A 72089-nucleotide genomic window follows, 5' to 3' on the forward strand; every position below is an offset into this window, starting at 1 on the left:
TGGGAATAGATGCATAGAATTGAGGGTATTGTGATTTTCACTTATGGTGGGCACTGGGCAGGCTTTCTCAGAGAGGAAGGATTATAACACTTCTTTAAGACCCTGAATTCTCCTAATTTCCTTTGGAAGTTTCTTCTGTTGTTGGATTCTTTAGCAGAGAATGCTTTGTCCCAAGCTCTCATCCTGGCCTTTTTCATTTATTTCTGGGATTGTAACCTAAGTCCAAGGGCTACAACAAATGTAGGTTTGACTAATGGTGGCAAAGAAATTTACTTCAAAGGACAAAAGTCGTCTTGGAACATTGAGCATATAATGATGCAGTTATTCACACAGGCTTAGATTTTCAAAAGGCACCAGTGATTTTGGTATTCCAGCTGGACACCTTAAAAGATTGATTTTGAGACTGTGGTTCACTTTCCCTCTAAAAATCAAGTTCTTTAAGATGTCTTCCCCTGAGCATTCAAAATAAGGGAGCCAAAATAAGTAGCTGTCTTTGAAAATCTCAGCTATAATCTTTAAGAACAGTCCAGAGAAATAAGGAAATACATCCCATATTTCAAAATGCCAATATTATTTTAATAAGTTCTGGATAACCTTAATAGAAATGACTGCAGCTCTTCACTAGAAGACAAAAGGTATTTCTAAATTTTGCAATAATTTCCTGCTGCACCATAGTTTTAGCTTTGGAAATAATTCCTTCATTCTTCAGAACGAGGTTTAATTTTGCTCTATAATGACGGACCTATCAGTGCTGCTATATTTTACAAGCAATGTTTTAAATGTCTCCAGGATGATATTAATTGAAAATATTGTTAATCTCTTAGTTCGTCCTGGGAATTATGTGTATTATCACTTAATTTTTTTCCTCTGACAGGAAAGGAGCTTTGCCTGTGAAGAAACTGCAGCAGAAAAGCAGGGTTTAACTCCTGGCCACACACAGTGCTGCCTCTAATTTTCTGGGGTAGCTTTTGTACCACATTGCCCTAAAGCAGGTGTGCCTAGCCTCAGGAGGATCAGGAGTAGTTGCCTTAATATCCTGCCTCCCAGCCATAGCGTAACTAGAAGGAGCACCAAAATGTCAGCACCTGATCCCCTGAAGAAGTCTTTGCCACAGCAGAAGCAGCCCCACGTGGCCTAGTGTAGGATCTGGGCAGAAGCAGCCCCATGTCCCTGGCCATAAGACCCAGGTATGGAGACACTGTCAGCAGCTGAGGTCTTTGCACCCCTGGGACGGATAAAACTAAGGACCCATGTTTCCCTCCTGCTCTCTGGTACTTGGCCTACTGTCCTCCAGGTCACAGGTGGAGGTTTTGCCAGGGTGCAAAATTTGTTAGCTGTGTTTCTGCCTCCCAGGCCCTGATGTGGGAAGTGAGGCTAGAAAAATGGGGGTAGAAAAATTGGGGTTGAAAATGACTCAATTATATTTGCACGGCCGCTGGCAGGGAGTGCAATTTAGAGCGCCCCTAAGGTTGCCCTAATTTGCATTGAGTGATTCAGAGGAGCACTTGGAGAACAACAGGATTAGGGAAACAGCCATCCTTCTTCCCCAGGTTGAGTTCTCCTCATTCCTAGCTCAGAAATTGAGCCAACGTCACAGTGAAGAGATCGTCTTCCCTCAGGGCTTCTGGAGTCCAGTCTTGAGTTCTCATCCCAGCTTTGCCAGCGACTTTCTGGACAGTTTTGGGTAACAAAGATATTACTTTGCTACAGTCTTTTTTACATATTATTCCAGGGTCTCCCACTGTTCTGTTGGGTGACCTTGGTCATAGTTTCATAGTAGTTAGGGGTCAGAAGGGACCTAAATAGATCATCTAGTCTAACCCCCCACCACTGGCCGGGGCACATGCTGGGATCACATGACCCCGGACAGGTGTTCATCCAACCTCTTTTTGAATTTACCCAAGGTAGGAGGGAGGACCACTTACCTAGGAAGTTGGTTCCAGGTCCTACATGGTTCCTGGTCAAGCCGTTCCCCCTTTTTGTGCCTCATTTTCCCTGTCTATAACATGGCGATGATGATGATGATGAAGATGATGATTATGTAATGTGCTTTGAGATCTGGCGTGAAGTGTAACATCAAGATTTTAGTTATTACTATGCAATATATCACTACTGCAATTCTCTTTCAATGTTTTAAGTGCTAAGTATTGTTACCATGATTAATAGGCTTGATCATAAGACTGTTCACTCTGGCAAAACTTAAGTTACCTTAAATTCTGTGGTGATGACAAAAGATTAAAAATGAAGTGTTGTTTGCTCTTCTTGTTTATGGTGAGAAATACAGTACATAAGATTTTTTTTTTAAGGGAACTAGTGAATTCTTATCTATTTTTCTGTGTACACTTATTTATTTCAAACTGTTTATACGAGATAACTCAAATGACTGAGAAAGGGAAAAAAAACCCCCCAACCTCACGTGTTTAAATAGAGCAGTGTGAGGCACTGGTTTTCAACAAATGCAAACAATACAATGAATAGGTAGACTTCCTATTACAAGTTCAAGTGGGAAGGCAACGCCAGACCAAATTAATCAGGACTGAAATTCTTTCTGCAATCTCTCGCCTGACAAATGAGGTTCCTTATGGCTGATGTCAACGGTATTCTAAAGTTTTAAAATCAATAAACAGGCTGTAAAATTGCATCCGTAATCAGGATAAGGAACGCAAACATTTACGGAGCAACATGCAAACATAACAAAATACTGCAGCCGGCTGAAATTGAATGAGATGCTCCCGTTCAGATGCTATTATTTTTAAAGGCCTGTTTAATTTAGAATCTCAGCAGAGATAAAATGCAGACAGAGACATGCTAAATTGGGAACACCGAATGCCTGCAGATATCTCAAGATTAACGCACCTATCCGAGACCCATCTATAGTAAAATATAAATTAAAACTAAACGAAGGAATTCAGGGGTTGTTTCTCTCTCTCCCCCTCCCCCCCCCAGTATTGTACAGCGTTGCTGAAACACTCGGAGATAAAGTTTAGCATTATGGTGAACTGAGTAGTATTTCTACAAGCTACAGCATCAGCACCCGCATGTTCCAAGGTGCCTGTGTCTTGAAAGGCCCCGTCTATCTGTTGTAGCAAGTCGGTGGTGGAATGTTTTGCAGACAGCTCTAACAGGTGTTTTGGGAACACGGTGTTATTTAACCTAGAGGTGCTGCTGTGTAATCTGGCCAGTTTGCACACATACCATCTAATGTATGACTGATCTTTCCAGAGCTTGGGGGAATAGCCCACAGCAGCCTGTGTATGAACAGCTACACTTTGCAGGGAAGGACGCTCAGAAAAAAAAAAAAAAAAAGCATAGGAAAGTGAGTGGGAGTAACCAGATGAGTAAGCTGGTTTCTGGGAGAGAACGACAGTAAAATAAAAAGAAGGGCTGTACCTCTGGGAAGATGAACTGCCACCTATAAGGGGCAGGGAAACAAAAAAGAATAATGTCAGCATGAAAAAGGCACAAGGGACTTTTTATGTTGCACTGCACATTAAGGAACAGAAATCTCCCACAGGAGGTGGGGGGGTAATATTTTTTTTTACCTAAAAAAAAAAAGAGTTTGACCAAAAATAAAATGACTAATGTCTCATAAGAGAAACTATGGCTCAGCCTTTCATAGTGTTGTACCCCTTGTAATTTGATGCTGACTCTTATTATATACACTGGGGTTTTTTTTAGCTTAAAGCCTTAACTCCTGGAGGCATGCTATTGAGAGAGAAGTTCAGCTTTCATTTGAAAATAGGGTACATTTCTAAAATGCATCGTTGTGAAGGATGGGCTAGCAATTAAAAGCCACTACTCTGGGTTTGAGCTCCTGCTCTGTGATGCCTCTGCCCCAGTTCATCATCTGTAAAATGGGATGATACAATGATCTCAGCTTGGGGGGGGAGTGCTATATAGATAAATATGTTGAAGACTATGAGGTGCTCAGATACCATAGGAATGGAAAAAAGCTCTAAAGAAAAGCTAGATCTGGTAAGTGAAGCCTGACAGTGTGATCTGAGTGCCCCCTAAAGGCCCACAAATCAAAAGGCAAATTTAAAAAACCCCCAAACAAACACATTTCCATATTTTTAACAATCCCCTTCTCATTAAAGTCTTGTCTCTTGAATGTTTGCAGTGGGACCTGTGGTGTTTGAACAGCCTACGGTTGGCAATACTGCCAGCAGGACGTCTATGGACAAGGCCCCATAGCACAATGTGGCTTTCTCTAGGGGTACCTGAGTTAGCTGCAAACTAGCTACCTCGGGTCTGGTGGCAGTCATGCTATGGCAGCACGGGGTTCAGCATGTGCTAATTTGCCTTGTTTCTCAGCGAGGTAAAATTAGTCCGCCAATTAGTCTTCTGTAGTGATTAGTTCACTGATTAGTCTTCTGTAGAATTAGTCTTCTGTAACGCCATAGCTGGTACTCTCAATGCTGTCCTTTGACTGTGAGGAAGAAAGGAAAGGGAAGAGGGAAGAGAACAGGCAAAAAAATGCTAGGCTTCACTTATGAATTGGAACATGCAGGGAGAGCTAGTGAGGCAGACAAGCAAAGGCCGGGGGTATTTTGGGTGGCAGTAACAACCATGCAGAAGTTTCTTTTCCTTCTACTACTAGCATGAGTTAGCAATAGATGGAGAAAAGGCTGTTTCTACAAGAACAGAAAAAGGACTCGGGAAGACAGCAGAGACCCTGTACATGGGAAAAGAACAAATCTCTGGAGAAGATTAAATACAAGATGGGGTGCAGATATTGGTTGAGCATGAGTGGTTTAACTAGTTAAAACGTCTCATTGTAGAATGCAGATGGCCAGAATTTGCTGAAAATATAACAGTTTGGTGTTTTTGGAAGGTGGAAATCAATAGATCCCAAGTCAGGCTAATTTTTTTTTCGTTCCCTGTCATCACCCGTGTGCTTAGTTAGATCCTGAGGACATGTCCTATCGTTTCTCACTTTCCATCACTATCCTCGGGCTTCATGTCACACCCATCTGGTTGATGGGACTGCTTCAATCAATGACGGCACTCCACAGCTGGCTGAGGAAGACTGCTGATGACAGCAGCGAGGACAGCTCTCTAACCAGGAGCTAAATTTTATACTTCAACAAAGGCTTACAACCTTAATTCCATGAAAGAAAGAGTTCCTATTGTTGGAGATGGATGTCCCTGTTTCAAGAACTACGACATTATAACCAAAGCAGAAGGCCTCTTCATTAATACAGCTGTATGCCTGTACAGAGTCTGTAAGACTGTAGCCTGGTACAGAGAAGAATGGACTTCAATTCCACAGTGCAAAAGGCTGTAGCTACCTCATCTTATTTAAATCATAAGCCCATTGGAGAAGAACTACATCTAAGTGCTTGTACAACATGCAGCACAGCAGGTCCTGATTTTAATTGTGGCCTCAACGATATATTAAAATGATTTGTTGCAACGGTGCAGTGCAACCATTGACTTTTATAGTATAGCATAATGAATAGTAAAACAGAATATATATAATGTAATGTGAAATTACAAGCAAAACATTTCAAAATGGGTTTTCATGTTGAGTTTTCACCACTAAGCTTCAGAACTCCTATTCCACGGGGAATTTATGTTATGATCGAAAAGGAACAAGTTTGAAAAGTTGGAATGCTTCTTTGAATGGGATTTCTGGCTTCCGGTCAGCTCATTTGTTACATTTGTTTAATGTAATCACGGATGGAAAAATTATCCCACTTTATATTTGATCCTTTTTTTGGAATCTACTAATCGCAGACTCAGTGCTGCATGTGGCAGTCAGCTCCACAGGTTAAACATCCTTGTGTCAAAGTTTCTTTCTTTTAACCTTTGGTAATTTGTCGACTTCCAATGTCTGTTTTATTCTTGGGAGATGAAAAAGTGTAAGTGTGTGCACGTGAGTTTGTGACAACTTCCCTTCATGCTTACTCTCCGTATCTCTGAATCTATTTCTATTTCTGTTTTTCTGTATATGCAATCCTCCTGCACCTCTAATAATTTTCACCATCTGTTTCCGAAATCCTGTTTTGGTTTTACCATATCTCCACTGAGAGAAGGTTTTCATAAATGAACCCAGTATTCCACCCTTTCTCTTTGATCTACACTTTGGTTGACTCATCTTAAGAACCTTAATTGGTTGGAAAGGCTCACCAAAGCCATGCTTATCCCTAGCATATCATATTCCCCCAAGAGCCTTAAAACTTTCTCTAGCTATTGTGCCAGTCACATCTCTTTGGTTTTGATCACCGCCCTCAGCTGTTAATGACATGCTCACTTCTAAACCAACCTCTGCCAGCTGTTACCTAACTGAGGAAGTACCACTTTCATCTCTTTGGCTTTACCATGTATACGCTGTGGCTAGATCTACAAAAGGAATTTTTCATTACAGTGCTCGACATCGCAATGCTAACCACCGCCTAGTGAAATTTGCAGCTGTGAGTTAGGGCTCTCCAATACAATTCGCAGGCCTGTAAGACTGGGTTTCAGAAACACCAGTATTGCCTGCTGAGCATAGGCATCAGAGCGGGGGGTGGGCAGCAATGCTGTTCCCATTCCTTGGTCTATAGAAGTGGTTCTCACCTTTCTAAGACTTGAGGCACCCCTCATTTAACTCAAAGTATTTCATAACTTCTGTCCACTGACTAGTGCCCCATTTCAAAACCTAATTTACAGTGCTTACTTCCTTGTAGAGGGGCCAAGAAGGACTAGCTTGAGCCTGCACTAGTCCTATCATACCTGCTTATCTCCTTACACTTTGTGGCACCCTTCGAAAGATTTTGAGGAACACCAGGGTATCCTGGCACCTTGGTTGAAAATCTCTGGTCTATACAGTCATTCTAGTTCTCCCTCTGGCGTAATGAATTATTTAATTGGGCCATTCAAGGTGAGGGCATTCTTCTGGGAGGTAGACACATGATGGTTTTCAAGTCCCATCAGACTGAGAGGTTTGTACATCAGTCTCCCACGCACCAGGTGATTACTCTAACTGATGAACTACTTCTAACCATTAAAGAAGAAGGGGGAACTTTTTCTTCTTTTCCTGGCTGTACCTTGTGTGCCTTTGGTGTGATTTAAGGACGTCTACCAGCTTGGGCCCTACAGTTAAGAAAGGTAGAGCAATACATTGTTTTTGAACCTGTCTATGTTTAGGCATGATACAGGTACTAAGTAACTTGGCCTGCCAAAATTTCCGTAGCGCCTGACAGCAGATTGAATTTTATTAGTAGATGTTTAGGATTGTGAATCCAAAAAGATGACAAAGCCCGTAGGGAAATACAAGTTGCCTGAGCGAGGGACTAACATTAGAGGGATGGGGGTGAGAGGGGAATGCAACTAGGTTACAGAAAATACAATGTTAGCCAACTAAGCCTGGGAGGATATTACAGGCAGAAACACAGGAACTTACAGGGTTATTCAGCTGAAGAGTAGAGGTTTTGAGGCTCTAAAATCTGTATACACGGTGCTTAAATGACAAAAATCTTTTAATGGATATAGCTCTTGGTAAATGATGACTTTTAATGAGGGTACTGGGTAGGATTGAAGCAATATAGAAGGATGGCCATGGCACCTTGGCTATGGTGTATATAGATGAATAACAGAAGCAGATACTGTTCAAATCAAGTTTACATTGTCCAAGAGCATGGCCTTACTGGCAACATGTAGTCAGAAGGTGGTTAGAACCAGATGGTGAATAACCCATTTTGGAGCTCAACTTTATTAGCATTGAATGACAGATTGATGGAGTCCTGAAAGTGTGCCAAGCAGTGTGCTGCCAAAGGTGTCATCTGTGTTGAAAAGTGTATAAAACAAGAAATCACAGTGAAAAAACAAACAAACCTAGCTCTGTCCACTGCATCCCACATTACATCCATGGTCCATGTAATGACAGGCAAACAAACAGTCACCGATAATAATAATAATGAATTACTCACATTAAAAGAGAAAAATGGTGTCTGACTGACACCCCCTGCCTGGAGTCAATTAAGTCCTCACTAAAGAATCAGATTGTGTATATTAGTGTTATGGCAATGTAGCAACATCTTGAGGATGTGTTGTTTTATAACTTGTGCATACATATAGCAAAAGAGTCCCTGGCCACAGTTTGTTCAGTAGACAAGACAAAGTGTAAAGGAGAAACAGAGCTGGAGGGACTTAACTAAGATTACAAAACAGGCAATGGCCGACCTAAGAATAGCCCCCAAGACTCTTGATTTTCAGTCCAACTCCCTACTTAACAATTCATGATGTTGCCACAGTTATCAATGCATTGATGTTTTTGTGAGTTCAACAAAGGGCCCATCTCACAAACCACTCGGACCTAAACAGAGATGCAACCTGTCAATGGTAGGTTGAGAAAAACAGAGCAGGCGGCTGGGTGTTGAAAAATAACCAAAAGCTCTCAGGAAAAAGGGTAGTGACGCAAGAGATTAATTAATGGAGTTGAATTTTATGCAGTGTTGGCCAAGTCTGGAGTCTAGAAGTCGTCTTCATTACAAAATGTTGCTTTTTTAATATGATGTTAAAGGATTGAATTGGATGATATGGTTCTGACCCCAATGGTGCACAAATCAGGACAAATTATGATTGGGGGTTAGCACTTATTTCTGTGCAACACTTAACATACATTTATGTGTCATCATGTGAAACTTAATGACAGGTAGCTAATATGAGGCTAAATTGAGATGGGAATCGAAAACCTGGCAGCTATGTTGAAGCATGGTTTAAGATGGTGTGTCCTGCTTTTATGCAAAGGGCTGGCCAAGATGAGCAGGCAGTACCACCCAATCCTATGATTCAATGTACACATTTTATTGTGAAGGTGAGTCCATGGAGTGCCTGCATGTAAGATTAATGCTAGGCCATAGCACATGGCTTTTCCCCAAAGCATACATTTCCTAATTAAATAATTGTTCTTGCTACTTGTGTTACTATGAATGTATCACTTAGGCCACAGTCTATGGAAGAGCTTAGGCATTCCTGCATCTAACTTTCCTCTAAATGGAATTGCTTGACTATACCATGGAGGCAGCTACATAGAGAATGATGACGATGGCCGTGAAAAGAATTAGGCACCCAAAAAAAGGATCCCCAAAAGTCAGCACGAAGCAGGTGTAGGCCAGCCTTGGGCCTTGGGATGTGGAGGAAGTTCCACCCTTTTCAATGACATAAATCAAGGAAAGGGAACAAATTCAAAAAGGTGTCTTAGTACCTCAGGGCATAGCTATATGGCTTTGCTCATGACCTCCGGTCCGTCTGCTTCATTCTTGTTGTGCACAACAAAGATAGGCAATTGCCAAATTGTTGAATTTGGTGAGAAATTGGGGGTGGGGGGGTGGGGAAGGGAAGCAGTGCCAAGATAGGAGCTTGGTGGGCACTAAGTTAATTTTTGTGGGCTGCATGTGGCCTAAAGGCCACCAATTGTACCGTAATTTTAATTGTACAATTGTTTAATTGTAATTTTAATTAGATAATTAAAATGGTCATTTCTGGCCTTTTAATCTGTTGATCGGTATTAATTGCCACAAAGCGCTGTGCTTACACTGGACCTGTTCAGCTTAATCCCATGATGTACATAGATATATGCATTTCAGTATTTCTAACTGAAACCTTTTCCAAAGGAGAAAAGAAAAGAGCAGAAGACTTGAGTAGTTATAACCACCTGCTGTTGTGGTAGTCTTTGAATGATATTTTTACCTTGTCATAAACTAGGAACATCTGGATTTTTGCTACATGAAATAGGAATGACTCTAAATTGAGTCAAATTTTAGAAAGTCATTGCTTAGTTTATACAATGGAGCATTTATTCATATGGAGCTACTCTCACTAATTTTATATTACCATTTTTTGATAGTTGGAATGATTTAAGCTCTGCGCAGTTAGCAATTCATTTGGCACATAAGAACAGCATTAAGAGACAGAAACCCAACATTAACTCTTACTAATATTGTGTAATTATGAGGAAGAATTATAGATACAATTACACTGCACAGGCTGCAGCTGGAGTACTGCATCCAGTTCTGGGCACCGCACTTCAAGAGGGATGTGGCCAGCATCGAGAGGGTCCAGTGGAGGGCCACTCACATGGTCAGGGGGCAGCAGGCCCTATGAAGATAGACTAAAGAGCCTGAATCTATTCAGCCTCCACAAGAGAAGACTGAGAGGGGATCTGGTGGCTGTTTACAAACTCACCAGGGGGGACCAGTAGAAAAGAGGTGAAGCTCTCTTCCCGCAAGGCACCAACTGGGATAACAAGGAATAACGGCCACAAATTGATTGAGAGTAGGTTCAGGCTTGATATCAGGAGGCATTACTTTACAGTTAGGGCTGCCAGGCTCTGGAATGGGCTCCTAAGGGAGGTGGTGCTCTCTCCTACCTTGGGGTTATTTAAGAGGAGGTTGGATAGATATCTGGCTGGGGTATTATGATCCCAGCGCTTGTTCCTGCCCAGGGCAGGGGGTCAGACTTGAAGATCTGTTCAGGTCCCTTCTGACTCTAGAAACTGTGAAACTATGAAATATCACCCAAGTGCCCCTAGTTTAAGCCCAAAAATTTGGGTATGACTAAAAGCATTCTGTCCTAAGAAGGCTAAATCATTTTGTGTCATAGGCAGCAAACAGGAACGTTCAAGGCATCACAAATGTTTGAAGTCCCATAACAACAGGGACTTCCTAGTTTCATAGTTGGCAGGGTTGGAAGGGACCTGAGCAGATCATCAAGTCTGAACCCCTGCCATGGCAGGAAAGAGTACTGGGGTCAAATGACGCCAGCAAGGTGATTGTCCAGCCTTGTCTTAAAGACCCCCAGGGTAGGAGCCAGCACCACTTCTCCTGGAAGTTGGTTCCAGATCCTAGCCGCCCTGACCGGGAAGTAGTGCCTCCTGATATCTAGTCTGAAATCTCCCCTCTGCCAACTTGTGACTGTTATTTCTAGTCACTCCTGGCAGTGCTCGAGGGAACAGGGACTCCCCCAATGCCTGCTGGTCCCCTCTGACTAGTTTGTAACAGGCCACTAGATCCCCCCTCAGCCTTCTCTTGTGGAGGCTGAACAAGTTCAAGTCCCATAGCCTCTCCTTGTAGGGCCTGCCCTGCTGCCCCCGATCATGTGAGTGGCCCTCCTCTGGACCATCTCCATGTTGGCCACATCCTTCTTGAAGTGTGGCACCCAGAACTGGATGCAGTACTCCAACTGTGGCCTGACTTGTGCCACATAGATCAGGAGGATCACGTCCTTGGACCTGTTCGAGATGCATTTGTGGATGTATGACAAGGTGTGGTTGGCCTTCCTGCCTGCATCCCCACACTGCTGGCCCATGTTCATATTGGTCTCAATGGGGACTCCAAGATCCTTCTCTGCCTCTGCACTGATGAGAAGGGAGTTCCCCAGTGTGTAGGTATGGTGAAGTACCCTGCACTTGTCAGTGTTGAATCCCATCCTGTTCTCATCTGCCCACCCCTGTAACCTGTCTAGGTGCAATTGCAGCCTATTCCTCCCTTCTAGCGTGCCCACTTCTACCCACATCTTAGTGTCATCTGCAAATTTGAACAGGGTGCATTTAACCCTTTTGTCCAAGTCGCTGATGAAGATGTTGAACAGCATGTGCTTGAGGACTGAGCCCTGCAGAACCCCACTGCCCACATCCCCCTGGTCAAATAAGAGCCATCCACCACCTCTCTCTGGGTGCGGCCCTCCAGCCAGTTAGTGACCCATCTGACTGTGTAGGCATCGACACCATAGTCAGATGGGTCACTAACTGGCTGTGAGAGACCGGGTTGAAAGCCTTCCTAAAGTCCAGAAAGACTATATCCACTTTGACATCTGCATCCAGGGTTTTGGTGGCCTGGTCATAGAAGGCCACCAGTTTGGTCTGACAGGACCTGCCTCTAATGAACCCATGTTTGTTGCCCCTAAGCATAGTCTTGATTACATCAGAGATTCCCAGATGATCCTAGCAGGTGATCCATGTCCAATGCTACAGCAGTAAGTAGCCCACTTCTCCCCTCCTTTCCTCCATCCAGTGCCAGGAGTATAATTATGAATGGGCAACTGGGGCACAAGCCCTGGACTCCCACTTAGAGGGGGTGCACTAATGGCAAGCGGTATTGTTGTTAGGCCAGAGAATGCAACTGCTGCAGCCACCCTTGCTCCATGCCACCACCCCAGCCACCGCCACCCAGGATGTAGACCTTCGTTGTTATGCCTTCGGGCCTAACATCTGGTACCATCCTGGAACACTGTGACCTCATTATCTATCCACCTAAACTCAAACTGGCGTTTATCCTTTTGGCATCTAAGACCTATGTTGTTGCAACGAATGGCCATTATCTCATGGTTTATAAATCATAGGTGAATATTATTCTGGCTCCTACTTCAGTAAGTATGATAGTCTTCTGCCACCCATCTCCAGTATTTATGGTCCTTCTTTAAAAAAAATGTTAATAGTGTTAAATTGAGGTGTCACCTTTCTACTCCTTCTCTGTATGAAATGCAGGCTTTACTACCCCATTGTTTGGATGAGAACTTTACCTGTAACTCCTCTATTTTATTCTCAATTTCAGGAACACACACTGAGGAGTGCCCACACCCACAGAGCAATGACTAAGACTTTGAAATAACACAATGGCTCTCTAACATATTCTGCAGACATGTGGCAATGAGAGAAACTGAAGGTGCTGCCTGAAGAAATTGGGTGAGATGATTTCCCAAGTAGTGATTTAATAAATTTTGCAATGTTTGCTAGCGCGGGCCAGGCGCTCAGCTCAGCATGCCAGAACATGATCCCATTTCTCTTTCTGATCCTCCTTTGCTGGATGAGCTGTCACAGTTTTATTCAACCAGAAGAAAAAGAAAAAAAGAAAGAGGAAATGTTTTAAAAAGTTGGGAGAAAAATCAGAAAGCACTAAATGTGATAACATGCCTTTGACACATGACATAGGTGTGATATAATGCAAATGGCAGATGACACTACCATGGGCTTCTGCTTTTAAAAGAGTAAGCCTTCACTTCAGAAAGCCCTAAGGAGAACCACAAACCAAGTGACATTGGTGACTAGCTAACCACCTACCACCACCCGCAGTGATAATAGTATCCGTAGCCGCTAGCTTAGTTTGATATCAGTGGCTTCAAGTAAAGCTGGTTGCTAGAAAATCAGGAAAATTTCCTTTTCTTCTTCATCCTGCAACAGGTTTTGCATGCCCCTCAGCAAGTTACTAATTCCTCATTCTCTCATTTTACCTTTCTCTTTAAACCCAATAGAAGGATAAACCCGATAAAAGGGTACCTCACAGGGGTGTTGTTTTCAGAACATAAATCCATCAGCCAATCAGAGTGCAAATAAAGCATTACAGACAGACAGACTTAGGCTTTTCTAGTATTAGAATACTAGGATGGAAGGAGAAATGACCTTAGTCCTCTTATTTCTCTAGCAGGATGCTTGCTTGAAGCAATTACAGAGTCTGGGGGGTGTCTACATGAGACGCTTACTGTGCATTAGCCTAATAATACTGCACAGTAGCGTGGTGGTTAAAAACCGTGCTAATAGTCTACTGCGCAGTATTAGGCTAATGTGCAGGAAGTGTCACAGAATAACCGAGCACCAGCACTGCTGTGGAGTAACTCTAGTTACTGCGCATTTAGTTAGTACTTTATTAAGCAAGTACTAAATTAAATGCAGAGTATCTAGGGTACATTAATGAACGTGTAGACACACTCTATGTCACCCCATCAAGGGCATTTGAAGACCTATAAAAATGCAGCAATGAGTAAACAAGGACAGAACACAGGTTTGGCAATAGTGAACCTGTTGAGTTTTTAATGTCTCTTGTTCCTAAGGCCCAAACATTAAAATGACATTGGTTCCTAAGTGGGAAATTTTGGAATTTGGTACCTAAATATCTTTCAGATTCTGACATCTAATGTGGTGCCAGGCAAGCACTGGGAACTGTAGAACTGCTGTTAAGTTCACAGGTAGCTTAGCTATTGCTATATGGTGTGCACTGATCCAGTAAAACACTTAAAACATGCACTTAGATCTGTTGACTACAGTGGGGTTATTTATACTGCTTAAAGTTAAGCATGTACTTAGAGATATTACTTGATTGGATTGTGTTTATTATCGGGAAAATAAATCAAAAGAAGCCTCCCATTTTGTTTATCTTCATGTTTGGGTGGCTACTAGGTAACAAGGTTTTAGGAACCAGTAAGATGAAGCACCTAAAATTTAGAGGCAGCATTTGAAAATGGGGCCATTGGCTTCTCGGTATCTCATTTCTCCCATCTCTAAAAAGGGGATATCAGTACTTACTTCTCAACCTCACATGGATGTTGTGAGGATTAGTTAGTTAATGCTTTTATAGCACAGTCAAGATGTAAAGTGTTACTTTATAAAAGTATTATTAAGTGCCTGAGGGCTCTGTGTGTAATGCAGCTGAATGGGAGAGGCTCTCAACCATGGAGATTAGGTAATTTTAAAATAGGTCTTTTTAAAATGGCATTATGTTCTTTAACCCTTTGTTCTTACCAAAATCCTCTCAGATGGTGGGAATATTTTCCCCATTCCTATTTCCTATTATCTTTCATTCTCGCTTACTTTTACATAAACATATAGTATTTCAGGTCCTGCTACAGGCAAAATTGCATGAGTTTGAATTTTACACTCATTTAGTTTAGCCTAATCTTGTTATTTAAGTTTTAAATTAAGCATATATCAGCGAGGTATAAGCGGATTCAGAACAAATTTAAGATAACCTGAGATAAGCCACTCATCTGACACTGAAATTAACTAGGGATTTGCACCAGTTAAACCAAACTAATTTAATTACATCAGTCAAATTTGAGGCCCAGTCCCACAAATATATTTAGGTGCCTAAATCCCACTGAAATCAGGGGCTCTTAGATACCAAAATACCTTTGTGGGTTTGGGCCTGACTCTGCACTGCCCGAAAGAGCTTCTATGACCTTACCAGAGACCACATCTACCCATGCGCCTTACTGTGGAATAGACTAATTAGCTGTGGAGTAAATTGTCACTGTCTACACACATGTTGGTATTAGGCCATAGTAAATGAAGTAATGTTGCACTAAAATAGTCCTGTAAGGGACAGTGCTATCTTACACTGGGATAATTTACTCTGATTAAAGCCACGTGTAGACCACAGGTGTAAATTGCATCCAGTCAGCCCAGCCAGCTGGGGGCAGACTCCAGCCTGCCACCTAGCCACACGACTCCACACTTTCGGCACTCTTGTGCTCCAGCCAGACTCTCTGCTGTCTGACACTGACACCCAGAGCCCAGGGCTGACCCCCAATACCCTCTGCCAGCCCAAGCGTGTCCCACCCCAGCTCAAATTGCTGCTGTCCTGGGCACATGTAGATGCTGCAGCCAGGAGTAGTTTACTTTGGCTCAAACTGCTTTGAAGTTTATTGCTTCACATTGGGTATGTGTACACATGTATATTAATGCACAGGAATAGACTCCAGCACATATCACATCAGAGTTTATTGCTCCCGGGTGCAGTGTTTATACTGCATCTAGGAGCACAGCATGTTGAGCTGGGCCAGTGCAGCCCTGGCTGGAAAGGGGCCCTGGGGGTCAGCCTGTTAGCCTGGGTCTGCTCTGAGGTGACTCAGTGTGCTGTGGAGGGGCTGGCTGGGGCATGAGGGTGCTCCAATGTGGGGTTCATGGGCAGGAAGCCCCTGCACTGTAGCACATTCTCATGCTCCAGTCATCCTGTCACTGTCTATGTGTGTGTTGTTGTGGAGAAAATAACTCCACTATAGGTTTGTACTTGTGTTTGGCAATACTATCCTACACTGAAGTTAATTAGTTTTCTCATTTCTAATACTTTTTACTGCAGAGTTACATAGGTAGCTCCACAGTAAATGTCTTGTGTAGGTGAGCCCAGTGGACTCACTATATGAGATGCTAAATGAGCAGCAGACTAATTCTGCTGCTCATTGGTGTGTCATGGTGAAAGCCATACTAATATGCTAATGCACAGTAGTATTAGTCTACTGTTCATTAGCGTCACTTAAAAGATGTGCACCAGCCTTACTTCACAGTAGCGCCGGTTACTGTGCATTGATTTAGTACTAGGTAATACAGGTACTAAACTTAATGTGCCATAGTTATGTGTAGACACACCCAGTGTGTAGCAGCAGAGTAAAGCCATGGAGAAGGTGGATGGAAGCTGAAATGAACTCAGCTGTGTTGACAGCAACATTTTGTACTTACGTGAAAAACAAAAGCCCTTCCTCCACCTCAGCCTTTTCTATATACCACTATTTTCCACATCAGTGATGTAGGGAGCTCATTGAGTTTTTGAGGTGTGGGCATCAAAGTAAGTAAGAGTAAGGGCAGGAACACCATTCTGCTCACTCCATTCACCCGCTGCCCTCCAAATATAGTGTTTAGTGTGGCACTTCTCTGGGCAGTGGCTGGGCAGGGTCAGTGCAGGATTTCCCCTTCTGCTGCAAAGGCTTGTGGGTAGCGGGACCATCACTGTATTCACTTCACTTACTTTCCCCCCTCCAATTTCTATGGTGGGAGAGGCATCGCCATGGCAAAGACTCTTGGTGGCGGGGAGGGGAATTATGACACCCCGTCATTGGTGGTGCCCCCCTCACCTTGCTCTAGTTACATTACTGATCCATGTCATCACAGCTCTAGGGAGGTTTTCTATAAAGATGGGAGCCTATACCAAACTTTGCGGTTAGGCTTTTACATCCATAGTTTGGAAAAGATTGGTTTAAAAGCTAGGTATGACTTTTTTTTTTCATTGAATTCCTTTTCTGCATAAGGAGCTGGTGCAAAAGCAGTACGCACCCACATACCCACCCACACACACACGCACACACACACATCCCAAAAGAAAAGGAAGATCACCTATAATCCCTCCTCTACCCCTTGATTCCCAAAACATGCTAGGTAAATTTTCTTTAAACTCATATTTATTTAAGTAGGGCTAACTCTTTTTTTTTTTTATAGGAACCCACAATTAGAGTTCTACCTGCTTTTTAGATACCCAGCTAAGAGAGGGATTTAGCAAAGAGCTAAAGCACATGTTTAAGTCTATTCCCATTCAACAAAATACTGGCATATGTTTAAATCCCATTAAGTTTGTGGTTTCAGTGAAAGATCTATTGCAGTGCTTTGCTGACTTGTGGCCTGTTTTTCAAAAGTGCTATTCATCCAGCATGGCCATTAAAGTCAATGAGAGCCACAAGTGCGCACACCCTTGAATATCAGGTCACTTGCTGATATGCCTAAATACAGGTTTAAGAAGCTGAATCTTAGACTCCTACTTTGAAAAACAAATCTTGGCTGGGGCATTTTTGCAGATAAACACTGGAAACATCTGGATGCCTATTCAAGGCTTATCTGAGCTATCTCGTCCTAATGAGTCTGCAAAATTGGGCAGAAAACTTTAATGAGGCCAAGTTTTTTGTGGGTTCTTTTAATGCAATTTCTCTGTTTCCATTTGGAAATACTCCACTTCTTGCAGCCCCAGCCAGCATCAAGATGTGAAAGGGTGTGTGAAAGAAGTATTACTATTAACATTATTTATTAAGTGCTGACAGTATGCTTAGCCTTGTACATGACACAAGTGAAGACAGACCCTGCCTTGAAGATCTTACATTCAGATAGTTTGGATTCATTTCAAGTTCTAGATGACTATTAAGCGTGGAGCTTATTTTATCTGAATGAGTTTTCCTATTCCTAAAAAAATAAACAAAAGAGGGCTTTTAAAATTTTTTTTTGCAAATTCTAAGCTATCTTAAGAGACTTAAAACCACCCCAATTATGGATGTAAACTACAAATAAAAGTCTTATAAGTCCTTTTTAAATCTTTTTTTTTCATTTTGGTTAATGGGGTGAGTGATTTTTAAACTGTTTCATAGAATAAAATATATATACATTTTTCACTTAATTCTTTTGCCATATTCTTTTTTTTTTTTTTTGTCACTATTGCCTACATGGTATTGTCCAGTCAGTGCAACTTTGGAACTGTTTCTAAGTGGCTTCAGCCTAGTGGTTGCTTGCTAGGTCGACAGTCCTTGACTCTTGCCAACAAGGCATGATGTTGATAGGATAGAGGAATAATTGCCTTTGTACACCCTATTCATGCTGATTCGTATACTGGTACCTTCATGGGCCTTTGACCAAACTTATTCACAGCCAGAGCTCCCATTGACTTCATTGGAGTGGGATCAAACTTTAGGAAATTACAGAAGGTTTCTGAAACAGGAATATGTTCAACATCACAAGAGGCAAGACTCAGATGAGCACAGAAGTCTGAAGATAACCATATTGATCACAGAAGAAGCAGTAAAAGTAACACATCACCTTATGGAACTACAGCAATGGAGTAATTTCTGTTTACACATCTCTCGTAATAACTTTCTGTCAGTTTATTATTCCTAACTCCTTGTAGATCACTTGCCTGATTTCAGTTTGTTGCAGAGTAATAATAAAGTTCAAAGAACTTCACAGAGATTAAGTAATCCTCCCAATAACCACATGTAATAGGTAAGTGTCATTATCCCTGTTTCAGAGAGGAAGAAATGGAGACAGTACAAACTTCAGTGACTTGCTCTGTCTAATTTAATCTTGCTCTAGCTAATCTAATCTATGTATTTACAAATAAATCTCCCAATTACTTCAATTACCATGATATCTGGGCCATGGACAATGAATTGAATGAGTGCTAGAAACAGGATTAGAATTCAGGAATCCCTAGCTTCCAGGCTTATGTTCACTCCATGAAACCATTTCCTTAAGAAGTGTGACATAATTGGGGGAGGCTTTTAAGAGTACATCCCCCCGATGCAATGTAAATGTTAATCATGTATTTCTAGATCACTTAATCTGGATCCATCTATTTTAGGGCAGTCTCCTTTCTCAAACCCTCTGGAAGATACTTGGTGGGGTTAGGAATCCAAATTGGAGGATAGACTGCAATGCTTGAGAATGAGGAAGTAGTTGAATGCAGGGGGAGGAGACTATATTGTCTTCCAACAGGCACCTTGAGTATTATTTGGGAGGAACAGTAGAGTCATTGATACATGATCTTTCCCATTTGACACGAGGCCTGTGGGGCATTCATTGGACATCACTGATAAGTGAAAAGTGCTTTTTTCATGGAAATACACTCATTTATTAATTTAATTCAAGTTTATTTCAACAAAACTTTTATTGGACATTGACAGCTTTTTATCATCCATTTGAAAGAGAAATAGAAACCCAGTCAGAATAATTAAAGCACTTGGTGGTCAAGGCAATCATTTGGGATGTGGGAGATTCAGGCTTAGAGGCTTTGTCTAGTTTAGTCCAAGCAGGCAATTGAACCTGGGTCATGGGTAACTTATATGAATGTCCTGGCCACCAGTGTCTCTTATTCTCTATTTGATTCATGAGTATTTCATGTGAAATGGGAAAATATTTGAAAGTGGAAGAGTGTTGTGAGCCAAGAAAAACATCACTTACTTTTTGTAGCTGGTAGCACGGATGCAATGGAGTGACCAATGTTAGCACGGAGGAAAGTGGTGTTTGTTGGGATCATAGAGTTTGACATAGGCATAGGACTTCTGTGCACATGGCAATGACTTCCAGGGGTCCTATTAGATATCAGGGGTGTGTCTACACATGCATTTATGCTGGCTTAAACTTACTGCACAGTACATTACTGAGCAGTAAGCGGGGATAGGCTGGCTTCTACATGTGAAGGCATTAAGGTGCATTAACACTGTGTGTGGACTGACTTGGGGCTAGAGTTAGTCCCAAGTCAGTCCACACACACAGTGTTACTGCACAGTAAGGCATCTATATGTGCGCTATTGCATAGTAACTAATTGGGCATACATTAGATACCTGTATGATGCCGGTATAAAATTTCTGCTCAAGTCAGAATAAGTTGCCATATTTACTGTGCCGTACAGGTGTGCACATGTAGATGTGTATTTTTGGTTACTGCACAGTAAATACACATGTGTAGACATGCCCCGTGTGTTCTTGGAGCATAGGGTGGTCCCTTTAGCTCATTCCTGGTTCACTAAATGAATGATTTTCTCCTGCTTAGCTTTTTACCATGGGCACAGACAATCTGATCTTCTGTAACTAGTTCTAAACCATATGTACGGGGCAATCTCTTCTCCACAGAAACATGTTCTACCTCTTTCAAAGCCTCTGGTTAAATTTTTATCTAAGTCATCAGATTTAGCAATTTGTAACTGATCTAATCTCTGTGCAAAATCCTTGCTCACCCAAACTGAATCCAACAGCTTCTTACTGAAACCTTGTTGTTCGTATAAAAATAGAACCACAAATTGTCGGTGTCTTTTCTTTATTCTTTTCTTTTTTATTTCACATGACCTATCACCCTTTCTTTTAACAAAATCAAACAGATTTGCAGATTTGCCTAACAATAGCACTTATGAATCATATCACCAAATGCCAGTTATCTTACTATGAAACAGTTAATCATGTATAATTAACATTATAGGCGAGTAATGAATCACATCGTCATTGCTGACTGTCTACTACATTATTAAAAGGAAAGACTTAAGTAATCACAACTACTTTTCATTATCTCCCCCCTTGGAAGGTACTGTAAAAAGAAAAGGAAATTCCAGCAATTGTGTTTCATTTTTGTTTCCATGAAACAACATGTTGATATCAAGCTGGTAGGTGCTCAGGAAACACCTAATCTAGAGAGTTAGATAGGTTAAAGTTTTTTGTAAGCTATTATATTTACAGGAGGCAGGTTCATCTACACCAGTGGTCTCCAAACTTTTTGGATTGTGCACCCCTATCATTAAAAAATTTTGAGCATGCACCCCCAATATATGTATATTTATATTTGCGCACCCCATCAGTAAAATATTTTTGAGCATGCACCCCCAATATATGTATATTTATATTTGCGCACCCCATCAGTAAAATATTTTTGAGCACGCACCCCCAATATATGTATATTTATATAAATAGAAATAGAAATAGAAGTTCTAATATTTTCTTTCCACACCCCAATGGATCGTCTTGCACACCCCCTGGTGACCATTTAAAAAAAAAAAGCGCGCACCCCACTTTGGAGACCATTGATCTACACAACCAAACCTTTAAATTGAGACTATTCCTGAGAGGGAGGAAAAAAGCCATTTAATTAAAACAAGATCATTCATCCTCCTTTAAGTTTTGCTTGGTATTAGAACCAAATTCATCCTAGTCTTTAAGGGTTTCAACAGCTGGTGCACAAAAAATGGCAAATGAAGCCAGCTAATAACTGCCAGCCAATGGAGCTTTTCTTGCAGATCCAGAAAGAAGAGCTCAAAGGTGGAGCTAAAGGTGAAGATCTTGGACTCATAAGTTTTTATATGTATATCACATAGACTGTTGTACTTCAGATAGTGCTTGAACTCCTGCGGACAGTAGACACGCATCATAAATTTATTTAAGAGGGACAGCATGTACCCTGGAATGTTTCATAGTTTCTAGGGTCAGAAGGGACCTGAGCAGATCATCTAGTCTGATCCCCTGCCATGGCTTACTTTATTGACCACCTAAATAAAGGAACTTCTTTGCCAGAACTATCATCCACCTACGTTGTTACTAGTTTCATGTTGTAAGAAGCTAACATTGTGCATTTTGTATAGTTGTCTCTGAAAAGTGATTTTTTCAGTTATATAGGAATATGATCCAGTTTTGAATTCCTACCAATCAACACCACAGAAGTTCATATAATGGGAGTGAAGTTTTAAGACCACAGTTGATGTTCTTGAGACAGTGGCCATGATTCAGTTGTTAGAAGTCTAAGGGCCATTAGTTGGGTCTGCAATTGCTCAGCATCAGAGTTATTCATACCAACAAAATTACAAGTGTAAATAAAAGTTTCAGCAAATGTAGATGTAGTTGTTATATTTTGTCACAGACAATTTGTTTAAACTCACAGGGAATGTAATTTGCTGATTCTACAAAGACAAATACAGACTTACGTTAAGGATCCAATAAACACATACAGAAAGATAATAAGATATCTGTGACTTGGCCTCTGCCTTTTCTAAGCTAACATGGGCACAAGGAGGTAATCCCATGTTATCTGTGTGGATGCCTCCCATTCTTTTGGCAGCAGGCCAGCACCACACTAGAGGCACACCCCATTTCACCTTGTAGAATCATAAAGTTCCCATTCTTTTTTATAACCAACATTTAGTTCCTTTGAAAGACAGCTCTTACTTTGCCAGAGGGAAAAGCATAGCTCTCAGCTCTCTCAATGAGGAGTTTTTACCTGAGTTAAGTGACATTCTTCTGGTGGCAATTCTACTTGCTAAAGACAGAGATATTTTAATGGTGCTCAGAACCTAAGCACAGAGAGACTGACCAGCATAAATCTGTCCATCTAATATATGGCAGCATTGACTTCAAAATAAAATAAGTCCTCCTCTGATAGCTAGTAGTTAGAGCATCTGCCAAATATGTAAGCAGTAGGGCTGTGAGAAGCTTCGGTCGCTAATTTGATTTGGAGATTTGGCCTGATTTGGCAGCCAAGTCTCTGACTCTGAATCTAATTGGGAGACTCATTAATCTCTCCAAATTGAATCTGAAGTCTCCAATTTGATTCGGAGAGATTTGGAAAGATTCAACAATTCAAATTGCTGATTCTCCAAATCAGAATTGAATCTTCAGATTCAGATCTGCCTGAATCAAATCAGACCAGTGATCCAAGTCAGTGAATTGAATTACTGTCCCCCAAATTAGGCCGAATCCAAATCTGAATACGTAGCCTTAGTTCCAGGTACTGCCCAGTAAAGTGCCTTAACTACTGGTTGATGGGGAAGATATAGACGAGAGAATCCTTCACCAAAACCTTTGACATTGGCCCAGTGGCACCAGATTGAAAACAAGCAGGAGATAACCAAACTTTGTGAGCAGTACCCTGGCAAGATAAATCCTGAGTTCTGGGTCCATTTATCCGACTATGAAATGCTGAGTGCTTCACTGACACGGATGTAAACCTTGAGTCATGTCATTTTAAGTATCAACATGATTCTGGATTACAATTTAGAAACAGAAAGCAGGAGCTGACCTGTTGCAGTTGCAAGTGAGAGTGGCCTGCAGTGTGCAGGGTGTTTACTAATCATTTGTATATACGGCTGCTCCACCCTGTTGTATGTGAAGGAGGCATGATGAGAAGTTGAACAAAAAAGGTATGATTTCAGAGAGAGATTTGCCAGTAGAGGCATGAGCCAGAGTCTCAAAGGGCAATGTGAGCCACCTGAGAGAATATTGGAGAAGGCTGAGGATTTTACACATTTTTGAAAGCAAATTTGAGGTTTGCACTACACCAGGCTTTCTTTTCCTCTCTCACCCATGCTCCTTCCTGGGCTCATCTACACATGCACTTTAATGTGCATTAGTCTACATTAATGCGCATTAAAGCATCACAAAAAATGCTCTTTGGCTAATGCACATTAAAATGCCTAATGTACCTTTTTCTAGTCCTCACAGTGGAGGTACTAGATTTAATGTGTATTACCTAAAGTGCATTACTGAACGTGTATATGTTATCCCTGTAAGGGATACTGGGGGCATATGTTCCAAAAGACCTCTCCTACCTGAGGAAGAACTGCTACTGAGAAGCTTTGCAAATGGTGCAGTTTGGGCTTCTATTCCAGCCCAATAGAAAGAGATTTTCAAATGAGTGGAGCATTATATGACAAAGCTGGATAACAGCCAGGTTTTTCAATAACTATTTAATGTAAAATGAACAAATTGTGGTGGAAAGAAGAGTTTTCCTCAGGTCTCACACTTCAGCCCAGTCCTTTATGTCACCGGGCCCAGGCAGAAGTCCAGCTCCCCGCTGTAACTCATGGCACTTCTTAGGAAGTGCCATGAGTTACAGCGATTCCAAGACTCAACAGACTTTCTCTGTTGGGTTTTGGAAGTTGGGTAATTGAGCTACAGTTTAGAGTGGCTGTGAGTCTGCAGCTAGTCTCCCCTAGCTCTGCTCTTTTCCCCTTCCAGCCCCACCACCGTCTTCAGGATGGGAAGAGGGGAAGGCAGTGGAGAGAGCTCCTTCTGCGGATTGCCCAGCTAGTGATGGGGCATGGGGAACATGGATTGGAGGTGAGGAGGCTCAAATATACCTACCTCACCCTCCAGTGCTGGCTGGACACCCCCCAAAATGAGATCTCTCTGTTCCCTTTCCCCTCTCCCATTCTGAAAAAAGTGCCAGGAGCAGGGCTGAGTTGACAGAGTCCAGCCTTGCTCCCAGCACATGCTGATACAAGTTCATTAAGATGCCCTTCTTTGGAGTGCCTTCATCTGAGCCCTCATGTAGTGATGTTTCAGATTGTTGTGGAATTGGGTCCATTGAAAATGCTCTGCAGCCATGCTTTTCTTTAAAGTCATGGCTGTAGAGTGCTTTCAGTGGCTGATCATGCAACAAAATGTCACTTGTATCAGCTTCCAGAGCTAAGAGCCTCTTGCTTGACCTCTTTCTGGCCCCCATGAAGCTTTCCTTCTTAATTGCCCAATGGCCTTAATTCAACAGGAGAGTCCTCTCAGTCCTCCCTAGTCTATGGGCTGATGTTTAGGGCACTGTCTTGAGGTGTAAGTCATCAAGGTTGAAGTTCCCTAGGAGAAGGTCAATCTAAAACCTCAGCATCCTATGTCACAGACAAGTGGCTTATATGCTAGGCTACTAAGCAACAGGTGGAGATATGAAAGGTTGAGAGAATGGGGATTATTTAGTTCAAAGAAGAGATGTCTGAGAGGGCTGGTTTTATGGCTTTTATATGGAGGGTAGAGATAGATTATTCTCTGAGGCTGCAGGAGGCAGAACAAGGAGCAATGGTTTTAAAGTGCAGCAGTGAAAATTTAGGATTAGAAAGATTAGGAAGAATAGTCATACTAGGACAGCGTTTAAGCACTGGAACAGGCTACTCAAAGAAGCTGTGGACTCTGTATCTTTGGACATTTTTAAAATCAGATCAGATAAACCCTTGTCTGGAGTTTAGCAGATGATCCTGCATTGAGCAGGAGGTTACAATTGATGTCCTCCTGAAGTCCCTCTTAGCCCTACTTTTCTATGATTTTATAAATCAACTGGACCTCAACTGGATCACTCCTGAGCACACACAGTAGGACAATTTTAGTCATGTAGGGGTGAAAAAGGAAAAGTATAAATAAAAAACTAAATGAAATTAAAATGGTTACAGGCTTCAAAAAATTGAGAGTCAACTGCTGTTATGGTTTTGAGCCTTTGTTTTTTTCTCCCCTGTCTTTCTCTCCCTTTTTCTTCTCCCCATTCTTTCCTCTCTTTCTTTTTTGTATGGGAAAAGGAAAAACAAGAAACAAAATCTAACATTTTGGGTTATAGTTTTCTATTTTCCTTTGGAAAATTTTTTTTAAAAATTCTACAAAAAACGAGTAAAATATATTGCCAAGATTCAGTTCTGAAAAAAAATGTATAATTCTAAAAATACTGAATGCTTGAAAAGCTTTTCAATTAATATCTCAGTTAATTAAAATGAATTTTTTTATTCATGCTTGTGCATGTTCTTGGGTCACATGATGGCTGACTTTCTCCTCAGTGTGTGGGTGTCTTGAATGCCTTAATGGCATCATACTACTTATGGCTCTCCTTAAACCAATTCAATTCTTTACCCACTCTTTCCATCACTGATTTTCAGCATATGCTGCCCTATTTTCCTTTTTTTCCATGAATACTCTATTACCTAGGCTGCAATCCCTTTGGGATGGGGGATATCTTTATGTTGACCAGCTTTATAACCATGCTAAAAACCTGTTTGCCCCAAATTTGAAACAAAATATACACATATTTTCCATCTTTTTTCATTTTTTTACAAAAAAGTATTTTAAAATGTATAAACAAATTTTAAACAAAAAGAGCTCACATTCACAGAGTTGTTGAATGTGAATGTATGAAAGACTAACAATGTACACACATGTGGGACTTTGCAGGATTAGAGTCCAGTTTTTTTCAATGGGTCCTTGTTATCACTCATTTCACAAAAACTGCACAGTGAACCTATAATTTTTCCTGTATTGCTTGGGGCAAAAATAAAACCAGAATTTTTTTTATTTTAATCTATGATTTATTTTCCCCACTGATAGGAAATGTATAGTGCAGTGGTTCTCAATTAGAGTTCTGGGTACTGTGGGGTCCCACAAGATCTTTTGAAAGGTGTCGTGAAGTGTGAGGAGATAAATGCAGGATCAGGCTTGTCTTGGTTTGACTGATGCCCTGCTGCTGCTGCCCAGCTTGTCTCCAATGAGGTAAGCAAGGTGTGTTTACACATGCATTAATGCATTTTAGTTAATGCACATTAAATCTAGTACCTTGTGAGGTACGAGGAATTAGCTTGTTTTAATGCACATTAACTAAATAGCACATTTTAGTGACACTTTAAAGCACGTTAAAATAGTCTAATGTGCATCAAAGCACACATGCAGACGCACCCGCAGTGTAATAAATAAGTTAGTTTTGGAAATGGGCTGCTGCTCACTTCTTAATGGAGGAGTGCCTCAGGTCAGTCAAGAGGTGTCTCAAGTCTAAGAAGTTTGAGAACCACTGTTATAGTGCAATGTTTGAGATGTTTCAAATTCCAGGGCCCTTTGTTGGATCTGTCTGTCTTCCTGAACAACTAAGTTGTACATTGTTCTAGATCATTTAATAGGCACAAAAGAAACTTTTAGTAAGAAGCTTTCTGTGAAAGAAAGACATTGAGAACAAATTGTAATTTAACATGTTTGTCTCGTTGCCTTTAAATAGACTTTTTTTGCTATTGATCGACGCCCCATTGAATTGCTCACTTCAAAAAATATCAGGATGGTATGTATTTCAATTTGGAAGTAATAATGATAGTTATATGCAGTAAAGTATTTATTAAATTATCAAATTAATACACCTTTTGGCATGTCAGGGTTTGTGGGTAATTATAGTTTACTACTGCGGTAATAATTTGTTTGATTTATTTTACCTATGAAGCTATGTCAAGAGCCAAGAAGCTGTCTGCTATAATTACTGTTGTGGAGGCATGATCAACAGATATCCCTCGCCAAAAGAACACAGCCCTAAGGGTAACAGACTCAAACAAACAGAAGGTACCTCAGGTGTTTGCTTCCCAGTGTGCCTTTTCCTTCATGAAAGATGTCCCACCCACCATTGTGTGTTGCCTCAACAAAGTTATGTTTGCTTGAGCATCATAGTTAAAAAAAAAAAAAGTAGGTCTTATTTTAAAAGTCAGTTTTATGGGTGTGGGGAGGAGGCAGGGTTAAAAGATAGTATTTTGATTGTGCCCTGATTCGTGTTACATGAGGAACAAGCTCAGGGGCAAATAATTTGATTTACCCAGTATTGTGAAGGCACCTTTTTTGGAGCACCTCCTTGCTGTGAGTCTTGGCTCCTAATGGAAACCAAGATACTTCTGAGGCTCACTTGATTGATTTTTTTAATACTGGGATTTGCAGTGCTTGCAATTCCTCAGGTGCTGTACAGCCACAGAGCAAAAGGATGGTCTCTGATCCAAGGCGTTTGCAATTGAAGCAATGATGACTCAGAAAAATTATGTCACATTCCCCCCCCCCACAACATTTTTAGGTTGTCACAATGACTCTATTCTCCACAAAGCAGCCGCCCCATTCAAGCACTTGAGCACCCTTTAAAACAACCAATATTATGCTTCCCAAGATAGACTCCAGTGCTTACTTATAAATAATACTTCTCCAGCGACGCACCTCCCTCCCCCCCACCAACATCACCCACCCTAAGCACTTTGTGGAAAAATGCTGGATCTTGCAGCATGTGCCCTGGTGGTTAAACAATGCAGCCCCCCCTCCGGTACAGGAAGGTGGTCAAGATGGAAAGTACCTGTGAATGTTTAACCTTACCCCAGCTACTGATCCTACTGAAAGACTCCTATGCTTGAAGTTAAGCAAGTGCACGGGGATTTACAGGTTGAATCTGAATAAGAGTGTATTAGTTTAAGAGATTACTGGATAAAAGATTACTATCCTAATGGAGAATGTCCGGTAGCATTCTCTTCCTCACTCATTATCAAGTGGATGTTAACAAGTATGGCCAGATTTCTCGAGCGCAGTGAGAGAGGTGCATTTTCTCCAGTCCCCTTTGACGCTGCATATTTCAGACCAGTCTGATGACAAACGTAACAGGATGGCCAACAGCCCTGCTCTGTTATTTCATCTTCAGCCCCAAGTGGTTTTCATCCTATTGTTTAAATAACCCTTAAGAATCCAAAGGGTGTTTGCCTGAGGTTCGCATCTTTTGTTCGTCACTCTTCACCCTTGAAAATTTCCAACGTGTCAACATCAGATTCGTCGCGTTTGTTATATATTGGAATAAAATGTCGTGTGAGAATTTGAATAGCTCTATTGCCAGGCTGACCCAGAAGCGAGGGAGTGATTAATTAAGCTGCATTTGCATCCTGCTGCATTCTGTTTTTGCTGGTGTTCAATATGGATATCAGAAGAGTTGCTCTTATGCAAGGAGACAGATGATAACACCCTGCCCACTGGGTTGTCAACATACGGGAAGCCACTAACACCCAAGCCATGCTACAGCCAGATGAGTACTGGAATATGTCATCTCTGTAATGTATGGCTACTTCCTGCACTTTGGCATTCGCTTCTCCTTTATCACTGTTTCCTTATGTTAATTACTCTGTATTATTAACAACGCTTAAATGCTTTTGGTATTGCCAAGGGTTACAAACTAGAAGTCTGCTTCTCGTCCTAAGCCTATACCTCTCAGGGAACAATATAGAATTGCATCTTAACGGTGTGTTCACGTGTGTTCAAAAGTTATCTTTCACCAAATAGAAGTCCACGTGCTTGTGACACAGATTTTGTCCAGGCGAAACCTTTCTTTGGCATCATGGAGACAGTCATTTAATTACCCGTCCCCCTCTGCTACCTCATTTTGATATAACCTGGTTATCTCTTGCTACATATCTCTGGGGTTTTTTTCTCCTTTTCCTTTCTAGTGTGGAAATCTCCTAGGATTACACCTTCCTTGCCTTGAAGATGCAGAAAATTGGGGAAATTATTATAGTGCTTGCTCAGTTACTCAGCCATGCCAACATAATTAGGCAACCAAGTCATGAGCTTGTGGAGTCACTGCATGCCAGCCTTGAGCAGGCCAGTTGATTTGGCATTATTTATTTTGTTAATAATTGGTTGATCTCAGACAAAGATTCCCTTGCTTTGCTGTGCTAGCACTTAATGAATCATGTCACTATGATGGTATAGGAAATATTGTCCATGTGTGAGGCATGCAGCAATGGTTTATACTAGGATGGAGACCCACTTAATTTAAGTTCAAGTCCTCTCTCTCACACTTCCTCTGTCTCTGAGAGATTGGATAAGTAACTTAACCTTATTTCCTCAAGTAATAATTGTAATGATATGTTTAAAGGGGATAATAAGAGTTGCTTCACCTGCCTCACAGAGGAAAGATGCTGTGTGAATTAATTAGTTTGTGAAGCACTTTGAAGATAAGTGCAGTGTTATTAATAAATAGCTACTGCACTTAACTACAACTTGTGAGTGATTGCATTATATTACATCACATAGATAGCACAAGATAGTTGACTTGTAAATACTAAGAGTAAGAGATGGCCAAGAATTGTAGAAATAGATAAGGAACCTCTCTTTCACATGTTCACTTGGTACTGAAATTTTTATTGCCATAATGCTATTTATTCCATTTTTTTTTTTAGTCCAGGGGAAACTTGAGTTACTATTGCCTGTGTTTTACAGGGGGAACACAGACTTAAATGACTTCTCCAAGGGAATAAAAAAGTCAATGGCAGTAGAGAATCCAGGGTTAATGTTTTCAGACAATCTGTACATATTCTATTGATCTTAGCCTGGGTCTTGGAAGATAGCTTGCTATCACTTGACTTGAGTTATAGTGCAATTTGTATGTAGTTATGTAAGGGAGACGATGAAAGGGTTGCCCATGTGTTTTTGAAAAATGAAATGACAGATTACAGATGTTTGAAGGGTGATTAAAAAACCCAAAAAACTCAACAATGCAGCATGGGACAACCCTACTTAACTTTCATTTTCAAGACCTTTGAGCTTGAATGATTGCAAAGTAAGGAACCAGAGATAAATAGAAAGAATGAAGCACACAAGGGAAAGGTAAGGATGCTACCTGTGTTGGTTGCATTTGAGAGTATACTAATTTTAAGTGGTATGTCAGAGTGTCCATACTGTGTTTAATAGTATGGTAACATAATTATCATACCACTGCATAAATTCCTGTGAGGCTAATGCATGAGGGTGGAAAACCGGACTTACGGGTTTGATGGATCCAGTAGGTACTTTATGGAGCTTAAGAGGTTCTCAACATTTGATTTCTCTGCTCCGTTTCTTAAGGCAAATGTGTTAACCCAAGACCACACAGTTATCCCAGTTCTGAATTCTGTGGACAGTCAGAACGACATGGAGAGAACGGAGACAAAGTCCTGATCCCGTTGCTCCCAAAATATCTGGAAATAAAAAAGATGTTTCTTAACTATCAGCAGCATAAGATGTATGACATACGAACACCCATGTTTGACATCATGCAGCAGAGGGCAATAGCTTATACCCATGCTTACCCATTCATTGCCATGAAAAAGCATGCATGGAGGTGAAACAAATGAGAGTTATTTCTGATCTATTCTTTTAAGGATACCAGGATGTAATGGCCATACATGTTATTAGGAGATGTGTGTCAAAAGAGGCACATCCTCTTTTGTGAAGACAAGATGAAAGCCTTCTATAAATGTGACCCACTGATGAAGAAGGCATACTTGCAGATGGAACCTATGGGTTTATACTGATGAGTTAGATTTTTTAATACAATAGATTTTGTTAAGAAGACGGATTAAAGTATTTGCCAAAATGATTTGTGTTGACAAAATGGCTTAGTACATTTGGCAGATTTATTTTATGAAGCAGAATAAATTAAGGTGTCTAGTAAAAAAATGTGGGCTATATCCAGTGAAACAATTTTAAGTATTTCAGAAACTCTATTTTTATTCACTTTGCAAACGTGCTTAGTTGAACTGCCAGTCAATGTTACATTTCCATTTCCAAGCAATTAATTAAAATCCCAAATCAGGTTTTTTCTTGATCATGCCAGCAGGAGTTGGTTGCCATGGCAATAGGACGATCAGTAGCATTTGGGAGGGAGAAGGGGGAAAACATTCTGCATTTGGGCTTTTATTGTTGAAACGTTAGTGAAGGTCTGGAAGAGCTTGTTGGCTGAGCTGGCCCCAACAGGAATAACTGGAAATGAGCGAGGGTTCAAAGGATTACGTTATTTCAGGGATATCATTTGGCCGGTCGTAAAAACCGCCAGCATGGCCTTTTCGTTCCTTCAGTCCATGGGTTAAACCCCCTAAATGCAACCGATCACAGAGTATTCTGCTGCTGGGAAGCAGGATTTAATTGGCTGTATTTGCAAAGATCTATCCAAAATAATGTTTACCCTTACAGGCCAGCTAACCTTTACACAGAAAGCTGATTTCCAAAAAGCGCTGTGGGCCCACGGCGCTTTGTAAGAGTCGTGGAATCTTGGCTTAAGAAAGCAGCAGAAAGGCAGCATGAGAAGTGTGCACGCATGTCGCACAGGATCTGAACTCCAAAGAAAGACCCCGAACGGCATACCCAGACCTTAGATCAGACCCTTCTTTAAGAGACGAAGGAGCCTTGAGACTGTGTTGTCCTTAGAAATCCTGTTAGACCTCAGAATTGTCATCTTTCGATTGCAGATGACATTACAAGACAGGATAGTAGCACAATGTTTTTCTAAATCATTAGGATGTATTAACACAGAACAACTCAGCACTTCACATGTGGTACTTGTTAAGTGACGCACAAAATCACAATATTGGTTACAGCATTACAACATGCTTGGGGTTACAGGTCATACAACAAATTTTATCCTTATGTATTAACTGGAAATTAAGCTGAAAATAATTAGAAAAGAATCCAGATATTTTAAAAAAACAAACACTTCTAAGAAAGTTGGGATTTCATATCTTGCCTTAGCATAAAATTGCAGTGTGAAAGTGAGCCTGAAAATATTTAGTTAAAACCTATGCTATGATTGGGTAGGAGATTGAATTCCTACCCCCCCTCCCCCCCCAACCCCCCCCCCCCCAAACCTTGGAGGTTCTTGCCCAATTACTTCACCACAAACCTCTTCTACAGAATTGGGATATTGTCATTTGAGATTTTTTCTAACACTGCACTAAATTGAGCTGGCCTTGGATTTGAATGAGCTTGGATTGAGTGACGGGTGCTGGGGTTGGATTTACTGTTTTACATCCAGCAGTTTGCCACCAGAAAAATAGGTGCCATCAATATTTTCCATTTAAACATAGAGCCACATGCAAGGAGTCTACAGTAGCTGACCAAGTTGCCATTATAAAAACAGCCTTTTGAGATGAAAGAGAACTCAGGTCTCAGATTGAACCAAGCTGACCACATTCAACTTCTCCATGGTCTTCCATAAAGTGATTCAGGAAAATTTTGATACTTCATAGTGTATAGAAAATCTACCCCATTAGGCCATAGGTTGCAGAACAACCAGGCCATAGCCCAACCAACTTTTAGCACGTTAATTTAGCCACCTATGCAGTTAAAAAATAAGCTATACAGTTTTAACTGGAATGACAATTGTGCATTTGTGGGTTATATAAATTAACGCGCTAAAAGTTGGCCATGGCCTGGGTGGCCCACCCCGTTCCACAGCCTGTGCATCAGGCTACAATACACGATGTGGGGGACAAGTTCACTAATCAAGAAACATTACCTGAAGATGACCTATTTCAACCTCCTAATGAACACAATGTAGGTGGGGAGGAGGGCAAATTTGGAATGTGAGGGGTAGAAATCTATTTCTCTGCATGCAGGTGACACTTACTCAGTTTTTAAACATCCAAGTCACTTAAATGCATGGTGGTTCATCTCACATAACTGCCTGGATTGCATGTAAACAGCTAAATGACTTGCGAAGCCATTTTTCTGCCCTACATGACAAAGTTTGCCCCTACCACCCATACCTGGATGCAATTCACAGCTGTGCTGGAGATACCAAGTCCATTCACACTCTGTACTGACTCAACAAAGAAAGGCTTCTGCTTCTGAACTGACTCAGAGAAGTGGATGCTGCCCTGGGGCGGGGAGGGAACTATTACTTCCAATGTTGTTTGTGCAATTCACATTATGGAGTCACTGGGAAAATGGAGAGCAGACTGCTTCACATGGTGCTCTACCTGCTTAAAACACTCTCCTGCAGGGGGTGGGGGTGGAATAGATGCCAGGCTGCACTAGCTGGAAAGCCTCTGAGCAGCAGTCTCATTGCAATAGCTCTTCATCCAGGAGGGGGCTCTTGAGACACATGGCACAGCATCTCTAAGGAGAAAGCAAAGTGTGCCTATATTGGGAGAGAGGTAAATAAAGCTTGGTGGCTGGCTATAGCAAACCTCAAGGTCTCAGTCTTTCCCTTCTGAAAAATGAAAAGCCCATGGCTGTGCTTTTACAGAAAGAGTCATCATGTAAATACATGAACCATCTTGGGACCAGGGTGAGCTCTGCAGTCTTTGCAGAGGGGAAAAGAATAACCATCCATCCTGCAAACTTCTTTCCAGGTCAGTCCACAGCGCTAGACTCCCTCTTGTTTGTTGTCCTTCTGGCCTCATGGCCCTTTCCTTTTTGTTGCTTAGAAATTCAGCTTCAAGCAAGTGTGTGTGTGTAGCAGGGGGAGTGTATGTGAAAGGTGCTTAGTAATATGTCTCCCCTACAGCTTGGGCACATCTACACATGAAATCAATGCAATGCAACAAACTCTGGCCTATATTGCACCAGAGCTTATTGCTCCCATGTGCTGTGTTTGAATGTGCGCCTGGGACTGCAGCACACTGAGCTGGGTTGGAGCTGCCCCAGCTGGCAGTGGCCCAGGGAGTCAGCCTGCCAGGACAGGGCTGCTTCGACCGGCTCAATGCGCTGTGGAGGGGTTGGCTGGGGTACAAGGGTGCTTCAGTGTAGGGCTAGCCCACACTAAACCACCCTTGTGCCCCAGCCAGCCCCATCAGCATCTACACATGCGTTGTTGCGCAGTAAGCAATGCTGCTGCAGGATAGTACTTATATTTACAAGTGCTAACCTACAGCAGCATTTTTTCATTTTGTGCGGCTTAAGAAGGCTACATGTATAGACGCAGAGACTTTCCTGCAGAGATAATTGGGCAGCTCCACAGTAAACGTCTCATGTAGACACACCCCTTGAGGATTAGGGTATTCTGGTAGGAAATAAGAGTTCAAACCCTACAGTTGAGAAGGGTCCAGAGCTTATATTTGTGGCTCGTGTTCTAACTATTTGGCTATCCATGAGCAAGCAGAAGCAGCTCTCTTATGCTGCCTGTGTAGATGCTGACACAAATGGCCCTGCTAAGAGGCATATTCTTTATGGCCCCTGACAGACATGAAAAAACAAAACAGAAAAGCACTTTATTGGTAGAGGCATTGCATCAGCTGGACTCGGGTCACCCAACATTTGTATAGATTGTGCACTTCAGCAGGGCTTTTTGCTGCTTTTCGCTAATATCTGAATCAATCAGAAAAGCCTTCTATTTGGCCTGTGTAGACACATTGTTCCCCTGTACTTTCAATAAGGGCATGTAAACAGCTTGTACTCCTGGAGGCAGATCCTACTTTACTTTTCAGAGGCATACAGCTCTCCAAATTCACTTCAAAGAACAACACTTAGATGGAGGTAAACCAATCAGCTATTAGGAAGGAGGAAAAGCACCAAAAATCCCCACTGAAGAGTGATTTATACAGACATCAGATGAGCCAGGTCAACTTGACACACTGCCTCTTCCGGGCATGTGCTATGCGTGGTGCAGGGGTGCGCCAAGCTGAAAGTAAAGCGCTTTTTTTTTCACGTCTGTAAGCAGCCTACGTGGACAGAAGGGAGCAGCACGCTGAGTAGCTAGACATATCTTAATGCAAATAAAATCCTCCACTGAAGTGAATGGAAGGTGTTGCACCTCCTGCATAACTGATGGTTCATCTCCATCTAAGTGTTGTCCTTTGAACGCTTAGATGGAGATGAACCACTTCAAGTTTTTCCAAGCCAGTTTGACAGGTACTGTCAATCGAAAGGAGTTTAAGGCTTTTTAGTAACCGCCTTATAAAAAGAGGCAGATCCACTCTCTGTTTCCAATGGGCTGAACCAACCCCTTAAATCTCTGGTGATAACCCAAATGCGTCTAAGTTTCATCTTTAATTTAAAAGGGTAGAAGTTCACTGTAATGAGATGTACTTCATGTGTTTCTTCACATATCCCCCATTTACCTGAGGAAACTTAGTTCTGGTACTATTGAAAAAATAAAACTATAAAATTATAATAAGAGCAGAATATATATAATGTTGATGGTGTAATGGACATAAGCACTGTACATGAATACACACAGATATCTAAACTTTGTGTATGAACAGCATGCATAGATTACCACAATATGTCACTTGAAAAAAAAAATGCCAAACCAGAGATATTTGAGAGGTAGGTGAGAGTAATTTAGAGTAAAATATGTTGAGTGGATGGCACATATACCCAAAATACAAGAGCAGAAGATTCAAGAGATTCAGACTAAATGTAAAAGAAACCTAACTGTGTTAATGTATGCATGACTAGTGTCATGGGGCCCAAACTTTAATTGTACCCTCTAGTAACACCATAGGGTGTGTCATGACCATGGGATGCCCTCGTTTAAAATCTCTATTACTTTGTAACTATTACTAATTACAGAGTGAGGCCAATCTTTCATCAAGGAAAATGATGATCTACTCTGTTGTCAGGAGATGCACTGTCAGAAGACCTTGGCAACAGGAAATGGAAGCTACTTGGAAAGTACTGATTTGTCATGGAATTTGCCGAAGTAGAAATTTTTCTGCAGTCGTTGCTGAAGGAAAAAGATTAACTACTTATCCTGCAAAATACCATCTTCAACTATGGCAGATGTATGAGATTTCAATGAATGTTAGCCACATGTATTAGTAGGTGTTTTGTTTTGTTACTGATATCATTTAAGATTAAAAAAAAGTTCTTGTTAGCAGATGCCAAAGTTTCTAGTGGGCACATTCTACAAGTTAATTTTGACTCATAAATTATTTCAGGGATTCAACTGTGACATCTCAGGAAATCATTGTATTCAAAACAAAAAGCACTGTAATTCTGCAGATGGGCTACATTTGTCTTACATACAGTATGTCACTCCTTCCTAAAAGTGCCAACTGTAATACTACTTTGACTATAGAGCTATCACACCTCCAATGCAAAGCTCCAATTTGTTCTTTAATATACCAAGTAGCTTCACATTTAAGGCTCCATTCAGAATTGCACCTAAGGCCAAAATGAAATTCCTATATTTAATGTTGTAATGATTGAATTACTCTGTATTTCACAGATACTTTTCAAGGGCCAAATGAATTTTCTCTCGGACTTTCTTGGTTGATTATTTACCAGCTTTGACAGGGAAGAGGCTTAACAATGAACCTTTAAAAGGGCCCTAATGCATTCAAATATTTTCAGATGCCTATAACTTGAACAAATAAATACCTCAACACTCCCCTATAATTACTACTACACTAGAAAATGTTTCATATACACATGGCTAAATTACAAAGGAACTAAAATGAAGCCACTTTGGGTTTTTGGTTGTTGTTACTGTTCTTGGCTTGTATAGTACCAAAATAGTGTCCAGCTCCATAGCTCTTGGTTTGTAGATAATACATTACCACATAGCAACAACAACAGCTACTACTACTACTACTAGTATATTTAGTAGCTGAGTTATCTGACCTCTTAATTTTTTATTTCCTGGGCCAAATTCTTCCTTAGCCTGGCACTCAGTTTCAGCACTGTTCCAGTTAAAACGAATTCCAACACTTCAACTCCTTCCAAGCCAGTTTGACAAGTACTGTGCTTTGACATGGCACCCAAGCCATGGGTGGCACCCAAGCCAAGTGTTAGTATAGATGGCACCCAAGTGTCAGTGCTTTGACATGGCACCCAAGCCCAGTATCAGCATACATATGCACAAAACTTTCAAATTACCTGGTTTGCATTGTGCTTATAAATTAGAGATCCGGAGGCAGACTGGGATAATACATATATGAGGTTTCCATGGACTTTCCATGACTTTCCAAAGTCATATCCATCAGATTGCAGGACAGAAATCTCAGAGTTTACTTCAACGTGGAGCTCCACAAAGATCTGCTGCCACTCTCAGAAGATAGCGATCAGAACTTTCTGATTCATGAACAGTTCCATGAGCTGAACCTCAAATACAGTATGAATCATGGGGACATATTTTTCATGATTCCTGAGTAGTCAGACAATTGCTGAACATTATAGGCCAGGTACAGACATTACATTTTTACTTGTAAAAGTGATTGGAAACTGGTCTATACCCATATAGAACAGAAGTTTGGCACATATAGATTGGCTTAAAAATGGCAGAAGCAGGCCACCTCCCTTTGCCAACAAAGTACAAATATGTGTTCTGTTTGCTACCGATCTAAATAGCTCTTGCAGAAAACTAAAATAGTCAACATCTCTACAGAAACATGCAAGATGATGGGACTGATCCTTATCATTCAGAAGACTAAGTTCTTCCATCAACAAATTCTTAATACGCAGTCCCCAGCTCTGTTAATTTAAAGTTATGGTGAGACTCTGGAAAACTTTGAGTATTTCCCATACCTTGGAAGCCATCTCTTGCAGAAGGCTGACAATCAACAAAGAAATCCAACACCCCCTCAAATGTTCAAATGCAGCCATTTGAAGGCCTGTGGAAACAGGTGTTTGAAGATTGCAACATCAGATTTGAAACCAAGCTCATGGTTTATCAAGCAGTTGTGATCCCTACCTTACAAAAAGAGAACTGTGATGCAGACAATGTGCAGGAGATACTTCAAATCACTGGGAAGAATCTAGTGAGAAGACAAATTCACCAGTGTTAGTGTCCTCATGAGCACTGAGGCAATGATCATCCAACATCAACTTCACTATGCTGGCCCTGTCATCTGGATGCCCAACTCCAGACTCCCAAAACAAGTTTTGTTCTCCTAGCTCACTCAAGGCATATGCTCAAGAGGAAGGTAGAGAAAGCACTTCAAGGAAGTCCTCAAAGCCAACTTGAAAAAAATGCAACATTAACATCAACTCATGGGAGAGTATCATCCAGTACCATCCCAAATGGAGGAAGAGTCTGTCGCAAGGATCTTAGTACACTGAAACCTCATGACAACAGCAGAAGACAGAAAAGTAGGAGTGGCAGAAACTTGTCTCGGACTGAACCAAGAATTAGGAGCCTTCTACCCCATGTGGAAACACCCGCCCAAGTTGCATTAGAACCTGTCAATCCTGGACTGGCTTTGTCAGCTATGTTAGCTTATTGCAGATGATATTTATACTAATGTTTATTTTCCTTCTTTCCAAATTAAAAAAAAATCAGTCTTTCAATGAGGGGGGAAGCAAGATAATACTACATAATTTTTGATTAAACATATATTTAATGATCATGACTAGCACTCATGATCATTAAATATATCACTCAGGTGGTGTGGCTTAATGAATAAAATTCTGGACTGAGCATTGGTGGGTAAGATCCTGTGTCTATCCCGTTGACTTCCATGTGACATGAGGAAAAATCACTTCTCTGTGCCTGTGTTCTCTTCTAGTCCTCTTTCTTTCATTTGGATTGTAAACTCCATGGGGCAAGCACTTTTTCTTACAGTAGGATTAACATTGTGTATTAGTTGTTGTGCAGTGGTATTTCTGTTGGGGTTCCTGGCCTTACAAAATATGATAAAATTAATAACATTGATAATAATACCTAGTTGCTCAGTAATGTTGCATCCTATTTTTCTCCCTTCACCTTGGTTTATTTTTTTATAATGTAAACTCTCTGAGCTAAGTCAAACAAGATAAAAAGAGAAAGACAAGGAAGTGGTAACAATAGAAGAGAAAAAAAAATGGCCAAGCATACCCAGCAGGCAAAACAGGAACCACTACCAACATTTCATTAACCTATTTCCAGACATCAGTTGTACCATAATGACTCCAGTTAAAGGATACTTGTGGACATATATGAGTCGCCAATGCGACAAAGCAATAGGCAGAGCCAGCCGCACCCTGTCATATATCAACAGGGGCATCACTAACAGATCCAAAGAGGTCTTGCTCCCCCTCTATGCAGCACTGGTCAGGCCGCAATTGGAGTCCTGTGTCTAGCTCTAGGCGCCGCACTTCAAGAAGGACGTGGAGAACCTGGAGAGGGTCCAGAGGAGGCCACTCATATGGTTGAGGGCCTCTGTGGCCAGCCCTAAGAGGAGACTGAGGGGGGATCTTGTGGCCACCTACAACCTTATCGGGGCCACCAGCAGGGACTTGGGGAAAGTCTGTTCCCCAGGGCCCCCCTTGGGGTCACCAGGAACAATGGCCACAAGCTGAGGGAGGAGAGGTTTAGGTTAGATATTAGGAAGAACTACTTCAGTGTAAGGGTGGCCAGAGCCTGGAATAGGCTCCCCAGAGAGGTGGTGCTCTCACCTTCCCTGGAAATTTTCAAGAGGAGACTGGACAGGCACCTGGCTGGGGTCTTATGACCCCTGCCACCCCCAGTGCTCCTTCCTGCCCATGGCAGGGGGTCGGACTCAATGATCTATCTAGGTCCCTTCCAACTCATTGATTCTACAATTCTATGATATAAATGTTATACTCTTCACCTTTATGCTTAGTTGGGAAAGTCAAAGTGCTTTGAAAGAAAATCTTTAACAGTCTTTTTACCCAATCATTTCAGCAAGAAGTTTGGGGACAGTGTAAAAAAAATGACCAAGGCAAAACAATTTCTTACCGTTTTGTTTCCACTTTTATCTCTTAATGACTTAAGAAAAATAATCTTAAAACTGCAAATGCAGTGGTACTCTTTTAGTCCAGAGAATGATCATCTTCTACATTGATTGCAAACAGAATATAAAGCAAATCAATTGAAAACTCAAGGTCCCAAACCTTCTAACTCTTTTTCATACAGTTAACCCCACTTCATTAGAAATATTGATATGGATGAAGGCTTGTAGGACCAGGCTGTAAAGATGCTATTGGCTAAAAAAAGTAAGACCCTGTTTCCTTTAAGTTGTTTTTCAGACTTACATCTTTAGCTCTCAATTTTGATATTTTATAAGGTTTTTAAAAAGATTTGGTTAAAAATCATTTTCCAACGAATACTTCAAAGAATCAATCATTTCAAAAATGACACCAAGAACCTTCCAGACATGTGTGCTGTCCTCTGTTAACATTTGAATGCATTTTCCATTGTGATACAGCTCCATTAGTAGACTCAGTGATTAAAATTATAATGTGGACAAAGCCCAGGAGTCAGATTCTAGTCCACCTGATAGACACATAAGTTTGTATGCTATTTCATCCTAACTGAATCCTTGAAAAGCAGGTAATGCAAAAGGCGGACAGGTCCTTGTCCTCCTCCCTGCTTTTTTGCAACTCAGTCTTAAAGATTAAAGGATTGTGTATTTCAAAAGTAGATGCATTAATATCCATTTCCAGACCTGAACACAGTGCAATAGCCAAATTTATCCTGAGTGAAATTTGTGGTACTGTATTGCTTTCCAGTTGCACTTTCAAGATCAGCTGTGCACTCCTATTGACTTCCTTGGGGTTTGAATAGGCATAAATGGCTGAATTGTCCTGATGGAGACAAGGAGAATGGGTATCTAGCTCATACACTTTTTGCTGCCTTGTATCTGCAATACTAAAAGGGAGTTAAAAGCCCTGAAGGATGATTTCTGCCATTAAAGTCAAGGGGCAAAACTGGACAGAAACTAGGAAGAGATCTTAATGTGAAGCCATTTTTATGCACTCATTATTCATAATGGAAGTTGCAGCTGAATCTTGGCTATGCTATTCAGGAGACTCAAAATGTGAGGTGGCCCATTTCTTTGTGGGGAAGAGATAATAGAATGGCCTGCTCAGCTATAACCAGGCAAGATTGATGGAAATAAAGTTTTAGATGACAACCTGAAAATGGAGTTGATCTGAAACGGGATGTGCCTCAAAAGACTGAAATTTCTAATGTTCTCAATAATAAAAGCTATTAACAAAGCATTTTTAAGAGTATTTTATCTGGTATATCATGGAATAAAGATCTAGATATAGGCAGTAATTAAAGATCAACTTTGATTTTGATAATCCTTTTTAATTGCTTTTTTAATTGTAGTGAATTTTTTAAACATTTCTGTGAAGTGCTCAGTGGAAAAAACGCTGATGTAGAGAGATTAACTAATCAAGATTGCTCCATTCTGTTTGAATAACTAGAAAAAGAGACTTTGAGTGGGTAAGTATAAAATAAATCTTCTAACTAATGTATGGCCCCATGTAATCTCATCTCACCTTCTGGGAACAATGTATAACAAATTAAAGCTTGGATCATGAAGTGTCATACAAATCTGGCAGCAAGATTTCATTTGGAGAGAAAAAACTACTATTCTCTTGGTTCTTAACAGCCATAGAAAATTTCAATTACATGAGAATCTTGAGAAATTCTACCTTCAGGGGATACAAGAATTTTAAAAAGTTTTCTTAACCAACTCCAGTGTCCCAGCGGATACAGGCTGTTTTTACCCGGTCTGACCTAGTCACAGGATTGCAGAAGTCCAAGGATGTACAGGATGGATGGTATGAACGATAAAAGCTGAAATTTGTAAGGGATGGTAAAAATAGTATACTTACTTAAAATGAACCCTAAACACATACTGATTCAATAGAGTGTTTCCTTTATTTCAAAACTTACTGGTCCTTAAGGGTTTGTAAGGACATCTTGATTTAACATTATTGGACTGCTAAGTGAAGGAGGCAAAAAAGAAGGAGAGAGGTGAAGAAAAGAGAGTATCTAGAGGGAACACAGGGAGAAAAGACAAACCAAGAGACTGGAGTGAGGAAAGACAAGAAAGAGTGGGAGAGAGAAAGAAAAAAAAAGATGTATTTACATGCATAATATATTAAAGAACAATTTAAGTTTAAGTAAAGCATCTGATTTACATCCATAAATGTATTTACTATCATCTTGAGGCGTTCAGATGTTTTTCACTCTCGTTTTGCGAGGGGTAGATGAAGAAGGCCTGAAAATATCAATGCTTTAAGAGTAGTGGCTACTCAGGTAAGGGTTCTGGGATCACTAGCCTGGAAGTGATTGATGCATTGATGTAACTGTATGCATGGTTCTCCCACTTTTATGATACCCCTCTGAATATAACAGCTGAAGAGACTGAATGCAGTCACCTGACCAAGTTCCCTGTGTAATAGAAGATCAGTTTCCAGAGTCATCTAGTCTTCCTGGACTTTCAGAAGGTCTTTGACACTGTCTCTCACCCTGTTCTTATTAAGAAACTGGGGGGCTGTGGTGTTGACACCTACACAGTCAGATGGGTCGCCAACTGGCTGGAGGGCCGCACCCAGAGAGTGGTGGTGGTTGGGTCATTTTTGACTTGGAGGGATGTGGGCAGTGGGGTCCCCCAGGGCTCAGTCCTTGGGCCTGCACTGTTCAACATCTTCATCAGTGACTTGAACAAGGGGTTAAAAACCACCCTGTTCAAATTTGCTGATGACACTAAGATGTGGGGGGATGTGGGCACGCTAGAAAGGAAGAATAGGCTGCAATTGGACCTAGACAGGTTACAGGGGTGGGCAAATGAGAACAGGATGGGATTCAACACTGACAAATGCAAGGTGCTGCATCTGGGGAGGAAGAACCAGCACCATACCTACAGGCTGGGGAACTCCCTTCTTGTCAGTGCCAATGCAGAAAAGGATCTTGGAGTCATCATTGATGCCAAGATGAGCATGGGCCGGCAGTGTGAGGATGCAGTCAGGAAGGCCAACCGCACCTTGTCATGCATCCACAGATGCATCTCGAGCAGGTCCAGGGAGGTGGTCCTCCTCCTCTATGCGGCACTGGTCAGGCTGCAGCTGGAGTATTGTGTCCAGTTCTGGGTGCTGCACTTCAAGAGGGATGTGGACAATATGGAGAGGGTCCAGAGGAGGGCCACTCACATGGTCAGGGGGTATCAGGGCAGGCCCTATGAGGAGAGGCTATGGGACCTGAACCTGTTCAGCCTCCACAGGAGAAGGCTGAGGGGGGATGTTGTGGCCTGTTACAAACTAGTCAGAAGGGACCAAAAGACACCGGGGAAGTCCCTGTTCCCCCGAGCACTACCAGGAGTGACCAGGAATAATGGCACAAGCTGGCAGAAGGTAGGTTCAGGCTAGATATCAGGAGGCGCTACTTCACGGTCAGGGTGGATAGGATCTGGAACCAACTTCCAAGGGAATTGGTGCTGTCTCCTACCCTGGGAGTCTTTAAGAGGAGGCTAGATGTACACCTTGCTGGGGCCATTTGACGCCAGTACTCTTTCCTGTCATGGCAGGGGGTCGGACTAGATGATCTACTTGGGTCCCTTCCGACCCTAGAAACTATGAAACTATGAAACTATAAGTGTCACTGATTGAAACCAGTGAGAGCTATGTACCCCTGCAGAATGAAACAGGAGTTGCTTCTAGGGCTAGGGACCGAAGTTACACATAAACTCGTTTAAGTGATCAGAAACTGGTTTAAACCTGTAACAGAACATAAGTTCATTACACATAAACCAGTTTCAAAATGGTCAAGCCGATTTATGGAACTTCTGTCACAGACCCCTTCCTGGTTCAAGTTAAACAGTCTCCCAGCATCCCAGCATGCTTTCCGGTCCTCAGCTGGGCTGGACTGTGCTGTCTTCTCCAGCAGAGAAGCAGGGGGAGAGGCAAAAACTGCCCCACCCCAAGCAAAACCCAGTTGGGGTCCTGGGCTAGGGAAGGGGAGGGGGTTAAATCCTCCCTTTCCCAGAGTACAGAGTTCTCCAGCCCTGATAAACTTACTGCTGGCTATGAGTATGGACTGCAAATCCAAGAGGCACCTGGAAACAGGAAGAGGAAGTGATGAACAACCCTACAGAGTCCTGCTGCTGTGATTTTGGACTGAAAATCCCAGAGACCTTGGGGGCAGCAGGAAGAGGAAGCAAACACACAGCCCATGCTGGCTACCTGCCAGAGAGCCGTGATCTAGCACCCCATTGGCTTCTGGTTTGAGTCACTGCAGGCATGTGGCCGTAAAAAGTAAACATCTGTTTATTTGTTAATTTAATCTCCACATCTTAAACTAACCTGCAAAGACTGAATTCATTCAGCCTCAGGCTTGTTGACTGTCTGTACTTAGGCCAGGGGTGCATACCTCTATTACAAATATAGTAGAACTACAGGTACCTACCTGGGTGAGGCAGAACGCCTCCCTGATTCTGGCTGTATGCATCAAGCCCTTGCCAGTAGTTACATGTTAAACATTTAGAGGGTGAAATAAAGTGTTGCTCTTAATGTATATAAGAATTAGACACTTTCCACTCCAGAGTATGGTTCAGATCATGTCTTTATGCCATTGGTCTGACTTAAAAGCCATGAGGAGTTGCACTTGGGAAGGATTGTTACAGATTAGTATGCTTGATTGGCTTCCCTAGTGTTTGTGGCCCCTGTATGGAGCTTACCAAGTGAGAAGAGTTTTCTTGTACACTCCGTGCATGTTTCTATATAAGCACCAGTCACAGCCTAGCTGGGTATCACAAAGTGTTCTTCTGGATTTGACCCATGCCCTATTAAAGTCGATGGAAGGATTCCAATGGGGTTCATCAGACTTCATACCAGGTGTTTCATAAGCGACTTGAACTATAGTTACTACTGCAAAGTGTAAGTGAGTGTCCTTAAAGGTACATAATGGGATGAGGCAAGGAAGAGGAATAGATTTTCAAAAGTACCTAAATGATTTAGGTGCTAATTCTCTCTTTGAGATAGTAATTTAGACACTAAAGTTCCCAGATCCACAAAAATTTAGACACTAAAGATCCCAGATCCACAAAAGTTTCAGTGTAACTCCTACTGAAATCACATGGGAGCTGGATATACTCTTTAATATTTTCTTGTTGAATCTGGACTCAGGAGTCTATGTTTAATTGAGAGTCAATAGGATTTGGGCTCCTAAGTCAATTGTGTACTTTTACATTTTTCCCCCAAAAGTTCTGCTTTTTCCTTTGTTTTCAATCTAAGTTCATGCAGCACTTTAACTGGCAGAGTGTTTAAAAGTGCATTGTGATGAAGCGGTCCAAACTTCTGTCACAGCCTGAGAGATCAGTTCCTGCCCTCTTACCTCTAATGAACAATTTTAGCAATCTACCCGGTTATAAAATTAATTGGACAAAATCAGAGTTACTTGGACTAAACCATACCACAGAGATTATGTTTAGCCAATGGCAGTTTCAATGGCAACTGGAACATGTAACTTCTTCGATTCTTAATACCCAAAGCATATTGTAATTGTCTACTAAAACTTTCAGAAGATCCTTGATGTTCTGTGAAAGACTTCACTACCTTGTCTTCCTTGTTTATGGCTCAGTGTCAGGATACGTTGCCTAGAACTTAATTATTAACACATTCGGACAATGGCCTTTTAATTCTTCTCAAGACTCAAAATACATTGAGCTGGTGTTGGTGTGTAGCCTTTTGGTCTGTTCCCTTTGAGAAATTTTGAGGTTCACCAAATAAATACATAAATACCTCTGTTTCCTTAAGCTGAGAAAGGTACAGTAGAAACAAGGCCAGTACATATTACCCAATCATAATATCCTTGTTCTTCCTCAGGAAAGGTTGTGCAACATCAACACTGGTGTCTAGATAAACAGTGTTGGTCACCTAATTGAAGTATGGCATATGATGTGTGTATTCTGAAAATAGTGAGTTTAAACTGATGTTAATGCTACCCAGAGTTGTTGCCTGCTCTCTATGATATAATTGAAAGGCTTGTTGGAACACAAAAGCTTAAGGGACTACCTTCAGCTGTTGTCAAACAGTTCAGCTCTTTTGGCTTCAGGACAGCTACTTGAATTCACAGCAGTTAACGACCTGATACCACACATCTGGTAGAACATTAGCAGATTGCTAAATACAGGTGCATCCTCACACCACTATAGGGAGAGAAAAATAAAGGGGGGTGTGCCTCCATGAGCGGGAACGTGTGTTCCCCAGGCATAGCAAGTAGTGGCACTTGGCCACTGCTAGTTGTTGCTGGGAAATGCCTTTGCACACCCCTGCTCCGGCGCACAGCAAGGTGCCCCAGCTGGGGTACTAGCACCTGGGCCCAGAATCCTTACCTGAAGTACTGGGGGGCCTCCTGGGGCTGCAGCAGTAGCGATCCAGGCTCATAGAGGCTGGTCACCAGCCAGAGCATGGCTCTTACCTGCCAGGCTCTAGTTTCAGGAGGTGTATACTGCTGCCTTGTATGTCACCCTGTTTTTTCTGGCATGGGTTTTTTATTTTTTACACTAGGATCTCTCAGTGTCAGAAAAACCTGCCACACTGCAAATTAGTGTGGTGAACACCAGCACGTGCAGCACGTGCAAGTTGTGGTGCCACAGATGGGTCTGCAGTGCAGCAAACAGCATGTGTGTGCTTGCCTGGATGCACCCAGATAGTTCTTATACAGTGCTGGTTTAATGAAGTAATACAAATGGTTTCCTTTGAAATGAGATGTTGGCAACTGAAAAACCAGTACCTAACGTTCTGAAAGAACAGTATTTCCAGTGTAAATTGCCTACAACTTTTATCCTAAGACTGATCCAAAAGTCGTTGAAGTCCCCCGGAAGGCCTCCATTGATCTAATGGGATTTGCATCTCCTACAAGCGATTTGCATCTCCTATGAGCATGTCCATAGATTTGCAATAGAATGCTCAGTTGATGGCCCAACCCTTTTTTTAAAGAGAAACAAAAACCAAAACACAAATAAAATATGGGTTGCATCAATTCAAAACAGAATGCTGAAAAAAAATCTCAGTGGTCTGGTTATGCAGGATAGTCTGTTCAGCCTTAAAACAATTTTTTTCAGTTTATTTAATCCTTTCTTCCTTAAAACAATTTAAAAATGTAAGTCAATTGCAAAACAAGAATGCGATTCTGCACTCAAAAGTCAGAATTCTTTATTTTGCCATTGCCAAACTTTACCTTTCTTCTCCCTTCCTTGTGGATCAGGAGAGCATTCTATGGCTAGTTCTGGTGCCCTCACAACTGTATGTTTTCAATGAATTTACTGTTTGACAATCTGTCTTCTTTTGTACCCACCCTCTTTCCAGTCACGCTACCAGAACAGCAGCTAGGGCTTTAATGCTTAATATAGGACTTTGTGTGCATGTGTAATAAGGCCAACTGGTTCATAAGTTCATTTGGTATGACCTCCTCGCTAATGAAGGCAGTAGAGGGCCATCCAACTACTCCATTTGAATTCCCATTGATTTCCCATTAAGGGGTGCATCCAGATGTGCGTGGACGTTTGGTTCCTCAGGGACAAGTAGCAGTGACGCACACTTTGGTGTGTGGCAAGTTGCCCCAGGTGGCATGGAGGAGGCTATTACCTGGGGTCCTGGGGGCCTTTCAGAGCTGCAGCCATGGCGATCCTGCTGGGCAGAGCCTGGCCGGCAGCCACAGCACAGCTCTGAGTGGCCCAGGTCCACTTTTTAGCAGCACATGCCACCTGAGCGTGCACTGCTTCAGGATAACCTGGGGTAAAAAAAAATGTGGAAAAAAACCCAGAGCAGTGCATACTCGGAAAGCATGCCCTTGCAGGACAGGGAACTTGGCACTGTGTGGTATGTGGTGCTGAATACATACTTGCAGTGCTACATATCACATGACTGCGCTCATCTGGATGCGCCAAGGATGCTGATGCCAAGGTGCTCCAACTAAACTGGGTTCCTAAAATGCCTAAGGTCTTTCAGGGGTGAGTTGAAGACTAATACTCAGTGATTTACATGATGCTCTTGCTAAAACACTTCTAACAAATGGATGGGATAACTCCTTCTGATGCAGTTCTAATTTAGGTTAGATGTTAGGAAGAATCTTCTCATTAGGAGGGTAGTAAAACATGGGAACAGGTTACCCAGAGAGGATGTGGAGTCTCTATCCTTGGAGGTTTTCAAGACCTGGCTAGACAAAGCCTTGGCTGGGATGATCTAGCTGGGGATGGTCCTTTCTTGAGCTGGGGGTTGAACAAGATGACCTCCTGAGGTCCCTTCCATCCCTAATTCTCTACGATTCTACGATTCAATGATTCTATCATTTTTTGATCCTATCATGTTGCTGCTGGACTTATTCCAGAGTTGCGTAAGGTTACTTCTAGCAGGCAAATCTTTTGGTGTAGCAATTTGCACAACTCTGACCACCTGCCACTTTCAGCTTTCTGGTACACCATCTTTATTTTGCTAGTCTCAGTTCCCTGAAATGATACAAGATGGACCATTTTCTACGCTACAAATATATGTGGCAGCTGAAACTTCCAAAGCAGCTTTGAAAATTTGATCTTACATTCCCCATTCACTCCAGTAAGTGCTCCCTGTCCAAACCCCCCTGAACTGCTTTGAAAATCAAAAACAGGATATTTGAGGAAAAGGGTAGAAATGTTGCTCAGATACTACAGCAATGGGCACAATATAAGAACCTACATTTCAGTCGCTCATTGGAGATCACATAGGCAGAGTGGAAGCCAAGTCAGTAGAGTAGAGAGCCCTAGATGACTAGGGGTTATGTGTACACTGGATCTGGCATTTTTGGGAAACACCACTCTTCATTCTTCTGCAGCAGTGGATGCGTAGCATACCCAGAAATAGGGAGCCACTTCCAGCATGTCCCGCTGCTCGTGAGAACTTGGTGTGTTTGAGAGCAGTGGTAGGGGGCATCCTCTGAGCATCTTCACAGCCTCATTTTTTATCTTGACATGTGCAGACAGGAGTGGTTGGGCAGGAAGCACATGAGAGCAAAGATCCCTGTGAACACCAGGGACCCAATATACGCAGACCTTCGACTGACCTTGGAAGACCTCTGCTGTTACGCTCTTTAACAAGTCTGGTTTGTCTAGTTCATTGGCTATGGTTTTAGTTGAGTGTTTAGATAAGACAAAACATCAAGAGTCTCCATTATTACCCTTTCCTGGTACATGGGTCTGATCTTAGGATAGGGGATGGATAAGTGGTATACAAGTCTTCTGTTAAATTACTGACAAGTGTTACCGCTCACTTATGTCGCAGCTGGACAAGAAACCATGTATGCCTACTTTCTGTTAAATAGTACAACCTGGCTGGAGTCCTCAGCAACTGTTATGTTTCCCTGTTAACTGAAGACTTTATTTGTTGATCGCCAGGAGCAAGCACTGCTTTAAAAAGCTGGCAGGCCCCAGCATGACACAGGAGACTCGTGGTGAAGGAGGGGCACACCCTTCCTTCCTTAAACAACAGCAGTCCTGCAGCACAAAGCGCCCGAGTGGCAAGGGGTGGCACATTGTGGCCTGTGACTCTTGTCACTGTTGTGACAAGGAGTTTCCCAAGCCGGCATGTCAAAGGAAAGTAAACGCTCAAAACAATTAAATCCATCTTTCATTGCAAATTGTCAAGGCTTCTTGAGACCGCATCCCTTCCATGACCTTGTAAAATGTCTGCAGCGTTGCAGAAACAGCTCGTTCCTCTTTGTAGTAGGAGAAGTGTTTCTATTTTATTTTTCCACCCCGCCCTCCTCCCCTTTCCCTGAGCAAATCCCCATAACAAATAAAGTTACACTTCAAGACTGGATTACGCAGGCTGTTAGGTTTGCATGCCAATGTTTACTTTAAGTTAAAAATGATACTTCTGAGAATTCAAATAATATGTTTAAAGTATTTCCAGGCTATTGCTTTGCTTCTATTTGTTTTGGCACGGCTTCCCTCCACGACTATGTCAGTTTTGAAGGAGAGATGAATGCCGTTCAGTTACAGCCTTTGCCGATTGATCAGACGTTTAACATCTGTTGACTTTGTTTATGTGCTGTTTTAAGGGATTCACAGAGAAGTTCAGAGTGGTGGCTGCCGAGAAATGTTGCCAGTGGACCCTGCTGGCACTCAGACGTTGTACTCCTGGATGACAAATAGTTGTAAGGGAGAGGAACATCAACAGCGCTGCTCTTCATGGATTAGATTAGATGGACTTTGTGGTCCCTGCTAGCCTTCCAATCCAGGTACAACAAATGCTTTGGTAGGTTGCTATATTCGGTGGTTTGCTGAGAGCTTGCAGATCAAAGGCCTGAAAACCTCCTGTCTTCCAGGCATTGGAACCTGTGCTTCTCATTTGCTACCTCTCCTATGTCCCTGACTTGACCTATTTTCCCCCATTTTATCTCCAGACCTCATTTCCGTGTCTCTGTTCCCACTTCTTTACCTCAGCCTTTTCTAGATTAAGACAGCCTTTCCAGCTCCTCCCCATACTCACAGCTGCTTTTCTGCTGCCGTTCCATCTTGGGGTTTATGTATATTAAATTCTCACACCTCATATATACACTTGGAATGACCTGGTGCATCCAGAGAGAAAAATCTTCCTTAAGGAACCTTCCCAGGAGACATGTAGCCATGCTTTATTTGTAAGTGATAGGGGCAAAACTCTGCCTTCTGAGACTTAAGTATATATCCCATGGAACTAATGAAGAATATAGTCTACAAAAATATTCATGAAAATGTTTGGGTTCACTGTCATTAAAAAAAATGAACGACAAATGTCAAATGAATGATAAACCTGGTTTAAATAAAAATCAATATAAATGTGCATTAATTCCAGTAATAAATGTGCATTAACACCAGTTGCATGGTTGTTAGGGCCCGGAAGGGACCTTATAGCCCCCCTGCAACTAGGCAGGAAAGACTGCTGGGGTCAGAGGACAGGTCAGGTCACAACACTTTAGTTCAATTAATTTGGTTTATATACCAGTGTGGGTTCTGAATGTGTTACTATCTGATTAGCATGACACATGCTAAATGAAAGTCCAGTGTAACACAGGAGAAGCACCAGAATGCCTGCCCATGTGTGATACCTCAAGGAACTTCACAGAACTAGGTGACGAGGTTTAAAATGCCTTGAGCAAAATAGCTTGAGTCTTTATTTTTAAAGGGATAAACATGAGCTGTAGACTAGGAGAATGAGTCCTGAAAATGTCTGGTCTCTGTAAATAACTGGAGAGAATATAGGAATGAAACTATTCATACACTCTTTATTATGATGTCAATAATGGATGAATACAAAGGAAGGAAAAGTTGGTTGAGTTAATTAACACTTACTCAAAGGGGGAAAAAAGACGTAACAGGAATTTTAGAAATGACTTGAAATTGAGATAAAGGAATAAATCATTAATTGGTTATCTTGTTAGGCCTATAGAAAGAATCCTAACAAGGTCAACACGACTTTGACAGTGACCAGAGCTATATTGCTCTTAGGAACTGAAAGTGAAAGAGGGAAACCCAAAGGGAGAATAGAGATAAGGAAATTGGATAGGTAATTATGCAAAGGTCTTGAATGAGGGTCAGGTGATTGCAAGACAGGTCAAAGGGCAAGACGTGTAATCAAAATGGCTGAAATAATAGTGGTCTGTAAATGCATTCTCCCTTTTCAAATTGACATCAAAGACAATTGGAAGTACTGATAATGGCTTTAAGAAGATAACTAAGAGGATAGGCATAGAAATTAAAAAAAAGAAAGATAATAAGCTATTGAATAATGTACCAGTAAAAGAGATGCAAATACAAAAATGTGAGGGTAAGAGGAAGTTTAGCAGAATTTACAGACTTTGCTAATACTCAAACTTCAAATAATGGACATATTAAAGGCCAGGTCCTAATCCACTTATTATCCATGCACGTGGACTTTGTGCCTATGTGTGACTATTCTATCCTGCTTAGATCCTCAGGGAAAAATGTTAATGCAAAAGGTGGGTAGTTCTTCCCCTCCTTACTGCTTTATTATGATTCAGTCTTAAGGGTGCATTACAAAAGTAGATTTATTAATCCATTTTCAGGCCTTGAACAGTGTGGAATAGACTCACTCTTAGGTGTCTAAGTCCACTTAGGTGCCTAATAGGTGGAACAGAATTTGGTGCTTAGCTACTACTGCTTAGAAACAGAAATTAATTCTACATCCAGCTGGATTGTTTTGTTTACTTGTTTCTCTTTCTTTAACAATTTACCATGGGTACTTCATATCATAGAATCATAGAAGTTGGGTCGGAAGGGACCTTGTAGCTCTTCAAGTCCGACTCCCCGCCTGGGCAGGAGAAAAACAGGGCTCAGATGACTCCTGCCAAGTAGGCATCAAGCCTCCTCTTAAAGACCCCCAGAGTAGGAGGCAGCACCACTTCCCTTGGAAGTTGGTTCCAGATCCTAGCTGCCCTGACTGTGAAGAAGTTCTTACGGATATCTAATCTGAACCTCCTCTCCAACAACTTATGGCCGTTATTCCTTGTTATACCAGGGGGCGCTAGGGGAAACAAGGTCCCTCCCAAACCCTTCTGGTCCCCCCTAGTGAGTTTATAGATGGTCACCAGGTCCCCCCTCAGCCTTCTCTTTTGAAAGCTGAACAGGTTCAGGTCCCACAGTCTCTCATTGTTGAGTCTGTTCTTTTGTCCCCAGATCATGCAGGTGGCCCTCCTCTGGACCCTCTCAATGTTGTCCACATCCCTTCTGAAGTGGGGTGCACAGAACTGGACACAGTATTCCAGCTGTGGTCTGACCAGTGTCACGTAGAGGGGGAGGATCACCTCCTTGGCCCTACTTGAGATGCATCTGTGGATGCATGACAAGGTTCGGTTAGCCCTGCCAACCGTGACCTTGCATGGTTGGTCCATGTTCATCTTGGAGTCAATAATGACTCCAAGATCCCTTTCTGCCTCTGTGCTCTCAAGAAGGGAGTTTCCCATCTTATAAGTGTACTGCTGGTTACTACTGTCCAAGTGCAGCACCCCGCACTTGGCAGGATTGAAACACATCCTGTTTTTGTTAGCCCACCCCAAGGACTGAGCCCTGGGGGACTCCGCTGCCCACTTCCCCCCAGGTCGAATATGACCCGTCCACCACGGGTCTGAGTACGACCCTTCATCCAATCTGCAATCCATCTGACTGTGTAGGCATCACCTAGTTTTTTAATGAGAATGTGGTGGGAGATGATGTCAAAGGCCTTGCTTAAGTCCAGAAAGACTATGTCCATGGCAACACCTGCATCCAATGCTTTTGTGACCTGATCATAAAAGGCAATCAGGTTGGTCTGACATGACCTGCCCCTAATGAAACTGTGCTGGTTGCCCTTGAGCATCATCCCTGAAGCCAGCCCATTGCAGATGTGCTCCTTGATGATCTTCTCAAAGAGTTTCCCTAGGATTGAGGTAAAACTGACGGGCTATAGTTGCCCGGGTCCTCCCTCCTTCCTTTTTTAAAGATGGGGACCACATTAGCTATATTTCAATCATCTGGCACCTGGCACGAGCACCATGAGCTCTCGTAAAGCCGTGCCAAGGGCCCTGCAATAACCCCTTCTAGCTCCCTCAACAGCCTGTTGTGGAGAGTATCTGGACCCACTGATTTGAACACATCCAGCCTTTCCAGAAGCTCTCTAACCCTGTCCTCCCCAACCTAAGGTCTGGAGGCATTCCCCTTGAGTCTGTCTTGCATCACAGTGGGGAAGTCCTGGTCCCTGCACAAGAAAACGGAGGTGAAGAATTGGTTAAAGACGTCTGCTTTCTCCAGACCTCCATATTGCCCAGAGGATCTTGCAGGGGCCCCACATTTCCCAGTGCTTTCTTCATCCTCCCTATATATTTGAAAAAGGACTTTTTATTATCTTTGATTTTGGACCCTAGTCCTAGCTCTATGTCCGCCTTAGCTTTCCTGACAGCCCTCCTACAGGCCCGAGCAGAGGAGGCGTACTCCTCTTTGGAGATAGCACCCCCTTCTACTGGTTGTACACCGCCTTTTTGGCAGTCAGGCTTTCCCAGACCCTTGGTGAGCCAGGGGGGGTTTCGGGCACTCTTGCCCCCCTTGCTTCTTTTTGAGATGGTCACCTCTTGGGCCCTGAGTATCATCTCCTTAAGGAATGACCACTGATTTTGGACACTGAGTTCCCCTGCTCTCAAGAATCTCAGCACCTCTCCCACTAATCTCCTCAACTCATTGAAGTTGGCCCTCTTGAAGTCTAGGGCTACTGCCTTGCTGCAGGCCCTTGACACCCTACACTGGATGGTGAATTCCAGCAAGTGATGATCTCTATCACCCAGGTCGTCAAGGACCTGGAGGTCCCTTACCAAGTTGTCGCCTGTGGCCAGGACCAGGTCCAACAGGGCATTTCCTCTGGTGGGACTGTGCACCTCCTGAATTAAGTGGAGGTCCTGTGTCTCGTCCAGTAACCTCCTGGAATGGTCCGACCTGGCTGACTGTTCCTCCCAGCAGATGTCTGGGTAATTTAAATCACCCATGACAACTACATCCCTTGCCTTAAGTGCCTCTGCAAGCTGGCCTGAAAATTCCCAGTCCAGCTCCTCTCCTTGGTTGGGGGGGTCTATATCTTGACCCAGAGCACTTCAGCTTCCCTCTCCTCTGACCTTATTCTGCTGGCAGAGGATGTGTATTGCTCCTTGACGTAGAGCGCCACACCCCCACCTTTCCTTCCTTCTCTATCCCTCCGGTAAAGCCTATAGCCCCTAATGGTAACTGCCCAGTCATGGGATGAGTCCCACCACATTTCTTTAAGCCCTATTATATCTGGGTCTGAACTGGCTATTCTGAGGGCGAGTTCCTCATGTTTGTTCCCTATGCTATGAGCATTGGTATATAGGCATTTAAAGCCTTGCCTAGCCGCGTGTGCCACCCCCCCCCCCCCAATTTGGGAGACTGTCTGGATCCCTGTTTCTTACCTGGGCACTCCTTCCATTTGTCACCTGTCTTGCTCAGGTGGTGTCTCCTTGTCTTCCTGTGGCCCCCTCCCCTGGCAAGATTACAGATGGAAATGATTCCAAACATGAATGATCCTTGAAGTGTATATTTCTCTATTTTTGCCTCTGCCCTGCCTCGATATCAGGGAATGTGTCAAATTAATTTCCATGGAGACAGAGCCATCCCTAGGGTATGCCAAATCAGGGCAATTGCCCCACATTTTGGTGGGGCCCCACAGGGCTGGGCAGAGCAGCTGCAGCCCCTCCCATGAGGCCTGCCTGGAGCTGGTGGCTCAGTCCCACACCACAGAAGAAGCAAGAAGACCCCCCCTCCCCTTTTCTGGGGGTACCACAGCACCGCGCAGTGTTAAGGGGGCCCTGCACAGGCTGGTTTGCCCAGGGCCCTGCACTCCCCTTGGGTCGGCTCTGCATGGAGAACAAGGAAGTACTTCATTTCTCAGCTAGCCATCTTACAAGTACTTTAGTCTTTCCTTATGACACTTCCAGCTTAGTTTTATGCCCTTAGGATGGGTTTAGATGGATATGAAAGCAAATAATCTTTTGACCAAATATAAATATGAAACTGTTAATTCCAATTCTATGCATAGTAGGATGTTTCCATTTTACCATTGGTAAAGAAGAATTATAATATTCTTGGTCTGCCATAAAAGTGGTATTAGTATGATATGTGTTCTATTTTCAGCAAAATTATTAGTAAAAGCTCTAGTATAAATGCAGTTATATCAATATTACAGTGCTCAATATTCTCCATTCCTGATGGGAATTAGCTACACAGGGGTTACATCTACATATGATACTAAGTCACTGTACCAATGCACTATCGCAATGTAGCATCTGCAGACAAAACCATGATGTTGCAGCAATGTCACCCCAGCAATGCACTCCGCCATTATAGCATATCACTATGGCAATGTACTGCCTAAAAAAACCATGCACACCATGTACAGCACAATACTGGGTGTTATTGAGCTGTCTTTTAGTACTTCCAAAAGGCATGGTAACAACAGGACCATAGCGGCATGTGTAAATGTGCCCAGGTATGAACACTTTATTACGGGTATCAAAATGTCACACTAGGAGAATTACTTCACTTCAGGTATACTTATTTAAAGTGCTACTACTTTTATCTTTAAACAAGGCCATAGTCTTAATGCACATACATACGGTTCATTATCAACTTGCTGGCCACAGTCATGACCCAGCTCTCCTAGGTTCTCCTGCTCCTCGACTAAATTGTGAGACTAGTTTCAATAGAAAGAGTTTCTCTAAACTTGACTTAAATTCTAAGCAATTGTAAATGGAGCTGTTAATTAAAGCCAGGTGGAGAAACAACATCCTGTCCTACAGTAATTTTCAAGAAGTGACCCTGTGGATCATTTATTAATGTACCATAACTACTGCGCATTAAGTTTAGTACTTGGATAAACAAGTACTAAATCAATGTGCAGTAACTGGCACTACTGTGCAATAGTGCCAGCACATGGCTTTTTAGTGACACTAACTGCACGGTACCTTAATACTACTACACAGTAGCATATTAGCATGGGTTTTACCCTGCATGCTACTGCGCAGCAGAATTAGGTTACTGTGCAGTAATTAGTGTTTTGTGTAGACGCAACCTGCAAAGTGAAAAGCCAAATGGAAGGAGCCAGAGAACCCCAGAAGAACCAATAATTCAGCGCTGGTTGTGCTCACCACATGTGGTGAGATTTTTTTCATTTCTGGGGATTTGAACTTTGGTTTCCCACTCTCAGATGTACAGGCTGACCACTGGCCTAGTGATCATTTGGGGATAGGTGAGTACCTCCTTTTACTTTGTCTATAAATGCCACCCATTTTTCTAAACAAGTACATATTGTCTAGCAAAAAGGGTGGTTTCAACAAACCTACAGTTTTCCAGTGAAAACTTACTGTACCAGACATTTCCAACCAGGTCTACCCCTTGACTGCCTTCTACTTGCTGTGTTGGAAACTGGCATCCAAAAGCTCAGTATTCCCCCTTTATTTCAAACCCAGGATCTCTACCAATATGGTTCTGATTTGAAATATGATTTGCTGCATTTCATGTCTGAGCATGAGCATACAGTCCACTTACAGTTTCAGTTAATATTTTAGCACTGATAGAGCAGATTTTACTGAACGCAGCCATCTCGATTTAGTCTCGGTTAACCCATTTATCATCTCATCTCATGGATCTTATTGGGTGCTGAATCTGGCTCATTCATCTATTATAAAAAAACAAACAAAGACACAAACACACAAAACCCAATTGCCCTGACTTGGGAGGGGAGGGTCTGAGTTCTGTTATTTGTTTTTAATAGGACATTGCCATTTTCATGTGTGTATATTTGCACATTTGACAGTCATTAGAGTGAAAGGTCAATGGGAACAGGACTGCACAGCACCCTGGGGATCAGGCCCGAAGTTGTACTCTGTTCTGTGGAATAGTCATAGAGCGGTAGGCTTGGAAGGGACCTCAGGAGTCGTCTAGTCCATCTATGCATGAATGCAATTGTACTGTTCCTAACCTGTCCCTGTAAAATGCTTATCTAGTCCATTCAACAATACCTGTTTCATCGTGGATCTATATTTATTATTTATTTTTTTTGTATCACAATAGCTCATAAGAATCCCAAACATGGATGAAGACACCACTACCCTGACAATGTACAAACAACAACAAAAAAAATTGCCGGCACTTCAAGAGTAAGGCCGCACTGCTAGCAAATTCATTTCTGGTATTATTTGGATCAGCAAATGATTTGCTCCAAGACATTGCTTTTCCTCTCTCACCTTTTCTGACAACTGCATTTAGCATGAATATTTCTGTTGTGCATCCCATGGGACCCTCGAAAGTGAACTCTCCCTCTTTGAAGTTGGTAGAAGTAGCTGGTATTCAGAAGCTCTCCGGGTTAATTATCTTCTTAAAAAAACATTTGGTAATAGAAATGCATCTTTCAGAATTAAACTGTACAGCAGAAAAATTAAATTGTAACAGAGGAAGGGAGAGTAATTAATGGAGTACAGTGAATAGGAAGGCAAACATGAAACACAAGATCTTCAGTCCCTCAAAGTCCCCTTTTCACTGCTGTACCAAAGGGGACTTGAAGCTGTCTGAGGCAAAGATGTCTTTGCAACACCATCTGCCCTCCCTAAGGTGTGCTTATTATTGCAGGTGTAATTCTTATTCACCTCTGGATGCAGCCAGTGCGCGACATGTTATTTCTCTCAAAGTTACAAGCGACTGACTTTAAAAAGCTCTCTAGGTTGTGAGATTGTGAGCACCATTTATAACTCTGGGATATGGGGTTATTTGTCATCGTTCTAATGCCATCATATCTTTTAATACATTGCTTTAAACTGCCAAAAAAAAATAGTAATGTTCCCAATCAAGGCAACTATATTTTATACACAAGCTCTGACTTACTACTTTCTCCAATAGCGTTAATCAGATTTCATTTATTTTTATAGCATTGCGGACATTAACATTACCCTCTGGAAACGTTCCCCTTTCTATTTGTCCTTGGATAAGATATCTCCTGTATTAGGATAACTTTCTTCCTCAAGATAAATGCTTCCTGATAAAACAATATTGTTAACCTGTAACAACTGCAACATGAAATAAATGCAGTTGTCAAGTAAACTTTAAAGAGGAGAAGAATTTTTTTTTAAAAAGCAAGCAGGAAAGAAAGAAATCCATGACACAGATTGGTATTGTTCTTTGCTGTTCCCAAATGCATTCATCTAGTAGCTATCGCACATGACTAAGTAGAAGAGAAATCACTTGAAAAAGCATCAAATGACAGAAGATGTATGAATATCACAGATGTAATGTGCTGATTCTCAGGAATAGAAAGGATGGGTTGGGATGTCTTTTAGTCTCATGCATAAAATAGTGATGAGCCTGAATCAACCACCCCTGAACTTGGTATACTTGTAAGTCTGAACTATGAATGTGTTTTAAAATCTTCAAATACCTGTAGGTACTTCTACCTTCCTGTAGTAGTTGTTTGACAGACAGATTCAGTGCTTATCAATGCCCCTTGAAGTCAATGGAAAAGCTCCCATTGACTTCAGGGGGCATTGCAACATGCCCCTAGTTCTTTTAGATGCTGATCAAACAGATCCCTTAAGCACGTGCCTAATATGTGACTAGTTTTCTTGGAGTGCAGAAGTGCTTTGGTGGGTAATCTTTTCCAGTATGCCAGATCATTAATCATTGCTTTGTTCGTTTTCTTTTCTTTTTTCCCTCCTCTCTGAATTCCCTCTAATTTGTCAACTAGTTTCTGATACAGAAAATAGTGATCTTAGGTTGTCTTTCCAAAGTCATTGGGAAAAATGCTAGGTGGATATTTTAAGTTTGAGAACCCAGTTTTTATTTCATTTTTATTTTCCACCTCCAAAAGTGTCTTTCATTGATGGAAACAGTGGTTTCCAACAGCCTTTTGGCTCCATGGACAAGGTAAACAGTGCCGGATTGGACCACAGGCCAAATCTGGCACATGGGTGACCCAGCTATGGCTGATCCAGTCCTTTTAGGAGGGCACAGCCAGAACTGGATCTATGGGGCTGGTGCAGCTGAAGCTCAATTCCTCCACTTCAGGCCATCATGGCTGGAGCCCAATTCAACCATGCAGAACTTGGAAATTTGGCAGAGGGGGAGCAATACCAGTGTTAATTGCCACCACATTTCTGGACCCATGGGAAGGCCCACAGGCCAGATAGCATGAATCTGTGGGCCAGCTCTGGCCCATGAGCCAGGGGTGGAGCATACCTGAATTAAAACAATCTGAAATAACTGGGATTAAAATAAAAATCAGAAGTAAAATATTTTTGGTTGCTAATTTCCAGGGATTTTTTTCTCTCTCTTTCTTTTGGTTCTTGTTGCTATTGATTTGGAGAACTGGCCTTAAAATTAATCATAAGCCACAATGTTTTGACCACAAAATGACAATGTCTATATTTTGTCCCTTCTTGATATTATGACTTCATAATGTAGTTTTAATGTAATGTTTTTTGCTTGAATGTCACATTCCTGTTGATATCTTGTTTCCTTTTTGCTATCACCTTTGAATAGAGTTTTGGTATTTCTGTTCTCAAAGAACTCCTCTTCTATGAAATACATGCAGTTTGCATTATTTTCTCCAGAGTCTCAAGGCTGTTTCAATCAAGCATTAATCCCACACTCCTATAGTAGTAGTGATCCTCTACTCATCACTCAAATTTCTCAGATCCATTCTGTTGATCTTTGTGACTCGGTCAAATTCATTGTCAGAGGCATTGACTTTTACACGGGTTCTTGCTGGGCACTATGAGGGACAGGTGTGCATCACCTTGGCCCAGTTGCTGGATATTCCTGTATCCCCAACTCTGCAGAGCCAGGTGAGCAGGGAACACTAACTTAGGAGCAGCTGATCCCCTCATACAAACAAAGCATAAGTCTTATGAACTGAGGAAAAAGGAGGTCCAATTTTTAGAATAGCTAAGGTAAGATTTAAACCCCCAGAATAAGGCTTTCATGTGAGATACTACATGAATGTGCATTAGGTTGCCCTAATGCATTTAGGGCTGTAGTGCATTTGCATCAGTGGTGACACGTAGGGGATGCACAGGGGTGCATGTGTGCCCCCTTAGAGCACTGGTGCACCCCCTGACAGGCCTCACTTCCCACTTAGGTGACAGGTGGAGGGGGGCAGGCGGGAGCACTGGTGCCTTCTCTGCGAGTGCCAGCTGGGGAATGCAAGTCACCATGGTGACTTCTGTGAGCACCGTGGCCGCTTTCTGGTTGGTGTGATTGGCCATGGGGGACCCCTTCTCCCCCCAGTTGGCGAGATTAGCCACATGGGGACCCTCCCCAGTCTCTGACTAGTTGCTGGGGGGGCACATGCCCCCCCGACTAAGGTGGCACCAATTGACCATGATTTGAATAGGTTTTAAGTGACGTTTAATGAGCAGTAAACTATTTTACTGCACATTAGTGTAATGTCACAGCTTTTTACGTGATACTTTAATGCTCAGTAAAATATTCTACTACACATTAAAGCACATGTGTAGATGTGCCTTGAGACTGTCAACACATAAGCACAGGTTTATTATCATGGGTAGCCAAAGACAGATAATATATCATCAATAGAGTACAGGCATAGCCCTATAAACTCCGGGTTTGCAAGGCTTAGGTTCATGTACAGAACAACATGGTGCAACAGGTGCTGCCAACAGAGTAAAAATGGTTCTGTGTTTGAGCTCCTAGCTCAGGATCTGGGAGCACTGAGCACTTTCAAAAATGTGGCTCTAAGAATGCACTCTGGTGGGCCTAGCAGGATAAAAGGAATCCTTGATTTTGTCCACAAGTCTGCTTTATCTTCCCTATGTCTAAGATGCAGATATGTAAACTGAAAAGTAATCCTTATACTTCCCTCTCTGAGATTTTTTGAGAGGAAATCAAAGTTTTTGAATTTCTGGTTGTACCTGTGTTGGTCTAAGGGCATAGGAGGCATGGGTCTTTGAGTGGATGTGGTATCTTTTCTTTGTTATTCAGTAAGTCTGATACAAGATATCATGTCTATTCAAAGAACGTTGCCATCAACATTTTTGAAGCACTTGTGACCTGGAAAGAATTGCAGTGTAAGTGCACAATATCCTCATAATTTTTATCAAGGTAACTCAATGCAAAACTTTACCTTAAAGTATTCCTTGGGAGGAGGAGCTATGTTTCTGGCGAACATTTTTGATTGAACCATCTGTGAGAGCCACTTGTGTGGCCCCTTCCTACACACCTAACTCCTGTGAACAGCTCACTGACTCATATAAGTAAGTGAAACAAGGTTTGGACAGTTTTTATTGTTCATAAAGCTATCATTTAGCTACTGGGTTCGGTAGCATGTTCAGATTGCCCTTCTGTGCTGCTCTCATGTTGATTTTCATTCTGTTTAGTTTCTCTCTTTGCTCTCTTGCTTCATTTCCTTCACACTCCCTGTCATTCATACTTTGACACAGGAAATTGTTTTCCACCAGCTGTTCGGAAAATGTTTTTTATGTAAGTGTCCTTCAAATAAGTCTTTTTTTCCCCCCATGAAGCTCTAGATTAGAGCTTACAGCTCTAGAGTAGAGAAGGACTGAGGGATAGAAATGAACTTGGAAGCTTTTTATAATTATATGAGCTTTTCTTAGGGCTTTGGCTAACTGTTAAGTCAATATGTTTCTTATTGTAACCTGTTGAACCAAGCCTTGCAAGGGTATTTCACATGCGTGGCTGTATGCAGTAGGATGTAGGTCATGCAATTACATTTATTAGAATGCCTCTTCAGATCTGCCGCTGGGTGGGATGTCCTTCAAAGGAATAACTGGATTAGCTACGAGGTCAAAGATTGAGTTCCTGGCCCCATAACCTAGAAATTCAATACTTTGTTCCTGGCAGGAGCTGCTGGTCCCACCAAGAACTCGTGTTCCTGACATCATTGAACGCTTGCCTTTTCCATGTATTCAAGTTCCAGGGCTAATCATACCTAGCAAACCCCAAGTGGCAACTTTTGAGAACTTGATGTAGGGGGCTTGGCTAAGCCTTCATGTCCTTTCATAGCATCCGATGAAAGCAGCCCTTGCTCAGTAAAGCATATGCGTCTTTAATTCAGTTAGTCTGGAAGGTGCATCTCTACCCGGACTTCTGCCTGACTTCAGAATAACATGGGAGCTATCACTGCTTATACTAGCCATTCAAGTAACATCTGAGAGCCATTGTGATTGAAGAGGTTTTGCATTTATTTGTGAACGATCAGGTATATTAACATTTGTGATTTTAATTTCATCTCCTAGCTCCGAATCTAGTGTTTTAAGCAAGTACCATCATTTTTTTTTCTAAACTATTTATACTCCATTGCCTTTAGTTCTAGGGGCTGAAAAATAATAATTACAATTATTCACTCACTCACTCTTGTAGTGCTAGGTTTCTTTTCGTTTACTAACATTACAGTTATTTCAGGGGTTTCTTTCATATATTTTTTCTTCTTGCATGTCTTAAGCCACAAGATGCTAGTTTCTTTTCTTGAGCTACCTTGTTTCTACTCACTATTCCTATTGAAAGGCTTTTCTAGAATTGCACTTCTCAGATGATTAGAAGCAGTCTATGTCTAGTCTAAATATATATTCATGTCTCACCGACGTTTATTTTTGGGGGCCAACATTGTACTCTAGAATAAACAGTTTTTCTCTCTTGTGTTTTTCTCCTAATATTTATAGAATTAAAATAGTCTCTATACTTCTTGAGCAGTCATAACCTCTTTCTAGCCTTCATTTTGCTAGGCTGAAGTAGCCAATTGCTTTTATTCTCCTCCCATAAAATAGCATCTCAGCTCCCTTATCTCTCTAGCCCTTTTCTCACTACACCTGTTCCCGTTTCAGTGCCTTTTTTTGGGGGAGACAATATTCCTTCTTTCATGAAGAAGAGCAGAACAAATACAAATATTCTCAGTGAGGTCTCATCACAGCCTTTTACAGTGGCATTAAGGCTTTTATTCACTGGAAAGGCTTTGCCTCATACAGGGCTTGTCTACACATGCAGTTAATGTGCACAAATAAACTCCGGAGTTTATTGCTCCTGAGTTTTTTGCTCCCAGGACCACTGTTTGGTCAGTAGCAAAAAACTCTGGAGCATATGGGGTCAGTAGCAAAAAACTCTGGAGCATATTGCTCTGCAGTTTATTCGTGCATGGCACATGGAGCCTGGTCAGAGCAGCCCAGGCTGGCAGAGGACCCGGTGGGGGTCAGCCTGCCAGCCCAGGGATCCTCTGACGGGGCTCCACATGCTTGGAGGGGCTGGCTGAGGCATGAGAGTATTTCAGCCTGGGGGTTGCCTGCTGGTGAGCTCCACACTAAAGCACCCTGCATCCCAATCAGCCAGGGCAGCATTTACATGTGCACTGCTGCATATGAAAAACCTCCACAGCAGAGTCACTCCACAACTTGTGTTTTATAAACGCTACCCTGCTGTAGTTTATTGGTTTCCTGCACCCTAATAGGCACTCATGTGTAGATAATGAGACATTTACTGCACAGTTAATTAGTCAATTGTGCAGTGAACGTCTCATGTCAACCCACCCAGGATGCAGCATCACAAGGCGTTGTCACTGCTGGCTTATAGTTATTCTGCAGCTGACTACTGAACTTAGTCTTTTGCCTTCTCTGACCTTTCCAATTGTTCAGCATCTACCTTATAACAGAATATTTTGCTATTAATGTTTCCTCTGATAACACAGTAACGTTATGGAGAGGCTCTGGAATGCCAGGAAAGCGGCATCATATATTTCCTGTTTCATTACTTCAAACTATAGTAGGTGTTGTCAAAAGTGTTAGTTGCCTTTTTTATGAGATTTTTTCAGGCACAGGAAAACGGTGGTAAGTAAAGGTGAATTGTCTGAATGCTGCCTGGAGCCATCCTCCTCCAACTGGATAGCAGGTCTATGTAGTCCTCCAAGAAGTTCTGCCCGGCCAGAATGGTCCACTTGTGCATACAAGATTGCAAAATCTAGGACTACATTACTGAGATCTGATGCACACTCTCCCCTGGGGATTACAATTAGAAGTTCCCAGCTGTGGCTGAGCTCCAGAGTATATGAATTGTTCTGTATAGGGCCAGGACTTGACTTTACTTCAAATGGTGACAGCTTGGGCTGTTACCCCTGGAGGTTCTTCGTTACATTGCTGGTGTCAGCAAAGAAGAAGGCTGTCATATGAAACCCATTTCAGGTGTTTGGAAGTGCTATGGAATATGAGTTGGTGATTTCAGCATAATGTCTTGGGTGATACTGATAACATAGCATTTTAGTCTGTGCCTTTTGTGGAGCATCTCATTAGAGAGAACAAGGAGCACATGGATATGGAGACTGAACTGGCGTAGAAGCAGTCTTGATTCTTCTGAAGTAATGACTTGGGCAGGGACAGGTAGCAAAGAGAAGGCCGCGTAGTCACAGCATGTTCTGGAGTTGCCTTTTAATGACCGCAACCATCCATCTCGTATGACGCCCTTAATGGTAAAGTAGATTTGTAGAAAATCAATATGAAAAATGACTCTTATCATATACAGCACATTGTTTTATTATCACTACCACTGTATTTTATTAACATTTTTTTTAAACTAGAAAATTCTGACCATCTTCCCTGGTATGAGAAGTCAATCTGAAAAATATGCTGGAAGAACTTGACATTTTCTTTCAAGACATATGCATGTCACAAGCCTTCTTGCTAATATGGCAAACTCATAGATCTAAAAATAACCCACCTCTTTCTCATTACGTACTTACCCATTGCTTATTTCTTAGAATTGATTTTTCTCCCTCAGAACTACCACAAAGCCACCTACCTGTTTTTAAGTGTGCTCATGATTACCAGTCCTGATGCTAAACAAATATTATATTTTTTCTCCTACATCCAAGAGGGTAAAACATTTCTTCTTCCACAAAATCTTGACCCAGTACGCCTGTAAGTATTATGATGTTTTAAAAAGATGTAAAGCTGTTCAAAGTGCAATCCTCCCCCCTAAAAGGGGTGGGGTTGGGGGCTTTTTGTCCCAAAAGAAAATTTCCACAAAAAAGTGAAAAACTCGCACCTAAAAATTCAATTTTTTTGTTTGCTTTTTCAGTTTTTTTAAACCAAGATGAAGTTAAAGAAATGCTGTTTTTGTTTTTTCTTCTTTTTTTCCTGTGCCCCCCTTTTCAACACAAGAAAGAAAGAAAGAAGAGCAGAAAAGAAACAGAGGTGGAATCTGAAAAGACCATTTTCAAATTTTTGCTTTCCATTAAATGAGAAATTTCACAAAAACACATTGGACTTTTGGTGGGTGAAAATACACAATGGTCTCTGAATGGCTCTCTATAATATCAGACTTTTCTTTGTGGGAGAATACTTAGTAGATCCTATAATATACCCACTTTTAAAAGAGTTGGATGAAATATATATAGGTAATTTTTTTTCATAAAACCTTTTTATTTGTTCCTTTTTATTAAAAAAAAAATCTAATTTCAGGGAAAGAAACCCTGTTAAAAATATGATATGGAAAGTAAATTCCACCTACCATGTTATTAAATTTATTAACCAGCAAGAATTGTGTACATGTGTATAAATCAAGGGGCTTTTTAGAATCAATTTTTATTAAACCTTGAGCTACTTCTCTTTTTGTTTCAGTTTCACTCCTCACAGTTAATACATGTATGACATGGAAACTAGTTTAGAGAAGTTGCTGATAAAACTGATTTATCTGATGGTGCAAATTGCACTCAACATTTAAACTACTGTAAGGAAATATTTATCTATCCAAGATACTGTTGTTCTGTTACTGTACAGCATCACATTATTGTGGGTTTTTTCAACCAGGGGTGTGTTGGGTTTTTATTTTTTATTTTTTTAGTACAGCAATTTCAGTACAGCTGAATACTGATCGGACCATGTACAACTTGAGATCTAACAGGATCACATCCTGAGTCATAACACTTAGCACTTCCCATCTTCAAAGCAATATGTGAACAAATCACTCCAGACTCTTGTGAAATGGAGAAGCAAATTACACATAGGTTGTAATGATAAACTGATGAAAAGAGACTGCAATATTGGACCAAGGTCGCTCAGTGGGCCCCTGGCAGACCTATGATTGTAATGTCCTTGACATCTAGTCCTTTGTGCTAAATAAAATGAAATTTAGAAGTGAGACAGAGTACCATGAAGTCATCAGAGGGCACTAAATGTGATGCGTCACTGTGTATTAGCCTAATCTAATGTGCAGTAAAGTATCACCATCTACACATTCATGGGATTTATACTGTAGTAAATTAGGGTAATGTGCCATTTGCCAGTGCGGAGAAACACAGGTATTAGATTAATGGTGCATTAGCTACTGCATAGCAACACACGTGTAGGTGCTGAGCAAGAGCAATTTGCTTCAGGTCTGCTGCTGCCTGGCTAAGCTCTGATGCAGGGGGAAATGCGCTGGCTGCAGGGGCCGCTGTGTCCCCACCACGTGGGGATAGGGATCCATCCTGATCACCATGTGGCTGAGAGAGCTGTCCAAGCAGTCTGGACTCCTGTGTCCCAGCCACATGGAGAATGGCTCGGGACCTGAACATCATGTGGCATGACTGTGCAGCAGTCATGGCTACGAGGACAGCTCTCCCCAACCCCATGGAGATTGGAAACAGCCCCTATGCCCCCTGCCAGCCCCAGCCTGGCATCCAAGGGAGCCTGGACCTCTCCCTGGCTGCTGCAGTGGGGCAGAACAGGGCAGGAGCAGCCCTGGATTGAACTGCTCCAGTTAGGATAAATTTGTTCCCAATGGGCTCATGTTCTTATACAGCCCAATGGGCTGTGTGGGGGGGCACATTTTAATGTGTCTCTATTTTCTGCAATGAAAATTCAGGCGCATTAATTGCATGTGTGGACACACCCAGAGGGAAGCTGCTTAGATGGAAACATACAGGAAAAGATGTGAATGTATTCACTTAGCTCTGTTAACCTAAGATAGGGGTTGAGAAGACAAAGTTTCATTCTTTACATGGAAAAAAAACCCCAGGTCAGTGCTAAATTCTAATGAAACTTTCCTTTCTGTTCATGTGTTTGGTGAGCTGACCTTTCATTTATAGCGTAGCTTTTGAAGGTTCAGGTATATGAATGATCCTGAAACTCTTGGGGGGAAGAGGTTCAGCACCTCTGATCTTAACTGAGTATTAACAAGGAAAAAAGAAGGGCCTGCAAAACCACCCACTGAAGCTGAATACTATAGAACTGACCTTTACTTTCACTATAGCCTCAGTTTGAAAGGTGACACAAACCTAAACACATACCTTAAAGTCAAGCATGTATTTAAAAACTGAGTAAATCATGATGCAGCTTGGAAAGATTTCCACAACTAAAGGTCACATACAATTCCCCTTATTTTATTTTTGTTATGATGAAAATAATGGTTTTCCCTTTTTTTGCCAGATGTTTTGCAAACTCTAAAAGTAAGTGTTTGTTGAGTTCACAAGGTGACATTTGACTGAGATTGTATCCTCTTTTGTGATCTGTGAATTGCTATATATTTCTCACATAAAACCTGCACCATTTTCCCCAAGGATCAGCTGCTGGAATTTAGAGTGCATATCATACGTAAGGAAATACGGTAATAGCAGTTTATGCCATTTGAGCTTCTGCCAGATGAATGCAAAGTCTGTGTTCAATCCACAGGGAGCAGAGCAACGAGGCTTGGCTACACTGCTGCTACTCAGTTACTTAGTACAAGGGGGAATGTTTTTTTTTTCTTCATTCTGCCTTTCTAAAAGATATGCATTTTATTCTGGGGTGTGCTGAATGTGAGAAGATACATAAATCTGAAATTCTGACCTGCATGCTAAAGGTTAAGACATAATGGCTTGGTCAGGTCCCATTCAGCTCACTAGAACAACAGCCATTCACTTGAAATACAAGAACAACCCCCGTGTACCTCTTTGAAGGTACCTATTGTTGCTTATATTGGACACGTCCAAATGAGCATACACGTGCGGTTTGCAATGCCTCAAAGCTGTTTTAAATGCTGCAACATGCACGCAGATCACATGCATCTGTTTGCTGGACCAGGAGATCCCAGCTTAAAAAAAAAAGCAAAAAAAAAGTTGTGTGGGATATGCGGCACCAGGAGAAATGGAGCCTGGCCATCCAGAGCCACATTTTGGCTGCCAGCCAGGCTCTGTGTGGCTGGATCGGTGCTGCTGCTGCCCCAGGAGGCCCCCAAGACCCCAGGTAAGGTTGCTGGCGCCAATACAGGTGCTGGCCTCAGCCTCCCCTACCCCACCTGGAACAATTTGCAGCACACCAGAGTGTGCATTCAGGGGTGTGCCCTGAGACAAAAAGCAGTGGCACAAATATGTGCCGCTGCTATATGTGCCATGAAAATCGTGTGCCTCTGCATGTGCATGCTCATCTGGACGTGTCCCTTGTGCCTCCAGCAAACTACAAGGTCGGAAGAGTACCTGCTGTGCCTATACTTTCTGGTTTGCTTCAACAAAGTAGTCTTTTGAGGTAGGTGGTTGAGTTCACTCTGATCTGAAATAGTAACAATTGAGCTGCTGATGTAGCCACAACGGAAACACAAGATGTTGCAGAAGGAATCAGATCTCTTTTTTTTGGCAAAGTCTAGTTTTCTGCCTCCATCTCCAGACAATAGCTGATACTTCTGAAGAAATAAAAATCCCATCATTCATCCAGTCACCTGGGCAATGCTCTGCATGGGAGCGAGAGAAACATTATAAACTGGTATAATCAGCTTGCATCCTGAAGAATGAGATTTAAGGTTAGTGTGTGTGAATAATATACAAGCTGAAAGCCAGGCTTTATTTAGTACTAATAAATAGGGCCTGGATTTTTTTTTTTCTTGATTAATAGTTTATTTGCCCAAAATAAACTATTTTGATTCAAGTTTGGTGAATAGTTCCAAGCAAATGGGGAATCCCCCCTTCCCCCACAACCCTGAAGAAACATCCCGGAAATGTCAAGATGACTTGTTTTGACCAGAGTTTGGAAACATGCAGCCCCCACACCAGATTCATCCTGTGGAGTGGGAGGGCTTTGCTTGGGCCCACCCAAGGGCCATGCATCGAGAAGCTGGGCTGGGGCCAGGCAGCTTCTGATTACGTCTGCTCTGCTGCTGCTGGCTGTGGTCTAATGCAGGTCGGGTAGTTTTGGAGGCATGCCAACAGCGGGGGGACTTTGATTATGGCAGCACCAGGGCTAGACTACTGGGATCGACCTCCACTTTCCCCAGTCCCCCCTGCCCACCCGCCCCCTACACTCCCCTCATTGTGGTATGGGTGCAGCTTCCAGCTGTGCTTGCTTCAATATTTTAATTTCAATTTTCAGCTTGGGGGCACAAAAACCTTACACACCATGCACAAACATAGCTGTGGGAGGCTACACCCCCAGTTACAAGCCGTCAGCTGTAGCACCCACCTGGCATGTGAGAGACCCACACTGCTGTCTGCTTCAGAAACTGCTTTCCCACTTCCTTGCAGGAGACTCTAATCAATGCACTAGAGAGTATTCTCATGGGGAGCTCTACTCATCCATTTTATATAAGATAGATGAGGGTTCATCGGAGCAAGAACTGGAATTAACTGAATGTTAAGCCTAGGGTGACAGGGTCATGCCTGTTTTCTGTCCCAAAGAATATCTTAGTACTGTATACAGAACTGGATAGCTTCATCGGGAGAGAAGGAAAGAATTCACTAAATGTGGGAGCTATAAATCCAAGCAGACACAGAAGGGGCTTGAAGACAACTCACATACATCTCACACGAGTGTCCTAACTACTGGATTTTCTATGATTTTATGATTAACATGAAAGGAAAAAATGGTTCCTCTTAGTTTTCTTGTGAAAGTTGCTTACATCCCCTGGTGAAGGTAAAACACTAGCATGCTCTCCAAGACACAGAACCAGTCTCAGTCTAGAGCGAAGGTGGCATCTGAATATCCAGCCATGATTAGGACAAATGTAAGAGAGCATGAGGAATTCTCTCCCCAGGCAGACAGTGGAATCAATTATCAAACATAACAGCACATCATTTAGTTTGAGTTTTTGACTCAGGGCATCAAAGAACCCCTATCAATGGTAAGATGTACATTATTAGCTTTATTGCTCATCTTTATACAATACCAGTCTTTGCATAATTTTTACTAAATTCCTGATGTATGCTATGCACTGAACTTAGAATAAAACCGGGCCTGGATTCTTTATGATGCCTATCTTTTTGATGGATCCAAAAATCATAGAGTCATAGAAAATGAGGGCTGGAAGGGACCTCAGGAGGTCAACCCCCTGCTTAAAGAAGGACCATCCCCAACTAGATCATCCCTTTGTCTATACAGGTCTTAAAATCCTCTAAGGATGTCATAAGTTTCATAGTTTGTAGTGTTGGAAGGGACCTGAGCAGATCATCAAGTACAACCCCCTGCCTTGGCAGGAAAAACTACTGGGGTCAAATGACCCCAGCAAGGTGTTCATCCATCCTCCTCTTAACGACCCCCAGGGTAGGAGCCAGCACCACTTCGCTTGGTTCCAGATCCTAGCCGCCCTGACCGTGAAGTAGCACCTCCTGATATCTAGCCTAAATCTACCCTCTGCCAGCTTGTGACCGTTATTCCTGGTCACTCCTGGCAGTGCTCGGGGGAACAGGGACTCCCCCAATGCCTGCTGGTCCCCTCTGACTAGTTTGTAACAGGCCACTAGATCCCCCCTCAGCCTTCTCTTCTGGAGGCTGAAAAGGTTCAGGTCCCGTAGCCTCTCCTTGTAGGGCCTGCCCTGCTGCCCCCGATCATGTGAGTGGCCCTCCTCTGGACCATCTCCATGTTGGCCACATCCCTCCTGAAGTGCGGTGCCCAGAATTGGATGCAGTACTCCAGCTGCGGCCTGACCAGTGCCGCATAGGGGGGAGGATCACCTCCTTGGACCTGCTCGAGATGCATCTGTGGATGCACAACAAGGTGCAGTTGGCCTTCCTGCCTGCATCCCCACACTGCCGGCCCATGTTCATCTTGGCATCAGTGATGGCTCCAAGATCCTTTTCTGCCTCTGCATTGACGAGAAGGGAGTCCCCCAGCCTGTAGGTATGGTGCTGGTTTTTCCTCCCCAGATGCAGCACCTTGCACTTGTCAGTGTTGAATCCCATCCTATTTTCATCCGCCCATCCCTATAACCTGTCTAGGTCCAACTGCAATCTATTCCTCTCATCTAGCATGCCCACATCTCCCCACATCTTAGTGTCATCAGCAAATTTGAACAGGGTGCTTTTTACCCCCTCGTCCCAGTCACTGATGAAGAAGTTGAACAGTGCGGGCCCAAGGACCGAGCCCTGGGGGACCCCACTGCCCACGTCCTTCCAGGCCAAAAATGACCCGTCTACCACCGCTCTCTGGGTGCGGCCCTCCAGCCAGTTGGCGACCCATTTGACTGTGTAGGTGTTGACACCACAGTCCCCCAGTTTCTTAATGAGAACGGGGTGAGAGACAGTGCTGAAGGCCTTCCTAAAGTCCAGAAAGACTATGTCCACTGCTACCCCTGCATCTAAGGATTTGGTGACCTGGTTATAGAAGGCCACCAGGTTGGTCTGACAGAACCTGCCACTAATGAAC

Source organism: Crocodylus siamensis, chromosome 4 (assembly GCF_052110815.1).
Source record: "Crocodylus siamensis isolate JL-2025a chromosome 4, ASM5211081v1, whole genome shotgun sequence".
NCBI lineage: Eukaryota > Metazoa > Chordata > Crocodylia > Crocodylidae > Crocodylus > Crocodylus siamensis.